The 71,481-nt window shown below is 50.3% G+C and overlaps 1 protein-coding gene across 4 annotated transcripts; it reads left to right on the forward strand.

Moving 5' to 3' along the window:
- Window positions 1-2,384: 2,384 nt before the first annotated feature.
- AIPL1 (AIP like 1 HSP90 co-chaperone) lies at window positions 2,385-12,650 on the forward strand (the record flags this gene model as incomplete). Of its 4 annotated transcripts, XM_084862440.1 has the most annotated exons (7): window positions 2,385-2,533; window positions 7,587-7,758; window positions 8,360-8,539; window positions 10,063-10,251; window positions 11,184-11,360; window positions 11,453-11,594; window positions 12,395-12,650. In XM_084862440.1, 7 exons carry the CDS (start codon window positions 2,385-2,387, stop codon window positions 12,595-12,597), a joined length of 1,212 nt encoding a protein of 403 aa, XP_084718566.1. In that variant the 3' UTR covers window positions 12,598-12,650. The 4 variants fall into 4 exon arrangements, with proteins under 4 accessions (XP_084718566.1, XP_084718563.1, XP_084718565.1 ...); XM_084862437.1 differs by lacking the exon at window positions 2,385-2,533 and having other exon boundaries at window positions 7,640-7,758; window positions 8,396-8,539; XM_084862438.1 differs by lacking the exon at window positions 2,385-2,533 and having other exon boundaries at window positions 7,663-7,751; window positions 8,419-8,539.
- Between the last annotated feature and the right edge of the window lie 58,831 nt (window positions 12,651-71,481).

Consider the following 71,481-nt stretch of genomic DNA (forward strand, 5'->3'; position numbering starts at 1 on the left):
GAGAACAGATGGACCAAGGCTCGTGGGGTCAAGGCCAAGGGCAGACCTTGCAGAAAGGTGAGCCCTGCGGTTTCCCGCTTGAGTCTGTCTCCAGGTGGTTTGAAAACTGGCTTGTAGGCTCCGTAGGAGGCTTGGGAGTGTGATACAGGCAGAGCTAAGCTCCCCCCTTCCTTTTAGAGATGGGGAGCTAAGGCCTTCGTAGAAGGCTGACGTAGTGTGAGTCCAGACCAGTGGGGTGCAGAGCTGGCCAGAACACGGATGTGACTGAGCTCAGGGTGCCCCTGGCTCCAGGGAGCCCCCCGGAGGGGCTGTTAGTGTTTTGGGGGCCAGGCTCTCTCCCACTTACCTGGGGGAGCAGAGGGGCTCTGTGGAGGAGTAGGGGCTCCGGAAGGCGGCCTCCCTCCTGGACCTCCGCAGAGGGTGGGCCCGGGGGCCCATCTGGAAGGAGGAGCGGCGGCCCAGACTGGAGCGGGCGGGGCCGGTTCCGGAAAGCCGGGCGCTCCTCTGGCTCAGGCTGCGAGCTGGGGGGCTACCGCCCTTCGGGGTCTCTCTCTTCCTCCTCCTGGCTTTCACCTGGGTCTCCACCAGCCACTTGGTGCCACTCTGGCAGGACTCCTGGATTCTCTGTGGGCACACGGAAGCGTGAGCACAGACAAGCCAAGGGTGGGCCACCCTCGTCTCCAAGCCATGCCTCCGACCCCTCCACCTACCAGCTGTCCCCGCACACAGCAGCTCTGTCTCAAGGGTGAGGAAGATGGCTGATGCCACTGCAGGGCCCCAGCTCAGGGCCCCAGGTGTGAGTGGCCTGCAGCAGAACCACTGGCTCACAGAGCCTCCAGGTGCCTGAGACCAAGCCCTCTTTCAAACACAGACTGACCCAGAGACTCAAGAGCAAAGCGTGACCCCAGGACACTGTGAGATAATGTGTCCCCCTGCTCCTGGTCCTACTGTTCCACCCTCCACACGGATGCTCAGAGATCCTTCTCAAGGACGGTTCTGATCAGGATGCTCAACTGCTCAGCGCCCTCCCACAGCTGCTCCTCACTCCCAGGGCCTTTCACTCCGCTGGGGGGCTGCCGGGAAGGCTCTTCCTCAGCCAGACTGTCTCTGCCTTGGCCAACCAGAGTCCAGAGTCGTTAGAGCAAGTCCCGCGTTACCTCAGGAGAGTTCTGAGGCCTTGGGCAGGCTACCTGGCTTCATCCCCGACCCCTGGGCATGAAGCAATCATGGGGTTCTTCTAGACAAGCACTAACATTTGGCTCAGAGACCTCTCTACAAAGGGCCCCCAAACATCTGCCTTGTTCCATAGCTTCAGATGCCCAGTCAGATCCTAAGGAGGGCCCCCTCCTGCCCCCAGTCTTCTCCTTGGAGGTCTATTCACTCCCGTGGCCCCTGTCCGTTCTAGCTGACACCTCCATGCCTCTCCGGCTCTAGGTTTGAAGACACATCCACTTGGAAGGTCCACCACAGGCACCTCCCACCCAACGTAAGTGACGTCTTCCTGCCCACACATCTCCGCTGACCCCTAAGCTCCCAAATCTGCCTTCTGAGCAGCCCTGGGGCTGTTCACGTCTCTGCAAGGCCAGGCCCTCTGCACCCCTCATGGGAGAATCTGCTTCTACCCCCTTTCTAGCTCCCCAAACAGCTAAAGATCAGGCTCTGATATGCTAATTAGATCTGGTGCCTGCCCTGCTGTAAACAAATTCTTCCCACTGGTTCCCAAGACTGCCAGTCTCTCTTGGGCGTGCCCAAACACCCTGGGCACCCGGAGCCCCCTCTCACTGCCCCACCTTACTCTCTCTCTTCAGCTTTCGACCTCCCTCTGCTCTGGGTCTGGACTCACACTACTTCACCTGTAATTTTCGTCCCCTTTCCTGGGTGAATTCTATGGATTCACCTCATCTGAGAAGCCTTCACTGGCTAAGCTAGTTTTTGGTGTCCTCCCATCATTAGCCACTGGCTTACAATTTCCATCACAAAACAGCTCTATTGTCTTGTTTAGTGAGGCTGTTTCCTTAGTGACACAGTTTTCATTCACTCAAGCAACTATGGGTCGAGCACCTACTATAGGCCAGGGACTCTTTGGGGTGCTGGGAACACAGCAACGGAACAAACCCAAGTCCTTGTCTTCATGGAGCCTATATTCTTGGGGGCTCCTGAGGGCAGCAGTTGGCTGGAATGGCCAGCAGCATTACCTGGGACACGGCACCCAAGGTGCTCTTCGCTGAGCGGGCTGCAGCCTGGAGATGCTGCTGCTCTGGCTCTGGGGTTTCCAGGCGCTTCCAGGAGGGGCCCGCCCCCAGGTTGAGGCTGACTGCTCTCAGGGGCAGCCTCCTTTGGAACTGTCTGCAGAGGGAGCCCAGGGCTCCGCTGGAGGCCTCCGGATGGCCGGCGGCAGGCTGCGGCCCGTCGCTCTCCTCCAGCGGCTGGTGGTCCTGGAGCGATCTCCGGCGCATGGAGGAGCTCAGGCCGGGCCACCGAGAGGCCATCTGTCCGTTCTGTTCACAGCCCCTGGGAAGAGGTCACAAGGCAGGTCAGCAAGGCACCCTCCACCCCATTCCCGGGCTCCACAGACCTGGGCTCAAGGGAAGAGATGGGATGGAGGCCCATGGTGTGTGTGTGTGTGTGTGTGTGTGTATGGCCCAGGCTGGGAACAACCGTGGGTGCAGGCAGGAGTACGCTTCCTGAAAGGGAGGGTGTGGTCAGCGATGCCCAGAAGTGGGCAGAGGCTGAACAAAGGCTGGTCAGCACTTCCTGCGGTCGGTCCCTTGCTGAGTTTAAAACTGCAGTTTGTTTTTTTTTTGTTTGTTTGTTTTTATCCCAGCCCCAGCCGGGAAGGGAGGCAGAGTCGGGAGCGGTCCTCCTTGAGCCTCAGCAAGGGGCCCAGCGACCGATCAGCGCTTCCCACAACCCGCCCTGACCCAGCGAGCTCCCACCCAGACCCTGGACGCCTGGCCAGAGCCCCCGATTTCCACCCTGCAACCCCCAGGTGCCCCACACGCATGCCGGTCCTAACTAGACACCCCCTCACCCCATCGCCTCTGGTCTCTTCTGAATAGAAGCCCCACCACGCCCGGCCTGCACTCACCCCAAAGCTCCCAGCCTGCGAGGTGCTCACCCCAAAGCTCGCAGCCTGCGAGGTGCTCACCCCAGCGAGATGCCGGGCTCAGATGCGCCTCGCCCACCCCGGCGATTTGAAACTCGGCGCGGATCCGCCCCCCCGCCCGACCTCGCAGCTGATTGGCCCCGTCCCCGCCTCGCTGTAGCTCCGGGGTGATCCTATTGGCTCTTGGCTCTCGCGGCCGCGAGCCCGGCTTTCAGATTTGCCGGGTCGTCCCCATTCATCCCGGGACCACAGCGGGCTGGAAGCCGCGTGCACCGGCCCCTTTGTGCGGGCAGGTCCCGCCCAGGCCCGGGGCAGCGGCCCCTCCTCCCGCCGCTGCCGCTGGGGATTCCCGCTGGTCTTACTGGGCGGGGCGGGGCGGCTCCCGGGCTCCCAGCTCCTTTCCCGTTCCGCCCGGAGGGTCCCGGGGTTTTGTCACCTAGAGTTCCCGTGGAGGTTTTGTTTCAAACGTCCCTCCCCTCCCGACCCTCTGGGCTTCTGTGTTCCCCATACTCGCCGTCCACATTCTGCCCCCAAAACCCGTCCTGGAAAGGGGACCATCGGGCGTGCACCTCCGCTCCGCCTCCAGTTAAGCACCCTCCACCCCAGCTCACCGACCCCTTCCCCCTCCCCAGGTGAATGCCTCCCTCCCTGCCCTTAGCATCCAAACCAGCGAAAATATGGCATTTAGAAAGCCCTTCTTCCCTCCCTTTAGAGGGGACCCCAAAGCCGCACTGGCCACTCCACCCCTGGGGTTCCTAGCCGCCGTCTTCACCCGGCCTCCCTCCCACTCCTCACCCCTGTGGCCACTTTTGCTGGTGAGCTCCCGGAAGGTCTGTCCTTAGCCTCATCTTAATCTCTGGGTGATCACACCCACTTCTCTGGCCTCAGTTATCTCTCTGCCCACCCCACCCCCGCCCTGCCCCGCAATGGAATGGCGAGAACCAGGAACACACATGGGGCACTTACTGTGCACCAAGCCCCTGTGTTCCTAGCACTTTCCGTTATGAACCCATTTGACCCTCCTTGCAGCCTGTGACCAGATGATCAGCCAGAGGCGAGGTGAGGCTGGTTCCCACTGTCCCTCAGTTAGTATGCAGCAGGGTCCAGGATACAAGCTCTGCCAGTCAGGGGCCAGGGTCCATGCGCCTCACTGCCTCACCACACTGCCTCTTCTCACCCACACCTCTCCCAGACAGGAGTATCTCACCACCTCCTGGATCCCAACTCCTGGGCACTGAGGCACCTCAAACCACCCCTCCCCCCCAAACAAACATCACCCTGTCTCTCCCAGCCCCTCCTCCATCCCCATGTCCCTTCCCTAGTGTCTTTCCAAACACCTACTGGTGTCTGAGCAATTGAATGCTGTGCTGAAAATGGGCCATCACCCTGGCCGGTGTGGCTCAGTTGGTTGGGCGTTTTCCTGGGAACTGAAAGGTTGCTGGTTTGATTCCAGGTCAGAGCACATGCCCAGGTTGTGGGCTTGATTCCTGGCAGGTGGTGTGCAGGAGGCAGTCAATCAATGTTCTGTTCTCATACCAATGTTTCTCACTCTCTCTAAAAATCCATTTAAAAAAATAACTATATATATAAAAGGCTAAGTGACCAACTGTCCGTCTGTCTGACTGTCTGACCTACCAACCGGCAAGTACATATGACATGGACTGGCAATTGAAAATAAATGTGGACTCACATATAAGCTCTCACTATAAAGCTCTTTCTTCAAATTAATTTCCTTTCAATGTGCACAAATCTGTGTATCAGGCCACTAGTCCTATCTAATAAAGAGGAAATATGCTAATTGCCCCTCACACCATCACAAAGATGGCAGTGCCCACAGCCAATAAGGAGGGAATATGCTGACTTCCACTCCCTCAAAGATTTCTACTCAATCCAGTCCCCCTCAGCCCAGCTGGCATGCCTACCTCCAGAGTCCCCCAGTCCCCTCAGCCCCTCAGCCACCCAGGGCCAGTGTGAGGCACAGGCAAGTCTCAGATGGCTGCTGCCCAGGTAACCAGGGCTGGCCGAGGCTGGCACTGCTGGCTGTGGCAGCAGCAGAGGTGTGATGGGGGCATCACCTTCCCCTGATCGCCGGGTTGCCTCCCACCTCTGAGGTCTCCCAGACTGTGAGAGGGGGCAGGCAGGGGCTGAGGGAGCCCCCCACCCCTTCCAGTGCATGAATTTTTATGCACTGGGCCTCTAATCCTATATAATAAAAGCCTAATATGCAAATCGACCAAACAGTGGAGTGACTGGTACAACAACTGCAGAACAAGAGCTTCTCCCAGCCCGAAGACTCCATGCCAGCCAAGATGGGTGCCCCCCCAATCGCCTCCCCACTTGCCCCACAGAGGGAGGGAGGTGACCAGTGGTGGTGGCAGGGGGCAGCGCTCGTGAGTGGGTGGCACCAGGCCAGCCACAGTGGGTGCCAGCAGAGTCCCCACCTCCCCCCGCTCATTGCCCCACTGGTAACCCCACAGATCGGCCCTGATCGCCAGCCAGGTCTAGGGACCCTATCCATACATGAATTTCATGCACCGGGCCTCTAGTATATATAAAGAGCCACAAAGTCAGTGAAACAGATGCATCCTTACCTTAATGGACCTCACATCTAGTATTTGGGGTGTGATGGACATTAACGAATCAAGTTATCAACAATCAATTAATCAAACAAAATTATGACAAAAATATATCATTTTAAGCTGAGACCTAGAGAATGAGTCAACCAAGCAAAGAATGTGTGTGTTTGAGTGTGTGTGTCTCTGTGAGTGTCTTCTTGCACAGGGAATATCATGTTCAAGGGGACCAATATGTAGCTCACACACGCACATGCAACTAAAACTTTTCCTGAAGCAATACTTGGCATTGTGCTGTCCTTTGATATTTTATCTATTTCATTGTTGAAAAGGCCGGTGACAGCTCACCACAGTGATTTTACAACGGTCACTGCTCCTGCCCGCCCATTTGCCTTGTTCCCTGGTTGAGTTGTCTCCCGGCCTCAGAAGTATTTGTTCCCAAGCCTGTTTATGCCACTAGTGTTTGTCATTGTAATCGGGGAATTTAATTCATGTCCTTTATCAATGAAACTTGAGGGGAGAAAAGCAGGAGTTATTATTTTTAGGAAAACTAAGTGGAAAGTGTGGGAAAGACTAGTGAGTGTGAAACACTTCGACACAAGTGTCTCCAATGGGATCTTCTGTGGGGTCTGAGCACTGGGGAGCCGGGAGGGGTCTGACTTGCTGCCTCAGTCTGAGCTCCTGGGCCCAGACCAGTTGGCCCAAGCTGGGCTTCCTCTAGGCAGCTGCTATGGGAGACTTTTAGGGGTTCTGGGTTTCGGGGTTCCATTCACTGCTCAAGGGAGGCCTCTCAGCTTCCAGGAGAGGGAGGCAGGAGAGAGTGCTTTCCCCGGTTCAGTTGGGAAGATGAAGGTAGGGATAGAGACAAAGGTCAGCCCTTTGCACGTGGCTCTGCCTGGCTCCTCCGGCATTCCCATCTCTCCCCATGGCAGGTTCGGTCCCATCTCCAGGAAACACGTCAGCCAGGGGCCAGGAGAGGAAGGCTTTGTGGTTCCAGGAAAGAATCCTCATCACCCTCGGGACCTTGGCAGAATCAGGTAAAAAAAGAAAGAAAAAAAAAGAATTTGCCACAAGGTGGCGCCAAACACCAACTCTTCACAGGATTTCCACTTTAGACCAGAAAGGGGATCCATAATACCTGAATAAGCTCTGCGGATTCCATCCCCATAAAGGAGGGAGGAGCCTGCTGCGCCCGGCCAGACATTGTAGGAGAGGCTGGAATGGGGCTGGGGCGGGCCCCTCAAATTTATCCAAGCCTGCCCTGCTTTTCAAACCCTGTTTCACACCAAACTAGAAACCTGCCAATCCTCTCCCTCCACAATGTCACCTTCTCTGTGGGTGGACAGAGTTTGGGGAGAAGAGGAGGGAGAAATGGGGAAGAGGGAAAGCAGGGACCACACAGGGCCCGGCCTGGGCTTCAAAGAGACTAAGAATCTGACACCAGTGCCAACGCCAGGGACCAGGCAGGGTGCGGGGCTTTGGATCAGTCTCTCTTAATCCTTTTCTCCCTGCTGCTGGCTCCCTCAATGCTGTCTTCTTTTATTTTAAATTTCTTTATTGATTAAGGTATCACATAATTGTCCTCATCCCCCCATTCCCATCCCAAACCCCTCCCCACGCATTCTCCGAACCCCAGGTTGTCCGTGACCACTGGTTAGGCTTAGTATATGCATGCATACAAGTCCTTTAAGAAGGCTCCAGCGCACTTCCTCTCTTCTTGACCTGGGACAAAACCAAAGCTGGTGCAATAACGTCTGTCAGGTTGGAGCTCCCATCCCGGAGAGGAGCAGGGGATGGAGGATGGGGCAGAAGGCTGGGTTGCCAGGGAGTGGCCTGGAGGAGCAGCCTGGAGCCAGCATGGGCCATAACCCCGCCCCACTCTGCTAATTCGCACCCCCCACCCCCAGGGCAAATCCCCGTTTTAGCCCGAGCTCCTTCCCTCAGAGGGATTATCTCAGCCTGGGCTGGACAGCTCCCACAGCCATGGATGCCGCTCTGCTCCTGAACGTGGAAGGCGTCAAGAAGACCATCCTGCACGGGGGCCTGGGGGAGCTCCCAAACTTCATCACCGGGTCTCGGGTGAGTGGGGGCCCGTCCTCCTCCCTCTTCCAACTCCCCCTCCCAACCCCCTGACCAGGGCAGCCTCTGCAGCCCGCTGGCCGCATGGCACTGCAGACAGGTTTCAGCTTTGCCAAAAATCCTTCCTGAGATTGTCAACCCTGAGGCATCTGAGCTGGTGTCTGTTCACTGGGCATTGTGGGTACTTTGCAAACTAAACCACGGCATGGGATGGGGGAGGGGCTTTGGGAATTTCCTGGAACCCCAGATGTTGAGCGAGAAGGAGGGCTCTCAGGGGTCGTGGTGTTTGGCCACACGTCTCTGGTGGGCTTCCCTGGGCGATGGGCTGTGTGTGTGGCCTCAGACCTAGGGCTGACTTAAGGAAGGACATCCTGACCCACAGAGCTGTCAGGAGCGGGACGAGGGTCATTTAGGGGGGAGGGGGCTCCTCATCCCTGGGGAGTGCAGGCGGGTGGGGATGCTCTGAGGGGTGGGGTCTGAGGCATCTGACTGGAGCTGGGAGCTGACCCGGAGGACATCCCCGAGGGTCGGTGACAGAGGGCTGGCTCCTGCTGGGCTCGGGAGGTGTGTCTAGCCCAGGGTCCACGCGCTCGGGGACCAGGTGACCTTCCATTTCCGCACCATGAAATGCGACGGGGAGCGGACGGTGGTCGACGACAGCAAGCGGGCGGGGCAGCCCATGCACCTCATCATCGGGAACATGTTCAAGCTGGAGGTCTGGGAGCTCCTGCTGACGTCCATGCGGGTCCGCGAGGTGGCCGAGTTCTGGTGTGACGCCATCGTGAGTGGCCGGGCTGCCGGGACCCGGGCTGATTGCTGTGTGTGCTTCGGGGCTGTGGGTTCAGGAGGGCGGGGCTAAAACAGCAAGCACCCCCTGCCCCTGGGAAGATGGAGATGGATTAAGAACAAGCCCCTGTTGTGTTTGGCTGGGGGGATGTGGGTGTTAGGAACACAGCAGGCCATGTCCCTGGCCTTCAGGGAACTTGAATTCTGGAGGAGGAGCAGACACCTAAGCACACACAGGGCAGGGCAGCCAGTGCCGTGGCACAACTCAGCAAGGGCAGCGTGCTTTAGGGCCACAGGAGAGGGGCAGCTGACAGCTTTGGGGTTTCGGCGAACTTCTTTAAGAAGGTGACATTGAGCTCTGGTTGCAGTGTTGGGGCACAGAGCCAGGATCCCCTCCCTCCTTCCTCCCTCTGAGGTGTTGCCCGGGTGGGGGTGGGATTCTGGAGTCCTGCCCCTTCTCTGGCCCTTACCTTCCTTTCTGAGACGTTATGCCACTCACAGCCACTGTGCCCACCAGACCCTGGCAGTGCCCGGACAGCAGGTGTCCAGAGGGACAAGGCCTTTGAGGTCATGGCCAACCTGCCACCTGACCTTGGGGCTTACAGCTTGCAGTTGGCTTGCTGGAAGCAGGGGCCTGTGAGCTGGGGCATCTGTGTCTAGGGCTGGAGCACCTCCTCCCTGTAGGAAGCTGATCCTGGGCCCCTCCCCCCCAGCCTTCCAGTCCTAATCCCAAAGGCTTACACGCCATGGGGTCACCTTTCTCACGGAGAAGCCAGGGCGTTCGGGGCTGATCCCGGCTGGCGGGCAGGGAAGGGAGGGGGTGACCTTCATCCTCATGCTGGTGACTTCCCAATAGTGTGTCTTTCCTGGAGCGGCCACGTGGAGCCTGACAGGGGCCTTGTCAGGACCCAGGCCGGGGAGCGGGGCTCTCAGACACCATCCTGAGGGGCTTTTCAGCACCAGGGGGGCAGCTGAGGCCCCGCATGGCACAGACCCTCTGAGGCCAAGAGGCCGGCTTTCCCAGGGCGGCAATCCCAGCTCCCCGGGCTGGCCGAGGCTGTGGGGAGCTGGACCCATACCCTCATTATCTCCCTGGACCCCGCAACTGCCCTGTCACTGGACACCTGTGACCTGGGGGCCTGGAGCTCAGCAGGCGACCCGGGCTCACTGCTAATCAGAGCCCGGCCAGGAAGCCAGCCGGCCCTCTGGGAGCCAGAGCCTCCCTGCTCTCCTCGCTCCCCTCCCAGAGTCCCAGGCTTGGTGGGCTCAGGGCCTCCTGGGGAGAGAAAGTCATTAGCACGACGACAAGGGGGTTCTAGTGATGCCTCCTTTGCTAGTCATTTTAAGAACGGAAGGAGCTAGCAGATGGGGTGCCTTGCCCGGCAGGTACTGCAGCTATTTGGTGGGGAGTGTTGGGGCAGGGGTAGGGGGCGGTGGGATACGGGGGCGGGGCAGGGAATGGGTTGTGTGAGGCCCGGCTGGGCAGACAGCCCTGATGCCATCTGCCGTCTCCCCCAGCACACTGGCGTCTACCCCATCCTGTCCCGGAGCCTGCGGCAGATGGCGGAGGGCAAGGACCCCACCGAGTGGCACGTGCACACGTGCGGGCTGGCCAACATGTTCGCCTACCACACGCTGGGCTACGCGGACCTGGACGAGCTGCAGAAGGAGCCGCAGCCTCTGCTCTTCGTGATCGAGCTGCTGCAGGTGCGGCTGGCGGGGGGGGGGGGGGGGGGGGAGGGAGGGGGGGCAGGAGCAGGGGGATGGGGGGCTGTCCCTGCATCAGACAGCAATGGGGTGGTGGGCATCTGGGAGCCCCACGCACCAGTCCCGGCCCTCACCCGGAAAGGGCTCATAAACCGCAGGAGACTCTCCCCCACCCCCAAAAGGTCCGTGGCCTTTTCCAGGGAAAAGCCCGTTCCGCACCAATTTTTAAAAATGTCTTCCGTTTTCACTCGGAGACATTTTCCTCCTGTTGGTTTTCAGTTTTCAGTTTTGTCTTCAAAGTTTAGATTCCAGCCTCATCCCAGTCCCTGCGGGCTGCGGGTTCAGACCGAATGCTCCCGAGTGACTGACAGGGCAGGTTATGGAGGTGGGACCAGGGCCACACCCGGCAGGACTGGGCTTATGCCAAGGCCGAGGCTCAGCCCGGGACCCTCGTGAAGACAAATGAGACCCACATCCCTTGGGGTGGAGTGCACCCCGCACAGGGCAGCGCCTCTGAGGGGCTCAGCCGGCATCGCATGGCTGTACCTTCATAGCCACCGTCCCCAGCAGAGGGCAATACGGTCCTGTGCTAGGGGCGGGCGTGTTATGGCAGCTTCTGACATCGGGAGGGAAGTTGTTGACTGGCAGGTGCCTGTGCCTGATGGCACGGGAGGGCCGGCGAGGGTGGGCCCTGGGCCGTGGCTTCCTCCGTGTGTGTGTGTGTGTGTGTGTGTGTGTGATCAGCGAGCAGGGTTTCCCCGTGTGTGTGTGTGTGTGTGTGTGTGTGTGTGTGTGTGTGTGATCAGCGAGCACGGTTTCCCCGGGGACCTCCCTGTGGCCAGTTCGGAGCTGGCTTCGGTGAGTGGGCTGGGTCCCTACCTGCCAGGGTGCAGGCCCAGGCCCCCCGGGCTCATCTGCGGCTCTCGGGCCAGGTGGAGGCCCCCAGCGAGTACCAGAGGGAGACCTGGAACCTGAGCAACTCCGAGAGGATGCAGGCGGTGCCCATCCTTCACGGAGAGGGAAACCGGCTCTTCAAGCTGGGCCGCCACGAGGAGGCCTCCGCCAAGTACCAGGAAGCCATCGTCTGCCTGAGGAACCTGCAGGCCAAGGTGGGGCTGCCCGCCATGCCGCCGGGCCGGGGCCACGGGCAGGGGGGTCACACCGCAGCCCCAGCTCACCGCAGCTCCGTCTCCACTGGCAGGAGAAGCCCTGGGAGGCGCCATGGCTGAAGCTGGAGAAGATGATCAACACCCTCATCCTCAACTACTGCCAGTGCCTGCTGAAGAGGGCGGAGTACTACGAGGTGCTGGAGCACACCAGCGACATCCTGCGGCACCACCCCGGTGGGTGCGGGCTGGCGGGGCGGGCGGGGCGGGCCAGTCACCACCCAGCGGTCCCCGCCTGCGCGCCTGCCACGGGGGATGGGTGAGCAGAGCTCATCGCACAGGCGGTTCACTTGAATGTGCACCAGGACAGAGGCACAAGCGTAAGGTGACCAGACCTTCCACTTTTGGCGGGACAGTCCCGATTTTTTTAACAATTCGTCCCAGGTCCCGTGTTAAAACGCCACAGGTCGCGGGACAAATTGTTAAAAATCAGGACTGTCCCGCCAAAAGCGGGACGTCCGGTCACCTTACACATGTGATTGTGTGGAGCGTCGGCAGGCATTTGAGGAAGGGTCCTCCGTAGAGAGCACGCGGTGACGTGGACACAGTGCTGGGCTCACAGGCGTGTCAGCACCACTGTGTGTATGTGCTGATGGCGTCTGAACTCGTAGGAACAGATCAGACCCTCACTGTGCGCCAGGCACTCAGTCCTCCGCCTTCCTCACGTCCTTCACCGTGTCACAGCCGCCCGGGATGGGTGCAGGGGCAGGGCCTGCAGTGTGCACCGTTTGGGGAGCCTCTACAAGGAACAGGATGGACGTGTATGAGCATAAAGTTAGTGGTGAGGCCCCGGAAGGGTGTGCACCAAGGTGGGGAGTCATTATCACCCCCCATTTTTACAGTCAAGGACATGGGCTCCTGTAAGGAGAAGTGAAGGGTCCTGGTCAAGGTGAAGGGTGTTGTAAGCTGGCCAAAGGACCAAGGGGTGGGGCTGCCCCCGGGCCTGGGTGGCAGGTGCAGTTCTATCGTCCCTGCAGGCATCGTGAAGGCCTACTACGTGCGGGCCCGGGCCCACGCTGAGGTGTGGAATGAGGCCGAGGCCAAGGCGGACCTGGAGAAGGTGCTGGAGCTGGAGCCGGCCATGCGGAAGGCGGTGCGCAGGGAGCTGAGGCTGCTGGAGAGCCGCCTGGAGGAGAAGCGGGAGGAGGAGCGGCTGCGCTGCCGGCACATGCTGGGCTAGGGTGGGCGCCTGGGGGGGGGGGGCGGATCTCCCATCCTGCCTCCCAGCAGAGCACCCCCACCACGCTGACCCCCCTGTGCCCACCGGACAGCCGGGAACCGGGCAGCCAGCACATGGCCTGGCCGTTTCCGGTTCTGCCGGCCAATGTTTTGGTGTCACATTTTACAGTTTAAAATTACAACTTAAAACCCATTTAGTACAGACCTCTGGTAAAAACAAAAGCCCCAAAGGGTCTATGAATACAAGTGAAGCTTCTTATTTCTAAGCCCAGAACCAGCAGTTTGACTCTGGATGTAACTCTTTCAGCAGTTTTCTCTATCGCCAACTAGTGTTGAAGTCACAGTTTCTCCACCCGTGCTTTTGCCCCAGGTCACTGGAAAATGAGAATTCAATGCTTTGATGCTTTCTCATCCCTTCCTTCCCCCTTTTCCAGTTCTGGATAGTGATGATGTTTTTGGTTCTTTGCTTGGTTACTTTTGTAATTGTATCCGCTTCCTCCAGAACCCTCTATTGAAGCCTATTGACTCTCTTCTGTACAAGGGTGGGCAAAAGTAGGTTTACGCTCCTTCACATGGCAACAATACAAACACATCTATACTAATAAAAGGGTAATATGCTATTTAAACCAGATGTCCAACTTCCTTCCAGACAAAGCCATGGTGGTGGGGGGTCAAGGCAGAGGCAGTTAGGGGCTATCAGGCAGGCAGGGGAGGACAGTTAGGGGCAATCAGGCAGGCAAGGGAGGGCAGTTAGGGCCAATCAGGCATGCAGGCAGAGGCAGTTAGGGGTGATCAGGCAGGCAGGTGAGTGGTTAGGAGCCAGCAGTTTCAGATTGAGAGAGGGATGTCTGGCTGCCCTGTGGGATTGGGCCTAACCCAGCAGTCAGACATCCCCCAAGTGGTCTCCGATTGGAGAGGGTGTAGGCTGGGCTAAGGTCCCCCCCCCCCCACCACCACCAATGGACAAATTTTGTGCACCGGGCCACTAGTAATATAATAATCAACAATAACAAGACAAGAATAAGCTGTGCTTCTTGTACTCACAACTGTAAGTGTATTTTTGCCCACCCCTGTATAGGAGGAGGGTGCAGCCCCTGGGACCCTTCGCCCATTTCCCACGTCCTCTCACCGAACAGTCGAATGCACCTTTGTGTTTCCATCCTCCGGCTGTTAGCATCTGTGCTCTGCCTGTAACCAGACCTCGGCCTTCCGTGCCGCGTCCAAAGGTTGGCTCTCAGCTTTGAAAATCGATAAAATGCATCTTCACGGAATGCTGTCTCCCCACGGGGCCCGGTGGCGCCGTGACTGCGTTTGCTTTCCTGTGGGTCCGAGTCCACCACCCCTGACACAGATGGAGGATATTCTTGGCATCAGAAGTAGCAGCAGAGATTGGAACTGAGGAGTGTTTTGACTTTTCTCTTCTCCTGGCTTTTGAGGTTTAAGTCCTCCCACTAGGGAGGAGAGAGGACTAATCTGTGGTTGGTTCAGGCTCGGTGTCTAATGGGGTGTCCAGGTGTACTGAGAGAGAATGGCTCTAGAGGTGGCCACAGGAAGGGGAGAGAAGTAGGAAGATTGTCCTGGTGGGCCTTTGCTCAGAGTGGCCAGCAGGGGGCAGCAGAGGACTGTCCCCTGCTCCTAACTGGCCTGGGAGAGAGGCCTGGATGGTGCCTGAGCCACCAGAGGCTCAACCAGGTCTGGGAAAGAGATAAGGAGGCTGGCAAGGGACATTATCCAGGACCAGGAGCTATGGCCTGCAGACTTCCCCGCTTCCACTGACTAGTCCCCTTTTCTGGGGACAGCAGGGATCTCCCTGCATCTGTGGTCCCCCAGCAGGACTGATGCCTAAATGTGTCCCTGGGCCCTGCTTGGTCCTGCCCAACGCACCCTGTGGGCAAGCCTCAGCTCCCAATGCCCCGGGGCATTTGTGAGCAAATGAGGGGTGTGTTTCAAAACCTCCTCAGGTACTCCTGTCACCTGTGCAGTCGTTGGGGACATTTCTATGGAAAAAGCCCTAGGAATTCCTTCTATCAGCCACATTTTGGTTCATGACTTTCCCGGTAGCTTCCCCCAGCCTCACAGGCCCAGCATTCCTATTGTCGTCTGTCTGTGTGGTGGACACGGAGGAACCCCCACTGACCTGATCCCCCTTCCAGTGTACGCAGCCTCTGAACCACAGTGGCTCTGCGCTTCCCGGGGCAGCCCTCCTCGAGCCTGGTCAGCAGTCTTCTCGCTGGTCATTTCTGCCGTGTCCAGCATGCTTCTTACTTTCTAGTGTATAAATTCATGAGAGAGAGAGAGAGAGAAGAGAGAGAGAGAGAGAGAGAGAGAGAGAGAGAGAGAGAGAGAGAGAGAGAGAAAGAGAGAGAGAGAGAACAGGGTCACCTCACATTGCTACCATTACCCAAAGGTAGAGAATGGGACAAGAGCACCGCTTTTCAGAAGCCATGATATTTTATTCCCCACTTCCCCCCATTTCCTAGAGCAGGGAGGTGAATGCAAGAGTGGGGGGAGCAGACCAGGGCCCAGGGCAGGCAGCCTCCATCCGGCCGCTGTACTGACCACTTGGGGCCCTGACAGCAGCCTCCAGGAGGTCCTGGCTGGCTAGGTCTGGCAGGTGGCTGCAGGCGGTTGCAGGGGCACCTCCTGAGGGTCCCTTTCAGCCACTTCCAAGGATCTTGCTGGGAGCCTTTGTTTTTTTGAGTGCCATTAGGGGGCAGCAGAGAACAGGCAGGCTGTGTTCCCTGGGTCCGGAGCTGGGGGCCGATGGGACCTCCCTGAAATGGCTTTGGGCTCCGGATGTGGTGGCTCTCCATGAGCCCTGACACCCACTCCCACAGGGCTGGCCTGGGTGGGGACAGGAGAGGAGGCGTTAGAACCATGGGTCAGAATGCCAGGAGACTGGGGCCTCTGTCCCACCCCTCGTACAGATGGGAGAACTGAGGCTCAGAGAAGGTTAGTAACTTCCTAGATCTACTGAAAGCTGGGGCGGACTAGGGTGAGTATCTAGGTTTGCAGGCTTCTGGGCACCCTGAGTGGGTATCAGCTCTACACTGTGATGCCTCTCCAGACAGTCCATACATGGGCATGTGTATTACACACACACACACACACACACACACACACACACACACACAGAGACACACACTCACACTCACACAGACACACACTCACACATTCACACTCACATACACTCACACACACGCTCATACACACTCACACAGACACACGCTCACACAGACACACACACACACTCACACACACACTCACACACACACACACTCACACACACACATACAGAGACACACACTCACACACAGACAGACACACACTCACACATTCACACTCACATACACTCACACACACGCTCACACACACTCACACAGACATACGCTCACACAGACATACGCTCACACAGACACACACACACACTCACACACACACTCACACACACACTCACACACACACACTCACACACACACACACACACTCATACACAGACACACTCACACACACACACATACACACATTCATACTCACACACACTCACACAGACACACACACAATCCACACACTCACACACACACAGACACACACACACATACACACTTTCACTCACATACTTACACTCACATACTTACACACACACACACACACACACACACGAGAAAAATATTAGGGAGCAACTCAGAACATGTCTGAAACTTTTGTTAACGAAGGCATTTGCTCCCAGGCAGGAGCCATCCTTCTGGCCTCTGTCTGGCTGGGGCTCACGCGGACCTCATGGTCGGAGAGGGGGCTGGGTGGCAGAGAGATCCCCCTGGGAACTGGGCAGGTGTCTTAGCAAATCACACAAACTCAGTGGCCTAACACAGCACAGCTTCACCCTCTGACAGCTTTACCCTCCGAGGTCGCAGTCCTTGCGTTGGTCAGCGGGGCTGTGTCCCTCCCGGAGGCTCCAGGCGACAGTCAGCTTCCTTCCCTTTCCCAGCGTCACAAGGCCACCAGCTCGCGGTGGCTGGAGCCCCTTCTCCACCCTCACAGCCCTCAGCACCGCATCTTCCAGTCGCTCCCGTCTCCACATCCCCCTGAGAGTCTGCGCCCGCCTCCTCCCTGACGTAAGCACCTGCGATGGCACGGGCCCTGGCTGGTCCGGATCTCACCTGTCCCAGACCCTGCACGGAATCACATGCACAAAACCCCTGTTGCCATGGAGGAACCTATGCCAGGCTCTGGAGATGAGGGAGGCTGTGGCTCCTGGGGGTCATGACAGAGCCTAACAGCCACGTGGTCTCCCTTTTCCCCAGGTCCGTCTGAGCTGCTCTGTCCCCAGGGGTGCCACACGTCCTTTGAGAGGTGCCAGGTGTGATGCCCGGGCTCTCTGGCCCTCCGGCTCCCAGCTGTGGGGCGTCACCGGCCAAAGGTGACATTGCAGTGACTTTCAGGGGCCGTTCCTCAGTGGCCCCTTGGCCATCCCATTGCATGTCACACGGGGGCGCCTCTGCCACCAGCGTTGGCCACATTAAAGCTGACGGTGGCTGCTGCCCATTAGCCAGGAGGCTTTCTGGGGCCCCTCAGCGATCATCTCCGAGGCACGTGCCATCCCCGGGTGAGAGGTCAGGATGGAATACAGGCTAAGAGTAAAGGCTCTGCATTCTTAACCTAGGCTGACAGCGGGCCACCAGCGGTGTGATGATGTGCAGGTTATGGAGCCTTTCTGAGCTGTACTTCCGCATCTGCACAGGAAGGTACCTAGCGGGGTGGCTGGGAGGGTTAAGCTAGTGACTGTGTGTCTAGCCTGAGACAGGTGGACCTGAGTGCTCAGTTCACGGCTGCTCTGGGGATTATGATCACTATGCACGCTGTCACAGAGTCCCCTCCAAACACGTTGCCACCCCTCTCCCTGCCTCCACAGTCCCAGCCCTATGTTTGCTTCCGAAGGCCCAGTGCCCATGTCTCTGTGTCTGGCAGAGCCCGCACCCCCGCTCCCCGCTCCCCGTCCCCCAGGCTCCAGGTGAGAGTGGATTTTCACAGCCTCCTCCAGCGGCTGTCCCGGTGGGCGTGAGGGATACCGGCCTCGGGGAGCCTGCTGCCTGCTTTGTGCCGATGTGAGCAGTGCGACCTTCGCGCCTGTCCCTTTTTCGTAATAAATATCACAAACAGCCAACACCAGCCTCCGTTCTTTCACAGCTACTGCCTGGGCCTCTTTCGGGACTTGGAACCAAGCAAAGTGACACCGGTCTCACAACTCTGTATCCTCCAGCCGACAGCGCTGACTTTGTCTTTAGAAACACCTCTGTTTTCCTAGGTCTCCTCTCCGGAGGCCCCAGTCTTCTCTGCAGCCGCCCCGGGTCCGGAGCGGAGGAAGGAGTGTGGAGGGCCCTGCGGGCCCCGGAGGGGAGGTTTGGCAGTGGGGCAGCAGCTGCAGGAGGCTCCCTCTGATTCAGGGAGGCCGTCAGCTGTCTCCCCAAGTGCTCCTTCCGCCATGCCAGGCTGCGGCTGATTGGAGAACAGCTGCCCTCTGTGGGAACCCGGCCTGGCAGCACACAGATGCCAGCTTCCCAGGGAAGCTGTGGGATGGGGGTCAGAGGCGGGGCCTCTCGGGGTGCCCCCTCAGTGCTTTCTTCGCTTTGTGAGGAGCCTCCACGATGCAGGTGTGAACTGAACCCGGTTATTTTTTGGGGAGAGTTAGGAGCAGCTTAAGAAAAGCTGTCACCATGGAGGAAGGAGCCTTGTGACAGGGACGATGGATGGCCACCCAAACGGTTTCTTTTTACCCCTGGGCTCACGGCCACCTGCTCCCCAGCTCCCCTCGCAGATGCAGGGGTCCCTCTGCCTGAGCTCTGGCCTGTAGAATGGGGGTGCCGTGATGTGTGCCACTTCTGGGGTTGGCCCCTAAAACCCTGCGTGGTCACCTTCCTATCTGCCCGCTGGTGATGCCAGTGTCACTGAAGCTGTAAGTGTGACGATGGGAGACCCCAGCTCAGAGGGTGTCTGGACCCAGGAAGGACTGTGCATGAAGCTACAACATGAGTCAGGAACAAGCCCGTGCTGCTTCCGGCAGAGGCCGTCTCCTGGGGTCTTGGGAGGAGTTTTTAGGACAGTCGGCATGGCCTGAAGCACACAGGTGTCCCGGGCAGCAAGGCCAAGGCTCTGTTTGACGATGTGGGGACACACGGAGAGGTGACCCTGCTTCTGGTCGCAGAAAGGATCTGCTGGGGTTGGCGACTCACCTGTGAGGACGAAGGCGCTCACAGAACGCAAGGGGCCACCGGGGTCAGGCGCTTCAGAGCACCCGAAGGCCAGGCTCAGGACTTGCAGGGTCAAAGTCAAGTTCAAGGAGCAAGACGCTCCCCTTGTATGGTGAGCGCCATCGTCCCCGATGACCCTGAGGCCTGGGTCCCTCCGGATTCCATGGACTTGTGTTTGGTGGTTTGGGATGGAACCAGACGCAGCCCCTGCAGGCGGAGGGCGTGATGCGGAGCCCAGACTTGCTGTCTTACAGCAACTTCCGGGAACCCACTTCTGCGCTGGTTGGAACCAGTTAGCAGATATGTGACTCCCTCTGACCTCAGGCCACGAGGCTTCTCTTCACACTGGACCTTCTGGCCAATTGGTTTGCCTCATTAGAAGGGGATTAGCAGTTACCCTGCTAATACCAAGTATTATTCTCCCATAACATGGATATGGATACTGAGGCTCAGAGAGTTAAAGGAGCCACAGAGAATTAATACAGTCCAGTAGTCTATGTAAAGGTCACGGTCTTAGGGGAAATGGTTGCAGAAATACAAGAAAAGGTTTCAGATGGAGACAAACATCACTAAGCTCAAGACAGCTCAGCTTCCACTTCTGCAGCAGCTCTTGGGGGTAAGAGACATTCAGGGCCCACAGAGCAGAGGGGTGGGCCAGAGCTTCATGCCGATGGCTTTCTTGTCTGGTTCCCTTTCCTCCAGGGACCAAATAACTGGGCTGCTGCAGTTCACTTGACATCTTTGCCGTTTTCTGTCATTCTTCCTGTTTTTTATTTATTTTTATTTTTTATAATTGATAGAGAGAGAGAGAGAGAGAGAGAGAGAGAGAGAGAGAGAGAGAGAGAGAGATGTGTGTGTGTGAGAGATAGAGGGAGGAGAGGGAGAGTGAGACATCAGTTGGTTGCCTCCTACATGTACTCTGACAGGCTCCAGGATCAAACCCCCAATCAAGGTACGTGTCCTTGACTGGAATCGAACCTGGAACCCTTTGGTTACAGCTGAAGCTCTATTCACTGAGCCAAACCGGCAGGGGCTCATCCTTCCCATATATTTTTTCTTTTTCTTTTTAAAATATATTTTATTGATTTTTTACAGAGAAGAAGGGAGAGGGATAGAAAGTTAGAAACATCGATGGAGAGAAACATCGATCAGCTGCCTCCTGCACACCCCCCACTGGGGATGTGCCCGCAACCGAGGTACATGCCCTTGACCGGAATCGAACCTGGGACCTTTCAGTCCGCAGGCCGATGCCCTATCCACTGAGCCAAACCTGTTTCGGCATCCTTCCTATATTTTTATATTCATTCTTTTTTTTAATTTTTATATTTTATTGATTTTTTACAGAGAGGAAGGGAGAGAAATAGAGAGCTAGAAACATTGATGAGAGAGAAACATCGACCAGCTGCCTCTTGCACACCCCCCACCGGGGATGTGCCCGCAACCAACGTACATGCCCCTGACCGGAATCGAACCCGGGACCTTTCAGTCCGCAGACTGACACTCTATCACTGAGCCAAACCGGTTTCGGCTAATATTCATTCTTATCCTTCCATTTCTCAGTCATCTCCCATGTGATTCTTGACTTTCAAACTCTTCAAGACGGACACTCTCTGGGGAGTCCATGTCCGTATTCTGACCCTCACTGCCAAGGCCTGGATCAGCAGAGCAATTACTTTCCAAAGGGAGACCAGGCTCCTCGGTGGAGAGGTACCAGCACCATTGCTTTTGGTAAGTTGGGGGTGACCAGCTGATGACACTACCTTTCAGCTGCAACTCCGGGTAGTCCCTGGGTACTGTGGAGCATTAATTCCTGGTTATCGTTGGCACCGCCCAGAACATCTGAAATAAAGAAACAGAAGCACAGCCACAACGGGTTATTTCTCAGTGAATTCCCCTGCGTTCTGAGCAGAAGCGCTCCAGTTGCTGGTGAGGGTGACTTTATGCCTGCACCTCCCACGTCACGTTTTGTGGGGCTTCCCCTTACAAAAAGGGAAGTAGAGTTCCGTAACAGCAATCCAACCATCCATCAGAATTTCTTCCCACTACAATGGAGATAATTCTGTAGATAATTCTGTGTGTAAATCTCAACAGGGAAATGCATCTAATTAGAATGAGGATAATACTGCCCAACTTGCTCCCCGCCCCCTTGCACTGTGTTATCCCAATCAATTTTATTCTTTTTTTTTTCTTTCAATTGTCAATTAAAAAATACACTCACTCAAGCCCTGGCTGGTGTGGCTCAGGTGGATGAGTGTCACCTGTGCACCAAAAGGTTGCTGGTTCAGTTCCCAGTCAGGGCACACACGCCTGGGTTGGGGGCTAGATCCTTGGTTGGGGTGTGCAGGAGGCAGCTGATTGATTATTCACATTGATGTTTCTCTCTGTCTCTCTCCCTTTCTCTCTCTTTAAAAAATCAATAAAAAACCTACAATGATACATTTCCAAAAGGTCCAACAGATTAGCTTTCCGTTTGCAGTCTCAAACGCAGCCTTGCTTTCATGGCGCATCTTTCCCCCACGTGTTTTCTCCCCCCTCCGGCAACCTTCAGCAGCGGCACTACCATCTACGTGGAGGAGCAAAACCCATCCTGGCTTCAAGTCAAGAAAAAATTAAAAGTGCCAAAGAAATCATAAACTGGATAGAGAGAAGCCAGAAGGCGGAAAACAGCAGCGGAGGCGCCGAGTTATCACCTGCTCGTTATCGGTGTGGATCCACTGGTCTGCGTCCGCCATGGAGACAAATTCCACCCACTGAGAGGCTTACCATAATAAACCCGAACCCACACATCATCCTTTCATCGCAGTGAGGGCCCGTGCCCGGTAGCGCTTTAGATCAGAGAGCGCTGGGCTGTTGGCCCTCTGCGGACGTGTTCGCTAGCGGAAGCCCGGCGGCCGCGGGAAAAGCGGCCCATCTTCCAGGAAGGGCGTCCTGGCCATCGCGCCTAACGGAAGGAGCAGCGTGTTTAACATGCAGGCACCCCCTTATTTTTTTATTTTATTTTTTAAATATTTTATTGATTTTCCGTAGAGAGGAAGAGAGAGGGATAGAGAGTTAGAAACATCGATGAGAGAGAATCATCCATCAGCTGCCTCTTGCACACCCCCTACTGGGGACGTGCCTGCAACCAAGGTACATGCCCTTGACTGGAATCGAACCCGGGACCTTTCAGTCCGCAGGCCGACGCTCTATCCACTGAGCCAAACCGGCTTTAGCCGCAAGCACCCCTTTCAACTAAGGTGACCAGAGATGTCCTGCACTTTTTTAAAACGCCGCGGGACGCGGGACAAATTGTTAAAAATCAGGACTGTCCCGCCAAAAGCAGGACATCTGGTCACCTAACTTTAAACACACTTTCCAACATTCACTCCAACTGAGCCATTGAAACCACACGCCCAAGAGGGACACCGGCTACTGACCAGCACAGCATGTCGGTGTGGGCGGTCCCATTTGCTGAGTGGTCACTGCGCGCACACAGTTGCCATTCCAGAAAAGTGCCACTCACCCACTTAGAACCATCTGGCCCTTCCTCCCAGAGTCCGGCCAGACAGGGTCAGGACAGGGCTGCTCCCTGGAAGGGGAGGGGGCAGTGGGGGGAAAGAGAGGGGAAAGGGTGGTGGTTTCTTTTACGGCAATTTCCAGTCTCTCTGAACCAGGAACCTCTCCCACTACTAAGTCTGGATTTACAGGTTTCATATGTTTTCTGTACATTTCCCACTATGAATTTTAAGCTTTAACACTCTTAAATAGAATTTAAATCTTCCCAACATCATTTCGGCCAGATCAGTATTTTGTGTTTGTGTTATCAGGACTGTGTACGTGGTGTTCGCTGCCGAGCCAGGTGCTGGGTCTGCGTGATGCTCCCGTTCATGCCCTTAAGTTTTTTCTTTCATTGTCTTTCATCCGATCTCATCCTGTCTCCACGGCTTCGAGGGGCAGACATGTGCTGATGACTGACCCATTCCCATCTCTAGCCTGGACCCCTCCCTTGAACTCCAGACCTCCGTATCCAATCACCTTTCCATCATCTCTGGGGTATCCGGCAGCTTGCAATCTGAAAGTGTCTAAAACACAATTTTGTGTCTTACCTGCCCCACCATGTTCGCCATCACCGTTCCTCATCCCAGCCACCAGCCGATGCATCTTCTAGCCGCTCAGGGCCCGGACTCTGGGGCCTTCTGATGCCCCACTTCTCCCACCCTCCACAGCCCATCTCAGCACATCTGTCACCTCTCCCTGGAGAAGATACTCAGAATCTATTCCCACTGCGTCTTTCTGCCCCCACCAGCCCATGCCACCGTTAGCTCCTCCTCCCCCACTGGGTGCCCCATAATTGGTTTCTCGGCTTCCACCATTGTGCCCTGATGGTCTGTTCAGCGCAGCAGCTGGAGTGGTCCCTTTAAGGGAAGTGCGATCCTGTTCCTCTTCCACTCACTCAGTGCCACGTGGCTCTCTCTCCTGGGTTCAGTCCACTCTGGCCTCACGAGTCTTGTGGGTGCTTGTGTACTCCCCTCACAGAAACTTTGCACTCACTTCTCTTCTGATTCCCCCAGATATCCACGTGGCTCTCCCTCCTCTCTGTCAGGGCTCTGAAAGCCAGCGCTTCCCTGACTGCTCTGCCCAAAGAAGGGCTTCCATGTCCCCCCCTGCACCCTCCCGCCACACCCATCCCCCCTTATTTCTCCCCACAGCCCCTCACTGGTTCATCTGTGACTCAACAGCAGCTACCACAGGCAGCTTATTTAATTGTTATTTTCTTTGTGAATTCCTTGTTGTTTTATTTCAGTATTATTTTTTTTCTAAAGATCCACTTCTCCCTGGGTCCGTGGAGATGACTTTGAACCAGGCTGATCCAATGCAGGGCAGCATGTGAGGGGAGAACTCAGGGTCTGGGGGAGATGGGAGCTGCAGCCAGGCAAAGCTGGAGCCCTGGAAACCACAGACAAATGCCCAAGGAATGCAGCAGGAGCAATGCCACCTGCAGAGGAGGGTCCAGCCCCAGCCCCAGCCCCAGCCCCAGGACTGGCCTTCCTTCCTCCGGAGGCCCCTGGCGCTCAGAGAACAGTGCAGTGCAGCCAGGCCCAGTGACTTCTGGGCCAGCTGTCTCTGAGTGCTCACTTCCTCACCACTGCCTGCCCCACCCCCCGCCGGGCAACTGTCTCCAAACCCAGCTGAGTCCTTCCTCCAGGGGTGACGTGGTGGCAAAAGCATAGGCTCTGTGGTCAGATGGGTCTGAGTTTCAGTCTTGATTCTGCTGCTCTAGCTGTGTGACATTTGGCCTTCATCTCCCCAAGCTGCGGCCTCCTCATCTGCAAAGTAGGAATAATAATAATAATGCTTGCTGCAGCAGCGGTCAAGGTCTGATGAGGTTGTGACCAGCCCAGCGTGTGACACGTGGCAGTTATTGGGTTCACTGGCTGTTAGTGCAGCCCCTCTGCAGGTGGGGTTGGTCACTGAGAACCACGCCGTCACGTGGGTTGGCTTGGATTATAAAATCCATGCCATTGCCCTTGCTGGTTTGGCTCAGTAGATACAGCATTGGCCTGTGGACAGAAAGGTCTTGATTCTGGTCAAGGGCACATGCCGGGTTGCAGGCTCCATCCCCCATATGGGGCGTGCAGAAGGCAGCCAATCAATGATTCTCTCTCATCATTGATGTTTCTATCACCTTCTCCCTCTACCTTTCTCTCTGAAATAAATTAAATATATATATAAAAATCCATGTTTCATTCTTGTTTCAGTTGCCTGAACCCACATCTTTGTGGCTTCATCCACTGGCTGCTTCGATGGGCCCTCTATGCAGCCAGTGTGGGATGAGCCCCCTCCCTGGAGGTGATCAAGAAGCCCCCTGATGACTTCTTGTTGTGCTTCATGTCCCGGACGGGAGGCGTGAGGGCCAGGTTGGTCCGCCAGGAGGTCCCCCTCAGTCACGGAGAAGGGGTCCGCGTCCTGTGAGACGGTGAGCCTGGGCCTCCATGTCTGAGCGTGCTGCCTGGCAATTAAAACCGGGAGAGTTTAATCTGAAGCGAGTTCCCGCTCCGTTGTTTGCCCTTTTAATCTCGTCTGTTGCCATGGTAACAGCAAGTGATTGCAATCACCACTGTTTGTATTATGAGCTGGCTCCCATCCATGCGGGCTTTTGAAAAATAAGAAATACGAATCTTGACTTTGGCGTGCCACTCATTACTATTCAGAACAAACCCCGGAGAAGTTCTGTCCGACACTTCCTTCCCAGCGCTCGGGCTCCGGCTTGGAAATTCCCAGCAGCCCCGCTCCGGCCTGCATCCTCTCCCCTCTGGGCCGGGTGGCTCTGGGAGGGGAGAGGTGTCCTCAGAGCCTTGCCTGCTGCCTGGTGGGTTAGGAACCGGTCCTTGCTTCCCTCCCTGCTGCCTGTAGTGCTCCATTTCAAGCTCGTTATTATTACGTTAGTGGCTCATCATCGCAATAATGGTCACTTTCTGAAGATGAAGGGAGAGAGGTGCTGTGGGGGTCAGCATCTTTGCAAAGCCATAGGCTAGCCATAGCAGCTCCTGGGTACCTGCACCTGGGAAGTGTCTTAGGGGCTCTGGTCCACGGTTGCCGGTGGGACTCAGCTGTACCCCGCCCGCCTCCCCTGACCCCCGGCTCTCCCCGAGGAGACGCCCAGATCCAGAGGCTGCCTGGAGGGCCCTCGTTCCAGTGTTCCTGAGTAAATACGAAATGCCTCTGCCTCCCCCTGACGCTTACAGAATGGGTTACCCAGAGAATGTGGAAAGGTTGGCCTAGTGCCTGGATGTAATTGATTACAGCGTTTTTCTTTGAGAGGGAAAAGACTCCAGGGAGCGTCAGATCCCACCCCCTGTGTAACAACTCAGAATAAACTCCTGGGCCAGGAAGTGGCTTGCCAGAGGTCGCAGAGTAAGAGACTGTCTCCCAGCCCCGCCTCTTGGTTCTGTGTAAACCCAGCCTCCTTTGGGAGACGTGCCTCAGGGCGCGTCGTTCAGAAACTTCACAGAATGAAGAGCGCTTTGCATTTGAGACACATACATGCCTTCGATCCGTTTCCTTTAGGTGAGATGCAGGTTGGTGTTCATTTTTAAAAAGTGAGTTTGATGATGGACATCGGCCTCAGTGTCTTTATGTTCTCACCTCTGAGCCGCAAGCCAGAAGTGTTGTGGGGTCGAATCCTGGGTTCCAAATAAGACCACCGGAGGCTGATGATTAATTAAAAAAAGCAGGCAAGGATTTATTTATTGAAATATCTGGCCAGAACAGCCGCCAGAGCACCACATGCAGGTGGACTCCACACGACTGCACCGTTTCAGGGTTAGGCAGTCCCTTTTAAAGATTCAAACCATAGGAATTTTTCTTTGTTCTAAATTCTAAATCCTAAAGACTACATTCTAAAGACTGGGGTCAGCCTGCAGGGTTGATGCTAGTCACATCCTGCTGGACATTGGAATGTGGCCCTATCTTGCGATAGCCGATAACACAGAAGCAGAGCTCAGCGGTTCGTCTCTAAAGGTTATCTACAGTTCCTATCCCTGAAGCTACTGAGTCAGTGGGAATCAATCTCCTGTGGGCCTGGTCCCAGGCAAGGGAAAATTGCCTTAGCCCCCAGGTCTCCACCTGGAAGCTGAGGCAAACACTGTGTTTAATCATGTGCGCAGGAGCGAGACCAGAGGGGCCAAAACCCAAACAGCAGTCTTTACCAGAGTATGGTTGTCACTATATTTCAGAAGAAACAGGCCCTCACTGATTCCAGAATCAGCCTTGACCTCCAGGCCACAATGCCAGGAACTGTGTAGCTGTGTAATGTGGGGGGACCCACTTCACCTCCTGGGCTCCCAGTATCCTCTTCTGATTCGGTGTGAGAAGTATTGACAAGCCAGGGTTCATTCATTCCTGCAAGTCTCGGTCCCTCCCTGTCTGCCAGGCCCTGTGCTGAGCTCAGGGACTCGATGGTGAATACATACCATGCTCCTTACCTTATAAGCCCCACTGACATCCTGCCCCTTTCTATCAGCTCCTCAGTGGGACTGTGGTTTTGGGGCTGGCATTTGGGCACCTGTTTGAAAACCAGAAGCCTCAGAAAAGGAGCTGAAGTCTTATCTTTAAAGAAGCTTCATTTTTAGTTTAAACTCCTATTCTTCTCCTGAGTGAGGCAAGGGAAGGGAGAATGAGCCAGGCCAGTGCAGCTCCCCGCTGGTCCCAGCCTCAGCTGGCGCCTGGCACTCAGAGGGAGGGCAGATGCACCACAGGGTCAGCCCCGCCTGGAGACCAGGGCGTGGGCTTCCCAGGTCCCAGGTTAGTCACTCACTGGCCATGGCTGCACAACCGCTAAAGCCTGGCGATGCTGTTTGGAGATTCTCCAGAGCAGACTCATTCTGTTGGGGACCAGAAGGTACATATTTAATGCTTCATGGGCCACATGGTCTCGGTTGCAACCACTCAGTGCTGCAGTCCCAGTGCACACACGGCCACAGGCCCCAGGTAAATGAAGGGACGTGGCCGTGTTCCAACGAAACTCCAGCTACAGGCAGGGGGCGCTGCAGCCACGAGGAGCTATTGCTCCTGCTCTGGCTTTGAGGAGGTGTGGGGAGGCACATCACCCTCCCTGTCTTCATCAACCCAACAGGAGAGCCTCCCTCATGGGGAGCTCGAGGCTTCGCTGGGTCCTGCCAGCCGGGTGGGTCCCTGTGCCAGGCACACTCAGGAGGGGTGGACATCGTGTTTCCCTCTGAGTGCCAGGCACACGGTGAGGTAGGCTGAACTGGCTTCCCACAGCAGCCTTCAGCATCCGAACCAGAAAACCAGGGGGACAGCCCGGCCAGTGTGGCTCAGTGGTTGAACATCATCCTTATGAGCCGGGAGGTCACAGTTTGATTCCCCGTCAGAGTACATGCCCAGGTTGCAGGCTTGATTCCCCAATAGGGGGCGTGCAGCCGGCAGCCCATCAATGATTATCTGTTGTCATTGATGTTTCTACCTCTCCCTCTCCTTTCCTCTGTTGTTGTGGCCGGCAAGACCCCGTCGAGGCAGGACTCCAGGCCAGGGAAGGAACGAGCAACCAGACCCACAACAAAGAATGTAGCATAACTGTTAGTCATAAAATAGTTCTGTTGCAAGGCTCAACCCCCAGGCAGGCACGTCCTGTTTCCACTACCCTCAAGGCAGGACAAACAGACCAAACCAGGTCAAACAGAGACTGCTTAAGCTGAAAATAAACTCCCACCCCAGGTGTTGTATAAACTTTAAATGTTACTGTACTAGTGGAATTTTTCTATAACTTATAACTGACGTTTCTTTGTTAAAACTTCAAGCCAATCATAATCTGCCAGGCGTCCCTAAGACGGGGATAAAAGTAGCATGCTTAGAGTGGGTCGGGGCTCTCATTGCTCGCTGCTGTGTCAATTGAGACGGGAGCCTGAACTCGAGTTCGTAATAAAGGCTTCCTAAATTCCAATTTGGCTGACTGGTGGTCGTCATTCACGGGTCGCCCACAACACTGTGAAATCAATAAAAATATTATTAAAAAATAAGAAAATAGGAGGGGGGTGAAGGAGACAGCATAATCTAAGAAACCCGGTGATCCAGCACGTTGGGTGGAGGGGAGAAGGACTCGCAGGTGCTCTGAGGATGCTGGGAAGAAGGTGCTGCCGCCTTCCTGGGGGACGGGCCAAAATGCTGGCTTCAGCGGCCTCTTCCCCAGGCAGCGCGGAACCCTCCTCCCTGTTAACCTCTGAGGTATCCATGCCTCCGAGGAGGCCAGGGAGACGATTTGTGGTCCAAATGGCCAAGTTCACTTTGGACATATTGAAGGAAAAAAAGCTGTTTTCAAGTGTCTCAATCTCATTAAAAAAGCAATTTTGCAATCAATTACAATGCAGTTTAGCCACTAACTGTTTAATTACTTGAAAAAAAAAAAAATGAAGGAGCAGCAGGAGTTTGCTCTTCCTGGCCTCCTATTTCTGAGCCGGGCCGAAGGAGTCCGTGTGGAGCCCTCGTGGAGCAGAGTGAGTGGCCGGCACGCCGAGTTAGACTTTGCCATCAGCGTGTGACAGTAGCCCGTGGAGGTGGTGTGCTCAGAGCGCACTGGAGTGGGAGAGATTCATTTCTCTGCGAGAGCTGGGACCTTCCTTATTCTGTCATGCACAATAAAAATTGTACCGTTTGATGTGGATTTTATTAAAGAAAGATGATTTCTGTAAGCTATTTTTTGAATGCTGTGGAAGAATTTGTCTTCCGGAACCACCTCAATAAAAGAATGGGGGGAGGGAGGGGGACAGTTGAGTCTGTGGAGAGCTGGGAAGTCAAGGCTTGGGAGGAAGGATAGAGAGGAAGGCTCAGTGTGGGCAGGACTGCTGTCTCCACAGAGAAAGGGTTGGAGGGAGGACATGGCATCGGAGCCACACAGTGGGGAGGACCACCAATGCGTTCCTCACTCTGAGGAACAGGGGATGGGCTTCCCTCTGGGGCTGTGTCCATGGGTCCTCTGCCCCGGCTCCTGTCACCTGTGAGGAGCACGGTGAACCCCAGGCATGGACACTGGCCCCATCCCGTGTCCTGTTCCAACACCTCCTCCTCAGGCTCAGTCTGACTCCCGGACCCACGGCTCCTCTTTGCTGACAGCCCCTGTTCCACTCCCCCTCTCCTCCCGATGAATGCTTTCCAGTCCACGTACCAGGCCACAAGAACCACACACAACATCTTTGCGACCCACGTGGGCCCGTTCTTGCCCGCTGAGGGGTCCTGGGTTCAGAGAACCTGAACACTGGGTCTTTGGGAACGTTCAAAGGGAGGCTCACGTTTGCTTTTCTTCTGTCTGTGTGGAGTCAGGAGGGTCAGGGGTGTGCCTCTGGAGGGTCTTTTTGAGCATCGTGTGGCAGGTGGGTATGGCAGATGTGCTGCAGAAAGATAAATCACGGATGTTGGTACTCTTGTTTTAAAAATGTCTGCCTTAATGTTGCATGTAGGCTGGAAGGTGCATTTCTCATGAAGAGAAATTATGTTTCTGCCTCAGCACCTCCATAGCCTGGCTACCATCAGGGACCAACAAGCCTCAGCCACTGGTTATATTCACAGAAATCTTTAAACTTCACATCAAGAAATCCATCCCTTGTCCTCAGGCTGAGTCTCACCAGTGGCCCCAGTGTGATCCTGGACGCTGGCCACAAGCTGAGGACTGATCCCAGCTGTAGTTTGAGTTCTGACTTCACTCGCAGACCGAGCTCTGGCCCTGACCCGAGACTGAGCTCCACCGTCTTAGCCAGGAGCCAGCTACAGCTGAGCTCAGCCCCCTTATCTGACAAGCACATGCCACTGCCACAAGGAAGCCCCCTAAGAGCACCGGTCACCCAGATCTGCTGGCACCTTGCTCTTGAACTTCTAGCCTCTAGAACTGTGGGATATAAATGTTGCTTAAGCCACTGGGTCTCTATAGCATTTAGTACAGCAGTGCCTATTGTCTAAGACCCTCTCCTCTACCCTTCTTGGTTCTTCAGGTTCTTCATTCAACTTAGCTCAGTAGGCATTGTCTCTGGGAAACCATAAAACATGTGACGATGATGATGATGATGATGATGTAGTACTTATATGGTGCTTACCATGTGCCAAGCTATGTGTTTGTGTTTTGTCCATATTATTTCATAGAACCTTTGATCAACCCTGTAAGGTCAATATTCTTGCTTGTGCCTTTAACAGAAGGGTTCAGTGACTACGGTGATTCAGGCCAGACACAATCTCAGGCTTTTCTGACTTCATAGAGGATGCTTGTCACCCTTACGCTGCAAAAGAATGATTTTAAACGAGGTAATATCTACATTGTAGTCAGCCCATTTGGATTGCTGAGGCCCATGGTGGGTAGAGTAGAGAGAGAGAAAAAAATTGGGGGCCTTAGGGTGGGGGGGCTGCTACAGAGTACAACTCTCTGGGAACACAGCAGTGAATCTACCAGGAGAAGCAAAGGAGCCAGCACCCCTGGTTCTGTCAGTTTGGACCTGTCCCAGGACATGGCAGCTTCAAGTGGAAAGGCTGTGAGACCCAGGAGGTGGCCACAGCTTCAAGGCCTGGTGGCAGGACCTTGGACAGCTCCCTCCAATCAGCCAGGGTGCACACCCCACCCAGTCTGCTTGCCCAGCCTTGACCACTCCATTTCCACTTTATCTAATTCCCAATCAGCCTGGCTCCGGGCCGTGCTGCACAGACAGAACACATAATTATATATTGATTTCCTTCCAAAGATGCATGGCCTTGAGTTTACGTGGCACTTCTGGGGCCCTGCATAAACACAATCTGAGGAGTCAGAGGGTTCGATTTGGGGGTGGGGTGGGGGAGAGTCAGAGAAGCCTGCTTCCTGGGTGAGGAGCGGAGGCTTGTCCTGATCCAGGAGTGAGAGCTGCCTTCCTCTGGGCTTTGTGGCTGGATGAGACCTTGTTATGACCTCTTTGGGGTTCAGATGCTGCTGGAGGCTGGATGGGTGGATTGGCCATTGTATGTGTGTGTGTGTGGCCGGGGGGAAGGGGTGTTGGGGGACAGAAACCTGCTCTGAACCTCGATCACTGTAAAGTGAATTGAGGTTCAGTGTGTCGACCTGTCTAGCTATGTAGCCCCCCTTCATCAGTGTGATTTCCCACCAATCCCTGAGGTGATTAAGTTGCGTGGTGCTTTGCTAGGTGGCATATTCTCTCACTTCCCCTTCCTCCAGGGACTGTCTGCAACACAGGCCAAGCATTCTTACCTCAAAATTATATTAAGGCGTTTAATTAACAGAGATGACTCCATAACCCATAGATCACACTCTAAAGTGTGTGAGCTACATGCAGATGCAGACAGGCTGGCTCCCTTTGCGTCTGGGCCCAGTCAATTATTCCACAGCAATCACATCAAACCCCACCCTTCCCTCCTTTCTCAAGATAACTTTGCTGGGAGGTGCAGCCATCAAAGCAAAATCTTGAGCTACCCTCCGGCCCCAGAACCCCTCCCTAGGGCACCGAATCTGTTCCTCTTTAATGTTCATCAGAGGCAAGTTCTTGGGGGGCAGCTCCAGATGTAGGGGGGGTAGGGGTAGACTCTACCGCCTTCATGCCCTCAGGCTATGAGCCACCTGGGTCAGAAGGGCTGCCTGGCCTGTCCTCTCCCTAAGGGGCCACATCAGTGAGTCTTTCCTGATTTGGATGAGGATGGGAAACCCAGAGCAGTCACTCCATCATCTGCTGGGAGACTCATCCCACCCTTTCCTGGGCGCCTCTTCCTTCCTTCCTTTTGTCTCCAGAACCGCACTAGTGGTTCCCTCGGGTCTCTGCCTCTGATGCTGCCTCAGGGGCCTTTCCATTCATGCATTTCTGGTCCATTGCCCTGATATAACAGACCCCAACCAGCAGAACTGATCCCCAGGGGGCACCTCGGACCCTGTGGTGTAGTTTTGGTTGGACCAGAGCTGGAGTGTGTGCATAGTTGTCATGCAATGTTCTCGCAAATCATCCCTTGTCCAGCTGGACTTCCAGTGCCCAGCCGGGCATTCTTGTAGGTGCCAAACTCATTCACATATTGGAACTTAAACATCAGCACTTTTTGGCTCAGCTATGAACCTGTACCAAGCAGTCCAGGAATGCAATGATAGTGTACATGTAGGGAGTTTTTGTACTATGTGTTGTTCTGAACATTACCAACAGTTAGAAGTCATAAAACCTGAGTCACCAGAATGGAATCTGTATGACTCTGCATGTGCAGTTCTGCATATACACAGGAGGCTGATTACTTCATTATGTTTTCTAGGGCAATTATGTCCAAGCATTTACATATGCAAATGCGGATTGTTTTACTGTACTTTATTTTCCTTCTCTACCTTCCTGATATTATAGGTAGTGAATTATTTTGAGTTTTTAAAAATTTGAGTATAGGTTGTTTCTGTTTCTTGTGCTTTCATTTGAAGGGTAGTGAAGGGTGCTATGGTGTCCTGTCCTCCAGGGATTAGTGCCATTCAAGGATGCATGACCCTTTGTGATGTGACATCGCCACTCCCCCATTCACAGGTGAAGTTGATTTCTTTACTTTCTTGAATCTGGGCTGGCCTTGTGATTTGCTTTGGTCAACATACTATGGCTGAAGGGATATTATATGACTTTCCAGGCTTGACTTTAAAGTGCTTTGCAGTTTCTGGTTTCTCCCTCTTAGAATACCACCCAGAGACCACCAGGCCAGGGTGCTGGACTATCCTACTGGAGTATGGAGGCAAACTGAGGAGCCCTAGCTGATGGCCAGACCAACTACAAGAGTAATGAGCAAAGCCATCTTACATATCCCAGCCCAGTCAATCTTTCAGTGAATGTAGGCTCATAAAGAAGCCCAGTAGAGGAACATTCCAACTAACCCACAAAACCATGAGAATGAATACATTGTTAGCCAAAACCGATTTCGCTCAGTGGTTAGAGCGTTGGCCTGCGGACTGAGAGGTCCCAGGTTCGATTCTGGTCAAGGGCATGTACATTGGTTGGGGGCACATTCCTGGTGGGAAGTGTGCAGGAGGCTGCTGATCGATGATTCTCTCTCATCGATCAGCAGCTCTCTATCCTTTCTGTAAAAAACCAATAAAATATATTAAAAAAATAAAGAATACATTGTTGTGCATTAAACCACTAAGCTTGAGAGCAGTTTGTTTTATACCAATAATTAACTGATTCAAAGACTATATATATATGTATGTGTGTGTGTGTATATATATATCTATATATATATATATTTGTACATGAGGATTGAGGACTACTAGCCTAATCAAACCAACATGTTTGGAGCGCCTGCTGTATGCCGGACAGAGCCTGATGTTGCATGCTTCTGAGGCAGAGCCTGGCAGGCCTGGTTATAGAGTTTGGACCCCCATGGAAGAAGATGGGGACCCAGTGTCAGAACTGAGACTCCTTGTGAGGGCTGGCTTTTGGGAGGAGGCAGAAGCTGTTAACTTAGGCCCTAGACCAGTGGTCGGCAAACCGTGGCTCACGAGCCACACGTGGCTCTTTGGCCCCTTGAGTGTGGCTCTTTCACAAAATACCACGGCCTGGGCGAGTCTATTTTGAAGAAGTGGCGTTAGAAGAAGTTTAAGTTTGGCTCTCAAAGAAATTTCAATCGTTGTACTGTGATATTTGGCTCTGTTGACTGATGAGTTTGCCGACCACTGCCCTAGACCAAGGCTGTACCAGCAGCATGAGGAGTCACAGCTGGGTGAGAATGGAGCACCTTTAGTCTCACCTGACTCAGGTTGAAATGAGCGTCAGAGTCTGGCAGCCTTGAGTTGAAGAGGGGTGAGAGGCAGAGGCAGGTTTTATTCTTTGCACGACCAAAGCACTGACAAACTTAGGAAAACTTCCCTTATGAAATGTAGGGTACCAACACCAAACCTTAAAATAAGTGTGATCAAGCCCAATAAAGATTTGATTTTCCCCTTAACTACCTTTATTCTCTTTCAAAATAAATATCAATTATAAAATAAAACATTCTTTGGGGTTGTTTCCAGTCTTGATCCTTATGGAGTGGTTTATATCAGCATATCTTTCCTACAGATATTGAATCCTGGACAACAGTGGGGCCACCTGTTTGAAGACACTGCAGAGTGCCCCCAAATGGATAGATCATAGAGGGTTTCCATGTTTGAAAGACTGGAACTGCATTAGATGAGATGTAGGTTTCTATGGCTTCCCCTGTGGCACTCCTCATTATGGGCTGGCTGGGACTGAGGCAGAAGGCCACAGTCATATTGGTTGAGAGTTTAGGGTTTTCATAGTGGATAGAGGCTGAGGTGAAGGCTGGATGGGGAAGGTGTCATAGAGGGGTCTCTGAATCTTCCCATATTCCCCTGAGATCCTTGGCTAGTTTCTGAAATGCTCCTGTGTAGCGGAGATGTCAGGGAGCCCAGCTAAAGCAATAGCTACCGGGTTAAAGAAGCCAAACACAGATTTTAGGGGGACAGTTGAGAGTTTGAGTCATATGAGGTTAGAGAGGCTTGATGGACTTTTGGCCTTCCCATTGGATTATCAGAAGGGCCACACTATCAGAGTGGAGACTATGTCCCAGCACTAGGGGTTTGCTCTAGGACTAAGGGCATAACTGAAACAGATCTGCTTTATTTTTTTTATTAACTTATTATTTGTGTACATATTTTAACATCCCCCCCCCCATACATACCCTGTGGAGAACAGTATGGAGTTTCCTCAAAAAACTGAAAATGGAACTCCCATTTGACCCAGTAATCCCACTCCTAGGAATATATCCCAAGAAACTAGAAACACCAATCAGAAAGGATATATGTACCCCTATGTTCATAGCAGCACAATCTACAATAGCTAGAATTTGAAAACAGCCTAGGTACCCATCATCAGATGATTGAATCCAAAAACTATGATACATCTACACAATGGGATACTTTGCTGCCATAAAAAAGAAGGAATTCTCATCCTTTGCAGCAACCTGGATAGAATTGGAGAACATCATGCTGAGTGAAATAAGCCACTCAATGAAAGAGAAATACCACATGACCTCACTCATTTATGGATAATAAAGAATATTATAAACTGATGAACCAAAAGATAGATATAGAGACAGTAAAGGAACAAGCAGACTGCTTTAAAAATGTATAAAACCAAGCCTCAAAGAGCTTAAGGTGATCGCCTAGTAACTCAGGTGACCAACTAGCAATCAATGCTCATCATGAATAAAATGCATTGTACACAATGACCAATAGACAATTAAAATTTGCTAGACAGAAAGAAACAGGAAAGCCCTGGCTGAGTGGTTCATTTGGTTGGAATGTCATGCTATACACCAAAAGGTTGCAGGTTTGATTCCCTGTCAGAGCATGTACCGAGGATGTGGGTTTAATCCCCAGTTCGAGTGTTTACAGGACGTAATATCTCTCTCTCTCTCTCTCTCTCTCTCTCTCTCTCTCTCTCTCCTCAGTAAAAGTATATTATCCAGTGAGGATTTAAAAAGAAAAAATGAATAAACAGAAACGTGATCAATAGTAAAAACAAACAAACAAACAAACAAACACATAGTAGAAATAGACTTTGAAATGACCCAGATGTTGCAATTAGTTGACCAGTCTTTTAAAAAAAAGCTATAAAATATATAAACACTTGATAATAGTGATGAGCAGATGGAAGAAGAAAGATAAAAACAAGAGCCAAATGGAAATTCTAGAATTGAAAAGCAAAATATCTGAAGTAAAAAATTTATAATGGGCTTAATCACAAATTGGAGATGGCAGACAAAAGGGTTGGTGAAATTGAATACAGATAAAAAGAAATGACCCAATCTTAAGAATAGAGAAAAAAAGATTAATTGAAATAAAATTGAACACAGTCTCAGTGTCCTGTAAGACAACATCATGTGGTCTATCGTATGTGTAATTGGAGTCATAGGAGAAGAGAGAGAGGATTGGGCAGAAAAAAACATGAAAAAAACCACTTATGGATTCATGAAATTAAGCAAACCCCATAGTGAGATAAATACAAAGAAAACTGTACCTACTGTATGTAGATCATCATAAAACTACTAAAAGGAAAACCTTGAAAGGAGAGACATAAACACTATGTACTAGGGAACAATGATACAAATGAGAATGGACTTTTCATAACAAGCAATGGAGATCATAAGATGATAGAATGGCGTATTAAATAGGCTGAAAGGAAAAAAAATCAAGTCAATTCGAAATCCTATATCCAGTGAAAAATATTCTTTTCATGTATAAAAACGAAGGCAATACAAGGGCATTATCAGCTAAACAAAAGCCGTGGAGACCTGCCCTTCTCGTTCTCCGAGATGAAGGGAAGTGGCACCGGCTGTAAAAACTCACACATAAAAAAGTGACAAAGAGCAAAGATAATGGTGAAATGTGGCTAAATATAAGAAACCGTATTTTCCTTGTTTTGTTGTTACAGATAAATGACTGCTTCAAGGAAAAAGTATAGCATTGCGCCGTAAGGTTTATAATGTAAGAAAATGGAAAATATAGGATGAGACAGCAGAAATCACAAGGGTGGTGGGTAAATGTGATGAGTCTGCTTAAGGTCCTAACATTAAAAAAATACTCTGGGTCCCCCAGGTTTGCTGGTGTCCCAGATGCAAATAGTATGAGCGAAGGGGACCAGCACAGGGCAGGTGGCCCCAGCTGAGGAGGGAAGGCAGGGGGCCCAGGAAGCCCCTACAACAGATGTTCTGCTTCCCACCGAGGCGGTCCTTAGGGTAGACCTTTGGGGTCACTAAGACTAGAAGGGTTCAGGGCAGGGGCCACATGGCCACGGAGAGGCACTGAAGGCCTTGAACTTTTAGGGTTTTAGGGAAACTGTGAAATGAGAATCTCCTCCCCTCCTTTCATCTTACAGATGAAGACACGAGGTCCCACATGGCGAACACTCTGTGGAAAGACCTGGCTCGTGCATTCAGCAGTGAGCCTGCCTCTGGGGCCCTGACCAGGCTCTCTTCTCCACGACCACTGCCCTGAGCTTTCCCAGGGCGGCGTGAAGTGGGGTTCACTTCCTCCCCCGACTCCCGCACTTTAGAATCATCTGTGGATGAGACCGTAGGCCTGTTCCTCTCTTATGGCCCCGGAGAGCACACACGTGTTCCCATTTACGGAGAAAGCTTCCCCAGATTCCTGATACAACTAGGAAGCCGGCATGAAGCCTGTATCTTGTTTCCATCAGCATAGCCTGCTTGGAACATGAGGTGAGGCTTCTCCCTGTAGCTGATGGCTGACAGGATGGGTCATTTCAGCGAGGGGGGTGGGCAGTGGGAGTGGGGCAGGCACCCTCAGCATGTCAGGAACGGTGCTGCGGCTGTGGCTGCAGCTCACCTGGCTGCCGGCGATCAGATCTGCAGAGAACAAGACTTGCAGTCTAGGAGCGAAAAACCCATGCGGCTATTTCAGTACCACCTTCCCAGCATGCTCCACTGCCAAGAGGAAGGAGGGAGCACTACCCTCCCACTCCCGACTGTAGCTCAGGTAGGAGCTGTGACCCCAGCTGTGAGCACGAGGACTAGGGGAGGCGGTGTCATCAGAGCCAGTCAGAGATTCCTCACTGGGCTTTCACCACCTCGCTTCTAGAAGCTTCTCCCACCATATAAACCACATATCTCATATGAAATGTGGATTTTTCTTTTCTGTAAACAAATTGAGGGGACATTTATAATCTTGATTTTGAGATCACTTGGTCCCAAGTAACATTTCATGTCGTGCTGGTCAGGCCTTCTCAGGAATACTCAGGAATTCCTGCCAGCTGTCAAAAGCGAATCTACCCATTGTTTTCAAATGTCAGGGAATGTTTTACACATTCTAAATGTAGCCATCAATGAAGCCAACTTCCATATTCTGTTTTGTAAACTTAAACATTTTTGTGTTACGTTTGATTTTGTAGTTTTCATTCTTTGGGACGCATCATTCTCTTCCCGGCTCCCATATGTTCCTAGGTCCCAGGCTCTTTCCGGAGGACAGCGGATGGATAAAACGACCTCCTGTGCAGAAGAAAGAAGCCGGGACCCCTGGGGCCGCGTCTCAGTTCTGCTCTTGGTCAGCTGTGTCCCCTTGGGCCGGCCTGGCCCCTGCTGGGACTGTGAGGAGCAGAAAGAATGACACCCGCCACACCTTCCATCCGAGAGGCCCTTTTGGGAACAGGCTGCATGGCAGATAGAATCTTTGACAAGTGGTAGCTCTGGCCAGATTTCCCTATTTGCCAGGGGGCAGGTTGATCAGGTGGGAACCCAAGCCCAGAGCCGGGGCGTCCGTTTCCTGAGCAGCAGGCACCTTCTCCTTCCTGTGTCTCAGATGGATGTGGCTCTGTGCACAGGCTCCGGCCGCAGGCGACTCCTGTCTGTGACGCTGGCTCCTGCTTCGTGGCCGGCGGTGTAAGTCACAGCGCAATGTCCCCACCTCCTGAGTTCCGGGCGATGCCTCCAGCCTGGTCTTTGTGCCTGCACCCCGGGCAGTGACCACCCTCACTCCTGAGTGCTGGGATTGCCTGGGAGGGAGCTGTGCCAGCCTCTAGGCCCTAGAGTCTAGGGATAGAGGATGGGAACAGTGTCAGGGGCTCTCAGAACTGCAGCTGTCCTCTGACCCTCCAGGCCTCTCGGGGTTTGCAAGATACAGCCCCCACTTAGCCCTTCTCCACAGACTCTAGGAGTCTCACCACCCAGACTTCCTCCCCAGACACGCCATGCTCAGCCATGGGGAACTTCTCAGCAATTCTCTAATATAACTTCCCTGTCCCTGTGCTTGTGAACATGCCCTCCCACTTATGCCTCTGGGATTGGACTTTAGAACATATCCCCTCCTGTTGAAAGCCTTCCCCTCTTTCTTGCCCACAAGTCTCCATGCTCAGCCCTCTGTCCCAGGCTTTCCCTCCTGCCTTGTCTTATCTGTCCCCAAAGGGATCTTTGGAAACCTTTTGGGCCACAGACAGTGGGGTCACATTGTTGTTCATTAAAACAAAATTTCCTCTTCTTCCAGGCCACATGGCTGGACTACATTTCCCACCTTCCCTTGAGGCTGGATTGCCCTGATGATGGATTGTTCTGATCACTGGAATGTGAGCTGAAGTTCTGTGTGCACTTTCTGGACTAAGACTTTATTATTATTGTTCTGTTTAAATCAGTGTTATTGAGGTATAAGTTAAATACAATGACAGGCACTCTTTAAAAGTGTATAGTTTGATGTATGTCCCTACGACTAGATGGATGCATACCACCACCAAATTACAGGGCATTTTTCATGATCCCAAAGGGCTTTCTCAAGATCCTTTGCAATAAACCCTTCCCTTCCCCAGGCAACCACTGGTATGCTTTATGTTCCCACTGACCCGTTTTGCTTATTCTAAGATCATACGAATGGAATCCTATGGCTCAAGGCCACCTGGCTGGCTACCCTCGCCGGACATGATGCTCTGAAACCCACCCAGGCTGCGGCGTGTACCAATAGTCTGTTCCTTTTATGCCAGGTAGGGTTCCGTTGTATGGCTATGCCACACCTGTTCACCTACTCAACCACTGGTGGGCGTTTGGTCTGTTTGTAGTGTAGGCTGTTCTGTGCAGGCAGACATGCGTGTTCGTGTCCAGTCTCCATGTGAGCATAGATGTTCTATTCTCTTGGTTACGTGCCCGGAAGTGGAGCTGCTGAGTTCTAAGAGTGCGTGTTTAGCTACAAGGTACTAACTGCCGAGGTATCTCCCACGGTGGCCGCACTGTCCTCACTCAGCAGCATGTGAGAGAGCCCTGAGTCCACACCCGCACCGGCACTGGGTGCTGTCCGTCAGGGTGAGTGTGTCCTGGTATCTCGTTCTTTTAGTTCTGATTTCCGTGACAACTAATGATTTCCGGCCTCGTTGAGGAGCTTCCCGGTCACTTCTACATTTTCTTCTATGAATGCTTTAAAAACTTTTTGCCCATTTACAACGCTTTGTCTTCTTCTTGAGTTCTAAGGGCCCTATTTTATGCTGAATGCGAGTCCTTTGTCAGATATATGGATTACGAAAGTGACCTCTTGTGGCTTGTCTTTCATTTCGTTAATGGTTCCTTTTGAAAAGGAGACATTTTTCACTTTGATGCGGGCCAATTAATTGGTTTGTCGGTTTTTTCTTTGATGGCTTCTTTTATGTCCTAAGAAATCTTTGTCCTAAGGTCTCTGGGCCCAAAACTTAAAAAAAGATGGATGTGTCCCTCCTGCCTGAGGGGACAAGAAGCCTTAAGACGACAGACAGGGGGGCGCTGGGATCTAATTTCTGCTCGAAGGGGAGTCACCCACCAGGACCGCCTTCCCAGGCCAGGGAACAGGGAGCAGAAATGAATGCCTACGTGTTTGTGCAGTAACACGGTGTGGGTCTATTTGTAATGGCAGCTCAGCCTCCTGGAACTTGCATGTCTCCAGTTGAACAGATATGGGGCTTTGCCCAGTAATCCCAGTGAAGGGACTGCCATGATCGCAAGGCTCCCACCATTCCACCAACACTCCCCTCAGTTCCCAAACTCCCTCCTTTTCCTTCTCCAAATAGGCTGACAAGGAACTCAGAGGAAGATTTGTGCATATCTCCATTGAAGTCTTTTTTTTTTTTAAATACATTTTATTGATTTTTTTTACAGAGAGGAAGGGAGAGGGATAGAGCGTTAGAAACGTCAATGAGAGAGAAACATAGACCAGCTGCCTCCTGCACACCCCCCACCGGAACCAAGGTACATGCCCTTGACCGGAATCAAACCTGGGATCTTTCAGTCCGCAGACTGACGCTCTATCCACTGAGCCAAACCGGTTTTGGCTCCATTGAAGTCTTAAGATATGGTCTTCAGCATCGAGCTGAGTGAAGTTGGGAGAAATGGTCCCCCCACCGCAGAGAGGCCTAGACCTTCAGCCAGCCCATTATCTCCTCCTCATGGTTCCCCCATCCCCATCAATTATTCCCACAAGTCTACATGGCCGCCCAGTGGCTTTCATTGTTGGGGACTGTCTTCTAACTCTGCCTTTGGTTCCATTGTCAGGTTTCTTCCATGAGTTTCATCTTACTTCCCCCTCCTCCCCCCGCCGACCCCCCCCCCCCCCACTGGAGAGTTTGTCATTATAACTCATGTACTCTTATTGATTTGAAGTTATTTTTTATGAACTATAGGGTAGAAACAATAGAGCATTTGTAAACGATATAGAAGGTATGAAAGATATTGATACAATGGACACTCATGGAACACCACCCAATAGAGGGAAAATGATTTCAAGACCTTCTAAAAGTTCCCACTCCACCCTATCACTTCCCATTCCCTCCCTCCCCTCTCACAGTAATTACTCTCCTGAATTTTATGTTTACTGTTCTATAGCTTTTTTTTTCTTTTCTTTTTTTACAGTTTCACCACATGCTTGTGTCTTTAAATTGTAATTTATGACTGACACTTTCATTAGCAATGTATGAGCTTACTGAGGAATAATTTACATATCATAAGAATTCACCCATTGTGGTAGGTGTGGTTTAACAATTTTTTGAAATTTATACAATTGTACAACCATCGCCACATCTAGTTTTAGAATAGTTCCATGTCCTCAAAAACGATTCCTTGTGCCCATTGGCTGTCATTAAAACACACACACATTTCAATGGGTATGAAATGTATCTCATTGTGGTTTTAATTTGCATTTTCTGATAAATATTGAGCATTGTTCAAATTTGTGTGGCCATTCATCTATTTCTTCTGTGAAATGTCTTTTCAAGAATTCGTCCATTTTTAAAGTTGTGTTATTTGTCTTTTTGTCTTTATATAATATATAAATTTTTATATATTATATATATAATTTATACAATGTATGATATACTTATATATTATATATAAGTATATTCTATGAGTTCCTTGATAGATATATGTATTGTGAATATATTTTGTCAAATTTGTAGCCTGCTTATTAATTTGATTAATAGTGTATTTTTTTAAAAAAATATATTTTATTGATTTTTTACAGAGAGGAAGGGAGAGAGATAGAGAGCCAGAAACGTCGATGAGAGAGAAACATGGACCAGCTGCCTCCTGCACATCCCCCACCGGGGATGCTCCCGCAACCAACGTACATGCCCCTGACCGGAATCGAACCTGGGACCTTTCAGTCCGCAGACCAACGCTCTACCACTGAGCCAAACCGGTTTCGGCTAATAGTGTATTTTGATGAGCAGAAAATGTAATTTTGGTGACTTTGATTTGTTACATTTTCTTTTATGATTATTGTTTCTGTGTCCTAGGAAATCTTTGTAAGTAGGAAAAACTCACTTTTCCTGTTTGTTTCTCCTTTACTATACTCCCACAGAACACTTCACTTTTGATACTCCAGTCACCAAATGAGTGGGGTTTTTCCTCCACCAAGCAATTCTCTGCAACACCAGCTGTGGGTCCTACAGTATAACTCCATTCAGATACTATATATCTGGCTTTATTAAATTAGTTGGAAAATATTTTCTTCTCCTTGATTTTTCTTTTTAAAATATATTTTATTGATGTTTTTGAAAGAGAGGGAGAGAGAAACCTCTCCTGGGCGCCCCCTACTGGGGGTCCAGCCAGAAACGTGGGCACGTGCTCTGGGAATAGACCTGGGGACTCTGTGCTTGGGATGCACCACTCGGGCTATGGGGGCCTGGGAGGCTCTCCTTGACTTTTCTGAGTTTGCTTCATGTTGGTATTATTTTTTCCTTAAATATTTGATAAAACTAATTGGTAAATCCATTTGGGCTTGGAGTTTCCTTGTGGGAAAGATTTTGATTATGAATTAAAAGTTATTTAATATATATAAGGTAATTTAGATATATGTTTTCATGCTATGTTAGTTTGGGTGAATTATCTTTTTCAAGGATTTGTCTGTTTCACCTAAGTTGTCAATTTATTGGCATGAAGTTGTTCATTTTATTTCCTTTTGCTATTTTAGTAGCTATTGTGGATGAAAGAGGCCACATGCTGACTTGACAAGACCGCCAGGGGAGGCCTGCCTGGCGGTCTTGCAAACTCAGAGACCTAAAGTCACCACAAAGGATGGTCTGAAATTAAACTTTAATAAAAAGCAGTTGTGGTGGGTAGTTATATTATAGGCCGGTATCTTCACTGACAAGGTCAACCTTTACCTTTACTGAGCCTATCTGTCTTTTTGCGTCTATGATAACATGCCCTTGAAATGTCCGGGTAACTTGTAACTTCCCTTTTTCTGGAGCCCCTGGGGCACAATCAAATGTGCCTGGGCACCAGGACAGACACCACAAATTCCTTCATTGTTATCATGTTAATTGTTCCTGCACTCACCTAAGTGTGTGTCTATCATTTAACTTTTTATCCATTTCCAGGGTTCTCCCCTCCCCATCTCCACTTTGCTTTCTCTCGCCTCTCTAGTCTATCATCAGTGGATTTCATGTAACCCACCTACCTCCCTTCCTTTGATTGCAATGTATAAATACAGATGTAACCCGCCATTCTCTGGAGCATTATCTCAATTCATGGAGGTTCTGCTTCCAGGCATTTGTTGACAGTTTGGCTCAAATAAACTCACAAAAATTCTTTACAGGTTTCAATGTTTTTATGTTAACACTACAGAATCCAAGGTGATATTCCCTCCTTAATTCCTGGTATTAGTCATATGTGTTTTCTCTCCCCTTTTCAGATTCCTTTTTTTTTTTTTCTGGCAGACTATCAATTTTTATTAACCTTTCTAAGAAACGACTTTGATGGCTGGTTTTCATTGTTGGTCCACTTTTCGCATCATTGATTTTTTTCCTTCCTTATTTCCTGTCTCCATTTACACTGAGTTTCATTGGCTCTTCTTTTTTGTATCTATAGGTAGATGCTTAAATAATTGATTTTGTGTCTTCTTCTTTAATACAGGCATTTAAAGCTCTATTTTTTCTTGTGACCCCTGCTTTAGAGGATAGAAGAAAATCCTATACATTTTGATGAGTTTTGCTTTCAATGTCATTAAGTTTGAAATATTTTCCAGTTTCCCTTTGTATTTCTACATTACCTATGGTTTTTTTTTTTTTTTTTAAAGTGTTCTGCTTATTTTCCTAATATTTGGCGATTTTCTAGATAGCTTATTGTTAATTCTTTGCATTAGAGAATATAACTATAGGGTTTCAAGCTTTAAAATTTTTTTGAGACATGGCCAAGTATTGGCCTGTCTGGGTGAATATTCCTGGTATTCCTCTAAAGGACACGGATTCTGCAGTTAGAATCTAAACATCATGTAGGGCAAGTTGGTGGACAGTATTGTTCAAATATTTTGTATTCTTACAGGTATGATGAGTCTGAAGATGAATTAGAAGGACATGCTCTATTTTTTTTTGTGGGGGCGGGAGGAGGGGCTAGCTGATGAAGATTAATTTGCAGGGAACTAAGTGTTGGTGTAATACTCTTGCTCAAGAGTTTAGAGTCTATCTAAACCAGCAGGTGAGCAGACTGAGCCTGGGCTGAGATTGGTTTGTTTAATTCCACTGATTGCTATGGGCCTGTTGTATGCCTGTTCTGTCTCTGAGGAGCTCAAGCAGACGAGTAAGTTTTCATCAGGAGACAAGACATTTCCCATGATGAAGCATGCCTAGCATGACCTTCCTTTAGAACTGAGCATGCTCAGTGAGAAAGGATCTGCTGTAGTGCCTTAGATGAGGATCTTAATTGCCTTGGCACTGAGCATGCTCAGTGGACAGTTTACCTAGAGATGGAACATATATCCTCTGATTAATATATATATTTATATCAGAGGACAGGAAAGAGAGAGAGACAGAGAAACATCAATGATGAGAGAGAGTAATTGACTGGCTGCCTCCTGCAGGCCCCCCAGTGGGAATGGAGCCTGCAACCCGGGGATATGCCCTGGCCAAGAATCAAACTGTGACCTCCTGGTTCATAGGTCGAGGCTCAATCATTGAGCCACACTAGTCGGACTACATATTCTCTTTTTAACTGCTCAGCTTCAATACCTGATGGGACGGCCATATGCGACTGTTGGAGTCCAGAGTTGTTAAACCAGAAAATGGCGGATCTTAGAGTTATCAAAACCAAACATTCACTGATCAGACCTGCAGCCTGAAGCCCAGAGAATAGCAGAGAACTGGTCCAGGTCACACAGTAAGTCATGCCTGTGCAGGACTAAGTATCAGGTCTCCTGCCTCCTCTCCCTGGCTTGGCCTGTTGCAGTATTTCAGGCAGGAGCTGAAATCTGATCGAGACTGCTCGCTATGGCTGAGTTTTGGTGGGTGAGGGGAGTTCCCCTCTTAGGAAAAACATCTTTCTTTTTAAGCTCCCTGTTCACAGAGCTAGTGGGATGAGAAGAGCATGGCCAGGGCCCATCTTGCTGTCTCTTGATGAGCTGTCTCCTCTCGGGGCTGATGTGATCAGGGCTGAGGTCACGGTTTGGGGTCAGAAGCCCAGGGGAATGCTGCCCAGAGAGCTGTGGCTTCACCGCCCCACGAAAAGGGGGAGGCAAGAAGGAGAGGGAAGTCCTTTAGGGGAACGGGTAATTGTGTACAGAAATCATATTGCATTTGTTGTGAAACATTTTGCAAACTGTCACGTATCGGTGGGTGAGCGCGCGCACGGGCGTGTTTTAGTTACAGCAGTTTCTGCAGCCTCTCTCTCAATCTGTCGGAAAGTTGTGCTGCCACGAGAGCCTGATGGTTTGTTTTTTTTCCCTGCTTAAGCAAAATGTAAATTATCTGGCCCATTAATATCGGGGCGCTTTAATCCGTTATTAGAGGAGAAAAGTAAAAAATCCTGCACCAAGATGAATGTTTGCTTTTATGGTGATTAATACTGCGCAGCCCTGGGCGCATTCATCACTCTGCCAGGGGCCTCAGCTGGGGAAGCAGAAAGCAGGAATACTGTGGATCTGCTGCTTGGCGCCTCCCTCAGAGGACCCATTCCTTCGTCTCCTCGCCTCCGGGGCCTGTACTAGCTCCCTGTGCCTTTGTCATAAAATCCAAACCCTCAGTTCTCCCATTCTACCTGTCTCCCAGGACATCTGCTGTGTGCTCGCCCTGCACTGTGGGGGAGGCTGGAGGAAGCGGGGAGGAGCCTTTGGTCCCAGGGAACCTCCTGCTGAATTAGGGGAGACAGGAACCGCTCACAGAGAGGAGGAGGCAGGTGTTAGACTGATGGGTGGACTGCAAGGACTGTCAGAGCCAAGACAGTCCTTGGCTCTGAGACATCAGCATGCTGGGCTGGGTGGTCAGGGAGTGCTCCCTGGAGGAGGGGGGCTGCGCTGGGCCTTGGGAATTGAGAAATCTGTGGATAATCAGTCATAGGTACCGGTTAGTGAGCACTCACTTTGTGCCAAGCTTCTGAAAGGAGCTTCTTGTCTATTGTTGCTACTCCCTCTCACAGCCTTGTGAGGCAGGCATTATCACCTTTTTATGGACGAGAAAACTGAGGTTCAGAGAAGCCAATGTACCTTAGCTGTCCTCACAGCCTGGGGGGCAGAGCCGGAGGAGTACGCAATACTGGGAGGCTCTGAAGGCTGAGTCTGAATCTGGGGCTTGTCTCACCATTCTCGCAGGAGGGGTGGAGAACATGTGGGCGTGTGGGGGAGAGTGTGAGTGTTTGGGGGAGAGTGTGGGCGAGGTGCTATGCAGGCAGAGGCTGGCAGTGAGAAAGCCGTAAGGGTGAGGGTGGAGGGGCCTCACTGAAGGACAGCCTCAACGCCGGGAAGAAGGGACGTTCCCTGGAGCCATGAGACAGACTGGTCTCCTCCCCTGGACCTGCATTAGCGGGCAGCACGGTATCCCCTGGGCGTTAGGCTTTCTCCTGCCATTTTGGAGAAGATGTGGTCTGGCCATGTCACAGCAACCCCACTGCTTAGCTCAGGCCTCCCCATCTCACAGCCAGGGTCTGCGGCAGCCCCAGGCCCCTAGCCCCCGCTGACACCTGTCCACCGCGTCCACCCGCTGCCCACTGCCCTGTTCCTAGCGTTCCTGCGGCTCCCCTTTCCATAGCACCCAGGCAGGCTCCTCAGCAGGTACGCTGAACCTGCTTACCCACCTCCTCCTGCTGTCTGCTTCCTCTCTCAGCAGAGTGCTCCCCTCCCCGCTTTCCTGAGAACTTTGAGTCATCCCTGAAGGCTCACCCCAAATGTGCCTCCTTGGGGAAGCCCTCCCTGTGGCCGAAGGAGCCACTCTGAGTTCTCGCAGGGCATCCATTCTTCCCACCTGCCGGGAACCCAGGCCTTTCCTCCAAGCTTGGTGGCTGTCCCCATCTCTCCTAATCCCAGAGGAAGTGGCTGAGATGGAGCAGGTCTGGTCCATGCGAGTGACAAATGGACCTCCTGGTGCAGGTAGACTGGCTGGGAACCATGGCCATCCTGCTGGCAGTCTTGTACCCAACCATCTAACAGGCATCCACCGAGCGCCCCCTCGGTGTGAGACTCCGGTATTCGGGACACAGAGGTGAGGGATACAGACGTGAGCCCTGCCTTCCAGGCGCTCATGGCCCAGCAGAGGGACAGACCCTCCGCAGATACGGGCCGCCCTGCTCGGGGAGTGGTCTGAGCTGTGTCTGAGCTGAGCGGAGGACTGCTAGGAACAGGTGTGGGCTGACTGGGCCTGTATCTGAGCCCCACGATGTCACAGGGAGAAGAGCCTCCAGGGGAAGTGCCACAGGCTCCTGGGGCCTGGCTGGTGCCTGAGCGGAGCTGGGAGCTGCCGCTGGCCCTGCCCTGGCCAGGTCTGAGGGTTCCATTCCTGGCCTTTCCTGGTTGAATGAGGCTGCACTGTCTGTGGAGGAAGAGGGGGAGCTGTCCCCACTGGCCTCAAAGGCTCCCCTGCCTGGAGTATCCGGGAAGCCTTTACGAAGCAGTGGCTTCTGGGAGCCACTGCCTGTGACTCAGTATCAAGCGGCTCTGCCTTGAGGCAGACACTGTTTAATAGGGGTAGACCTGCAGGCTGCACGTTTTTGTAATTTCCCAGAGAGTTCACGTTACACGCTGAGAACATCTACATGAACCCATGTGAACACTCACACTTCCTCTGCCTCTGGGGCCGTGAGGTCCAGCGGGTAAGAAATGTGCCTGCGTCTGAGACCCATGGGCAGGGCCCATGGCAAAGCCAGGCGTCGGGATGGAAACCATCTCTTCTCACTCACCTTTGCCTCTGGATGGAGAAGTGCATTGCTCTGTGGGGATCACATTTTGGGGCCTGTGAGCAGGTGGAGGGGAAAGGAAGAGGACTTCTATGCAGGGTTATGGGAAGACTTCATTGAAGAGGAGGCATGACCTACCTATTGATAGTTTAAAGATCAAAAACCGCTTTCAGCCTGGCTGGCCTGGCTCGGTGGTTGAGCATCATGCTATGAACCAGGAGGTCATGGTTCAATTCCCGGTCAGGGTACATGCCTGGGTTGTGGGTTCGATTCCCAGGGCGGGGCGTGCATCAGGCAGCGGGTCAATGATTCTCTCTCATCATTGATGTTTCTATCTCTCTCTCCCTCTCCCTTCCTCTCTGAAACAAACAAACAAAATATTAACAAACAAACAAACAACAAAATAACACTTCCATACGTGGGGGAGATTCTATCTGGTGTGACCCGGGGGAGCCCGTGAGAACTCTGGAAATGTCCAGGGCGGGATCACTGCGTGTGGAGGGGTGGGCCACATATGTGATATGTGGCTGGAGGTGCAGCTGGGATCTCAGCATAAAGAGCTCCACTGCAGTCTTAGGGATCTGTAATGTTCCCAGTCTTTAATAAAAAAATTTTTTTTTTGAATTACAAAAGCTAGACATATTTGTCAAAGAAAATGTTGAAATTTCAGGAACCCTGAAAGAAGTACCTTGTTATGCTCCCATCCAGAAGTGCCTTTGTTGGCATTTTGTGGCTCCTATGTTGTGTAGCTTACATTTCTAAGTTCATATTACATATATAATTTTATATCCTTTCTTTTGTGTATGCTCATCAAAACGTCTCACACCTGCCTCCATAGGATTGGCAGGACTAACCTAAACATAAGAGGCCTCTCAGAGCGAGAGGCAAGCAAGCCTTTATTGAGATCAATAAGAACAGCTATTCGGGACTTGCCGATCCAGGCAGAAACCCAGAGAGTGCTCTGATGAGGAGACGAAGGCGATGGGTATTGATGAGAAAGAGAAGGGGAACAGTTTCATCAATGGGAAGAAGGTGTTTTATGGTACAGATGACATCATGTAGTGAAATTAAAGGCATTCGAGCAACATTTTTAATGTTCAGCCCAGTAGTCATCAGCCTGGGAGTCATACTCCCTGCTTTCTTCTTATCCTTGGACTCGCACGCAGGGGAGGTGAGACCCGCGGGAGCAGCATCCTGCAGCGGCGGGCACACCTGGCTCCACAGGACCGGCTCTTCCCACACACACAGTGCAGCCCAGTGACAACGGGAACGTCCAGGAGCAGACTCTCCAGATCCCGGCCGAGACAGGACCGGCTGTAGCTTCCCTGCGCTTAGACTATTTTAGAATAAATATGTCACCAATACTGCAGGGGACATGCTAGAAGCTGTTTGTTGTCCTCTGAAATGCAAAGTTCATTGGGCGTTCTGTACTTTGTTGTCCGTATAAAGCCAGCCACCTTATCCCCCAGGGATTGGCTGTATGGGCGCTGGGGGAGGGAGGATCTCTGTTTCTCTCAGATTTAATCTTGTATGTGAATTCCCAGACCCCCTTCTTTCACCAATCCCCCATTTTCCTCTATCCTATGTAGCTCCTTCTTATTACACCCTGAGTTCTTTTATGCGCCTCCCTCTCTGTCTATCTGTTTGAGGTCTGGGTGCCCTGTAGTGAGAGCTCCCCTCTGTCGCACTGGCCACCACTGTCCATCAGCATTTTTTTGTGAGGATCCTCGAGGCCTCACTAAGGTGAAGTTCCTCCAGAGAGAAGTTCTGGGTGCTTCTGCAGTGCCTGGAAGCACCACAGGAGGTTTTCCCAGACCTCACAGGTGTGTAATTTTGGATGCCAAAGTTTTGTAAGGAATGGCTGTGTTTACATGGAATTTCTATCCTTGTCCAATGCCAGGTCAAGATAGATGTGTTTCTTTTTTTTATTTTTTTATTTATTGATTATGGTATCACATAATTGTCCTCATCCCCCCATTCCCATCCCAAACCCCTCCCTACATATGCTCCCACCCCCTGGTTGTCCATGGCCACTGGCTAGGCCCATATGCATGCACACAAGTCCTTTGGTTGATCTCTTCCCCTTATTCCCACCCTCCCCTACTTTCCCTCTGAGGTTTGAGAGTCTGATCGCTGCTTCTCTTTCTCTGGATCTATTTTTGTTCATCAGTCTATGTTGTTCATTATTTCCTATAGATGTGTGAGATCATGTGATCCAAGAAATACCCTTGTAAGAACCTAAACTGCGACAAGCCATAATGGTTATGCTGAGAGGCAAATGAATCAGTCTGTAGTGAGTTCCTTTCTGGGCCAACAGTTCTTTTGAGTCCCAATTGTGCAGAGATCCCAGTCTGTTTCTTATTCTCCTTTGAGTCTTCACTTATTATTATTTTTTAAAAATAATTTTTATTGATTTTTACAGAGAAGAAGGGCAAAAATAGAGAGTTAGAAACATCGATGGGAGAGAAACATCAATCAGGTGCCTCCTGCACACCTGCTACTGGGGATGTGCCCGCAACCAAGGTACATGCCCTTGACCGGAATCGAACCTGGGACCCTTCAATCCATAGGTTGACGCTCTATCCACTGAGCCAAACTGGTTAGACAACTTTTTGCTTATTGATGTAGGGATTTCACATCAGATCTCCTGCCTTGGGACACGGTTGAGTTTTATCTCCTGTCTCTTCAACGCCCATCGTGTTTGTGAGCAACTTCAAAGTCTCTGGGTATTAGCAGGACCCTCAGCAGGAAAGCAGGCTTTAGCGCTCATTTTCTCTTCAGATTTCTTATTTCACTTTGTTTTAGGGTTTTGCAGATGTCTTACTTTTTGTGCCAGCTCAGTAATGCATTTAAATAATTTAAAAAACTTTTTCTTTCACATTTAGTGGTTTCACTTAGGAGGGTCTTTCACGAATATTAGGCCTACACTGCTGTTGGAAACACACCATACATGATTTTTTATAACCTCTAGTTAATTTCTTATTAAAACCACCATCAGCTTTGTCCTTTCAGCGTTTCTCTTTTCTTCCTGCCCTGGGGTGGGTGGGAGGGGCTGTGTGGGGCCAAGGCATGAACGTAGGTGCACGTGGTCCATCTGAATGACTGCGAGCCAGCCCACCATTTTGGTCTGGTGACTCTCCCCAGTAGGTCTGTGCTACCCCTGGGGGCTGCACTGATACTCCACAAGGGCTTGGACCGCGGGTCCTTCCCTTGAAGCACGGAGAACAATCATTTCTGCCGGGCAGAGTGGGCAGCAGGATGGGATGTCTTCCTCTCGTGACCCTGACATAGGGCCTGGCCCTGGTCACCTGGGCTCCAGAGGATGGGGTGGACAGGAGCAATCTTGGCTGTTGGGCTGCAGCTGAACTGAGAAAGACTTTGAGGAGTTGAGGGTTTGATCCAAGGGTCTGGGGGTCAGAAAGCCCATCCTGTGTCCTGGGGCAAGAATCAGGCATCATTGGCTCAAGCAAGTAATCACAGAGCTTACAATAATTGAGGATGTCCATAGGCTGGGAGAGGCTCCTCCTACCAGACTCTGGGTTTCTTCAGAGGTGGAATCAAACTTAGGGTGCCCTCATTCTCCTCATTGTCCCCTCTCCCCTTTTCTCCCCTTCCCTCTGTTCTTTCCTTTATACTAAAACTTCCATTAAATGATTCTTTATTTAAAAAATAATCTTCAATCATCTTTTATTTATAAAATTAATAAATACTCACTATAGAAACTTAGAAAATGTAGATAAGGACAAGGAATAATGAATGCTTACCCACAATCTCATGGGCTATTACTTCTAACTATTATTTATATTTTCTATATATTTTTACATTTACCACATGTAGACAAAAAGTACATAATTTAATAACTTATGTTATAAAATTTGGATGACACTCTGTGATGTTATTTTATAGACTGCATTTTTCCATTTAATGATCTATTATGAAAATTTTTATTACTCAAGCCTTCTTTAGAAAGGTTATTTTTAATGGCTCACATATTCCATTGTATAGATGGAATATCAAGTATTCAATGAAGTATTATGCATTTGGATGTTTTCCCACTTTTTATATTTACAAATAACTTCTTGATGAACACACTGTGCATATATTTCTATGTGTATTGCTGATTTCCCCCCTATGTATATATTGCCATAACTTGAGCTGCTGGTTAATATTTTTGAGGCTTTTGCTAATCATATAGAGTATTATACAATAATGTGATATATATGTCATAAAATGCCAAAAAATATTGTGTTCTGCAAAACTGTGCACTAAAAATGACATGACTTATAGGAAAAACATATATAAGGCAGACCAGACCACTCAAAACATATGTTATGTAGTAGCCACAGCACTAACAGAAAGTTAACAACCCTAATAAACATGCTATTTAAAAATTAATTGCATTTCTAATAAGCAGAGTAACAATGGCATTAGTTCTAAAAGTGGCTTACGGAAAAGGGGTGCAAGGAGGAATCGGGGATGAGATGCTGAGTTATGGAGACAGGTACAGAAAACAGAAAGATGGCTCATGACTGTGGAATAAGCGCTTTCGAGGGAGCAGCCAATCCCAGCCCAGAGGGAGACCCAGACGGGCAGTGTGAACCGCACCCCATTGGGGACTCCTGTGCCCAGCTGTGCAGTGTTCTGTGGGTTCAGTTACTGGTACTTGGTGGCTTAACACAACTGTCTGGGAAGCATTGCTTATGAGCCAATGGGACCTTGGGTTATAGACATCTTGACCTTTTCTAGCCAATTAAACGTGACCTGATTCTCATGACAGAAGCATATATTACAGCAAAGCATACTGGGTTGTGAAAAAGCAATCCAGAAATACTAAGTGTATTTCCAGTGGTTGTGTATTGTCATTGGTAGTGTATAAAAGTCCCTAACTGGATTCTACCCAAGACAAAGTATTTAAATTTTGCTCATTTGATAGATTAAACATGGAATCTCATTTTTAAATGTATTTTTTGAGAATTAACAGGGAAATTGACTATTTCTCAAACATTCCTTAGCCAAATATATGTCCTCTGTGAATTGTTGGGGTCTGCTGCCCATTTTTCTATTGTGATGTTTGTGTTTTCCTTATTGATCTTCATATATGAAAGTTATTAGTCCTTTCTCTGCCATCATGTTAAATATTTTTTCTCAGCTTGTAATTTGTTTTCTAATTTTGTTTATGGTTCTTTGCAGGTATGGAAGTTTAAAAAATTTGTCATCCAACCTATAGTTATTTTTCTTTACTATTTCTTTTGTTGCTTTATGCTTGGAAAATTATTCCCTATTCAGTAATCAGTTAAACATATTTTAAAATATTCTTTTCCAGATTTTTAAAAGTTTCTGTTTTTACATTTAATTTTTAAAATTAGTCTAAAACTTACTTTGATAGTATTATTTAATGATTTAATAATTTATTTCCCCCATATTTCTTTTTTTTTTTTAAATGTATTTTATTGATTTTTTTACAGAGAGGAAGGGAGAGAGATAGAGAGTTAGAAACATCGATGAGAGAGAATCATCGATCAGCTGCCTCTTGCACACCCCCTACTGGGGATATGCCCGCAACCAAGGTACATGCCCTTGACCGGAATCGAACCTGGGACCCTTCAGTCCCCAAGCCGACGCTCTATCCATTGAGCCAAACGGGTCTTGGCTATTTCCCCCATATTTCAATTTTCCCCAATATTTAAAAAATTGTACGTATTTCTATAAGCTTCTGATACTACCTATAACATATTAATCTCTTATTATGTTATACTTAAAGGTAACATATCTGACTTTATTGATCTGTATGACAATAGCTTCTTTATTTTAGTTATTGTGGATTTATGTACATTAAATACTTATATATGTTAGAGTATAATATTTTTACTCTTTTTTTTTTTTTAACCCAAAGTTTTCTTAGTTAAAAATTTCACCTGTTTTGTCTTCCAGATATGCTTAAATTCATCTATTGGGATTTTAAAATTAGGGTTATATTAAACCAGAGGATGACCAACTTTTTTTTTTTAATGGCCTGAACACTAACTGTTTTAGGCTTTGTAGGCCACATACTTCTCTATTTCCTCCTCCTCCTCCTTCTTTAAAATCAAAGGCTGTAGAAAAACAGCTAGGGGGCTGTGGACTTGGCCTGTATGCTATTATTTGTTGACTCCTGATTTTAACCAATTGTATTCGTTTCCTAGGGCCAATTGGGTGGCTTCAAACAATAGACATTTATCGTCCCACAACACTGGAGGCCAGGACACAAAATGAAGGAGTCAGCACTGCCATCTCCCTGTGAATCCCGCCAGGGAATCCTTTGCCTCTTCTCAGCCTCTGTGGTTTCCTGGCAATCTTCAGTGTGCCCAGGCTGGCCGAGGCATAGCTCCAATCTCCATCTCCACTGTCACAGGGCCTTCTCCCCGTGTGCCACTGTCCCCATGGCTACAGTTTACTAGTATAAGGACACCGTCTTGTTGAATTGGGCGCCCACCTTATTCCGGTATGACCTTACCTTACCGAATTCGCAACATCTCTATTTCCAAATAATTTCATATTCTGAGGTCTTCACCATATCTTTTTGGGGTGGACACAATTTAACCCGTAACACCAATGAATACATTTGAGAAAAATAAAAATTGAACAGAATAGAAATCTTTTCAATATTTTATGCTTCTATTCATAATATGATATGCATTCTATATTACTTGATTTCATAACATTAAACCATTCTTGCAACCTGGATTAACCTCCCACTTATCAATCTAATTATAAATTTGTCTGACCAATATTTGTATAGGAATTTATATCTACCTTCTTAAGTGAGCTGGGTCTCAACTTGTCTTCTTATGCTGTGTTAAGTGTTATCATGGGCATGCTTCCTTCAGAGAATGAATAGCTTAGCTTCCTATACTTGTCTACAAGTGGGAACAATTTATATGCTTCCTGAAAAGTCTGAAAAAAAATTCACAGTAAAACCATCAGATCCTGTGGCCTTTGTTCAGGGAGAAATATATATATATATATATATATATATATATATATATATATATATATATTTAATGATCTTTTCTGGGGTTATTAATAGATACAATATATATCTATTATATATAGATATAGATATAGATATAGATATAGATATAGATATAGATATAGATATAGATATAAATATATCTATCTATCTATATATATAACTATACTTCCTCCATGGTTACCGCTCCCTCCATCTCAGTAGACAGAGCCAGATGTGAATCATTAGAACACCCGACTCAGAACTCTGGAAATGCCCTCTTGCACCCAGATGTGTGAACGTGCACAGCTTCATCTTGACTCCGATCACAGGGAAAAGACTCAAGGCCAAGCCGACAGCTCCGATGTGGGCAGTTCCGTCAGCAGAATATGTTCTTTGATGCAAGGTATCAGGATGCAAGGGCATTGGTTTGTCATTCGAAGGAGCCTGCATGGGAAAGCCAGTGTGTCACACCCCACCAATGCGGGGAGCCTCCAGCCATCGCTGAGGCAGCCAAGTGGGGCCAAGCGCTGTCGACAGGAGCCTTCCCATGGACCAACCGTCTCAGGCAGCTGTCTTTCCAGCCCAGCCTAACACCCCCTCACCCCCGAGGGCTCGCCTGTCTCAACACCACTCCCCACCATGTTTCCATGTCCCCACCAGGCATGGAGCACACCTGCTCCCACTGGGCGCCCACAGCAGCACGGCGTGGAGCCGTCCGTTAGAGTAGCACGCTTCTGGCCACTCCGCGGAGCTGCTGCAACCCAATATGCTCCCCCATATGCTCGAACCTTTCTGCAGTTCTCCCATCTGTTTCTGGGAAATGTGGAAGAATTTAATGATCTTTTCTGGGGTTATTAAACCGACAGCTGTTGTCATTAATAGGGGACATTCTTAACTGAGGCGAACAAACGCTGGTCATGACTGGAGCCTCATTAATGACTAGAGAGTTCGTCTCAAGGCTGGGGCTATGAACCGGGAGGGGGGGCGGGCCTGAAGCCAGCGTGGACGATGACTCATCATCAGAGTGTGAACGCCCCCACTTCTCTTTTGTACTCAGCCAGCTTTTGAGGCAAAATGTCTAACTGGCAAAGAACAAAATTCAATCTGCCAGCCGCTGGCTTTCTGTGAAAACGAAGGAGCTTGAGTCCTACAAAGGAAAGATTACATTTTACTGCGTGCTTCAAATTACGGTTCATTTTCTAGTAGAATGGGAGACGCAGAGAGAAGCCAGCTTTTATAGCTGGAATTGAAGGTTATCTACACTGCCGTAGATTGGGGCCTGGGAGGCAGGCTGTGCACACACAGTAAAACCACAGGGAGGAGAGGGCTGGCCAGTGAGGCCCTGGCCGGCCTCCACCGCCTCAGGGCAGAGACAGTTTCCCTGTCAGCCTCAGGAATTGATCTTTGGGGTTCAGATAGCCTGGTAACAGCCCCATAGCACAAGGGCGGGGAGATTTCTTATCTCACCAGGTCAGATTACAAGGTACAGGAGGTAGATGGAGCGGGAGGGGGGTGGAGAGGGAGAGGGATGAAGAATCTGCAGACAGCAAGGCCAGGAAGTCCGGCCTCTATAAATCTGCAGCTCTGGCTGGCTTCTGGCAGGGCGGGGGTAGGCAAAGCGTGGCCAAGCCCCATTCCTGTGCCGCTGGGGACAAATGGTGAGTGACCAAGAGAAGAGACCCGGAAGGCCCCCTCCACAAACTCGGTGCACTTGGCAATGGCCCAAGGCCCCAGGTGCTCCTTCCCCTGCGCCCACCGTCCAGACCCACTGAGAACCGTGTGGTGGGGGAGGGGGCTTCACAGTTTGCTCTAGATCCTCGATGCGGCCCATGGGACCCCGGGGGTCTGTGACAGGAGGCCTGGAGGGATGGGAGAGTGAGCCTGCTCTCCTGCCTTCTGCCTGAAGGTCCCACTTACTCAGAAAACAAGGAGTCAAATCCCACAGCGGAAAGCTGGGGGTGCCCAGCAGCTGGGGCTCAGGGAACAGAAGGCACAGGGGAGGGAGGAAGGGTCACCGCTGTTCTCCATTTCTAGTGACAGTGATTTCCCTGAAACTTCATCCATGCATACGCTCAGAAAAAAGAATTGGTGCCTCTCATTAATCGGCATTTTGCTGGGCCATGGGAATATAAAGGCCTGAGCCCCCCCCCCCCCCCCCCAAGTTTCTAGTCTAGTGAGGAGACAGAGTCAAACCACCTCGTGTGAGCAGGGCACACACAGCATGCTGGGGGACACAGAAGTGGGGAGCACTAATTCCTGTCTTCGTGTCGGTCAGGGAAGGCTTCCCGGAGGAGGCGACATCGCCACTGGGTGCGAAGGAACAGGAGGGATCTAGCCAGTCCCTGCAGGTGGGGAAAGTTCTAAACACAAAGGGCAGCCGCACAAAGACCCTGGGAGCTAGAGACAGGTGTGTGTGTGTGTGTGTGTGTGTGTGTGTGTGTGTGAGCCGAAGAGGGAGGTGAGGAAAGGAACTTGTGGGTATGTTTTATGGCTAATTAAACGTTCCTGGCTCTCTGGGCTTGCAGGTGACAACGTGCTTCTAATGGCCTCACTGCTGCATTCGCTCACGTTTCCCTACTGGCTTCACACCCTGCCCTGCACACCCATTAGGCTTTAAAATGTAGCCAAGTAAAAATACAAATGGGTCGTGGGTGTTTGCTTATGAACTGGCTGCTCTGATAAGAGCTTTAGTAACTCCGCACAGCGTCTAAATATCCTTTTGGAGGCAAAGAAAGAAGGAACGGTCTCGCCGGCACCTTTGTTTCTGTGGCATCCAGCACGGGGAGGTCCGAGGGGCGGCTTCTCGGCAGGAAGGGGTCTGTCCGTGACAGTTTGAGCCTCACGCTTTCCCAGAGTGATGGACCCTCTGCGCTGGCCTCCAACTGTCCTCCTTCTCAGCCTCCCAGCCCAGATCATTTCGTCCAGTTCCCTCGGACCCGGGTAGAAGCTGGAGCCCGGGTGTTTCTGGTTGGAGGATTCAGAGAGCACCATTCCCTGCCCCTCCGCTCTGGCCTCCGGGGCGCACCTGGGACAGAGAAGCTGCCTGGAAAAACCACCCACGTGTTTTCTGTGAAGAAATCAACGAGGTTAGGAAACAAAATCAAAGACAACACTTCTCAAATGCAAGCAGTGCTCGGATCCCCTTTAAAACAAGAATATCGTCGAAGGCTCTTCCCTCTTAGGTTGCCTCAAATAATTTCTGTTGTAATGTTCCTTAAATGTGTACCGGTACGAAAGATAAAGTAACGTCCTGCTTACGGCTCTCATATGACTATAAAAGCAAAACAAATAGACAGTTTATAGAATGGCCAACTACGAAATCAATAAAATTCAAATTAACCACATTAATTTAATGGGATGTTGTTTTGCCAAACCTAAATCATGGGGAACCCTGCGAGCACGGGCGCCGGGCAGTGTGGGGTTCCAGGCAGCCTGGGGCGCCGGGCAGCATGGGGCGCTGGGCAGTGTGGGATGGCAGCTGTGCGGGCTCTCTCCGCCTGGCCCTTGTGCGGGGCCTCCTCCACTCTGACTTGCTCCACGGGAAGGACTTGGAGATGGCAGCCTGGTGGAGAGGTCGTTCTGGGTAGTTGCAGAACAGGCCTACTTAAAAAAAAAAAGTAGCATATAATTACTGTAAGATAAATAACAATCTTCTAAGCATGTTTTTACACACCTCTCCTAAGATCGAGACAATATCAGTGGTCCATCTCAAACAGGTTATCAGTATGTCTGTGGAGGAGGAGGGCTGGTGGAGCAGAAGCCCATCCCGGAGCCCTCCTGGCTCTGCTGCTGGCTGTGGGTCAGCCACGGGCTACCCAGCTCTGTGGGCTCAGTGCACGGCGCCTCAGGGGGCTGACTGCACGGCACAGAGTCCAGGGGTCCCTTGGCACGTCTATGCCTTCCCAGCTGTGCTGTCTGGGGTGCAGGCTCTCTTGCTTTCTGTGCTCGGAGTGGTTAGTCTCTTGGGAATTCTCTTTCAACTCATGTGAACCAACTGGTCTTAGGGAACGAAAGCTTCATTCCCATGAGTCTCACCCCTGCGAGAGATCATTCATGTACTCATCCTGTACATGCACACCGAGCACCTGCTAACTGCCAGAGACCCTTCTGAGGGCCAGGAAGCCACAGAGGGTGGAGAAGACAGATGGGAACCTCGGTCTCGGAGATGAGCAGATAAGGGCCTTTGGGGAACTTTCTGGGGGAAGGCAATTTTCTGGATCTTGGTAAAAGCTCGGGTTATACAGATACACGCATTTATCAAGACCTGCTCAGCGATACACTTACGATTTATGCATTCCCCTCTCTGGGAGATTTATGCACGTTATGTAAAATTTACTACCAAGATTCATAAGAATGGCACATAAATACTGAACTCTGATTGCTGATATGCATTCTGAAAAATGTAGGTGGGAAGGATACTGAACCCTGCAACTTGCCTTGAAATGCACTGAAAATTGGCGTGGCCGCATGGGTGGAATGAGAGCTGGATCCGAGATAAAGTGAATGTGACAGCATGTCAACAATCGTAGGATCTGGGTGGTATGTGCTTATTGTGCAATATTTTCAACTTTTCTGAGGTTTGAATATTTTTCATATTAAAGTGCTAGAAAAAATGAAAGTAGAAAGGAAATAAACATGAAAAAAAAAAAAAACAATGGAAGCTATCCCAACCCCAGTGAAGTTTACATTTTAGTGGGAGGAGAAAAACAGGATTTAGCATGTTGGATGGTGATGGTGATAAGAGTTTTGAAGCAGCAAGCAGGGGACGGGGTGGGGAAAGCTGGCTGACAGGGAAGGCTGAGATGGAGAGGGAGCCGGCCCTGAGGGTCCCCGTGGGAGACCATCGGGGAGAGGGCATGGCACCTCAGAGGTCCCGAGACAGGTGCGCAGCAAGTTCAAGAAACAAGGTGGCCAGCTGGCCTTAACCAGGGGGTGTGAGGGGCAAGCAGCCAGAGAGGCAGCTGGCCCTGGAGGCCCCCCGTGAACCTTCCCTTATGCTCTGAGAGCCGGGGGCCACTCCGGGACGTATGAGCAGAAGGTAGATGGTGGACTCGCCAGACATTGGGGAAGCCTCACTGAGGCTGCACTGCTGAGGACAGGGTGAGGACGGGTGACAGCAGCGGTGGCAGACGGTCATAAGGCCACTCGCGGGCCAGGTGAGAGGTGACTTGGCCCAGAGCGGCAGCCGTGGCGGTATTTAGATGTGGTTGGATTCTGGGTATATTTTCAAAATAGAACCAGTGGGATTTGCTTGTAGCATGGATGAGAGAGAACGGGAGCAGTCAGGGTGCCTCTGAGGTTTGGGGTTGAGTGACTGGGAGGCTAGAGTTGCAGGGACTGGAGATGGGGAGTCTGAGGAGCAGGGGTGAAGGATAAGGTGAGAAAGGGGTGGGAGGGGCATTCTGCTGCTCTTTGTTAAAGGGGGCGGGGGGAGGAGAGACAGCATGGAGGGTCCAGAGCCACACAGAGCTGGGTGGGGGATGACAGTGGCCCCTAGGTTCAGCTGGGACTGGGCCCCTGAGGAGGGCACAAGGACCAGCCTGGCCTGCCAACTCCTGGCTCCTCTGGCCGACCCCCAGGCTGAGTTCTGGAAGGGGCTGTCCCAGTGAGGAAGCCTCTATCGGCAGTGTGGCCAGTGATCCCACCCTGCACCCCCTCCTGGGGGCAATGTGAGGGTCCCGTCAATAATACAAACTTTATCTGCCCAGCGGTTTGCTGATTTCTCAGCAGGTTCTGAGCATTCTCCTGGGCCCCGCTCAAAGATCTGGTCAGCTTCTAACATCCGGGGCAGTGGGACCGGGGAGGGGATGAACAAAGGCACATAGTAAAGGCTTTCCCATCTCCTAGGGTGACCACCAGCCTGGTTCTCCTGGGACTGTCCTGGTTTTATCCGGGAGAGGCCCATGTCCGGGGAAATTCTCAGTACTGATTAAACTGGGGCAGTCGGTCCCCCTACCCTCCGCCCACCACCTGGGCATGGCTCGTGTCTTGTTTCTCACGGCTTCCTCTAAAGTCTTGTCATTGCATTCTGGTCAATTCCCAAATCAAACTTTTGTCTTTGAAATGCTGGTTTAGAATGAGTGTTCCCCACAAACAAACAAACAAACAAACAAACAAACACACAACACCCTCCTTCCCAATTACACTTGTGCCCCACTTTCTGGGATGGGGGTGAAGAATGACAGACTCTGGGCTCCCAAGCAGGGGAAAGGTCTGGCATGTGTGGGAGTGCAATGGACCCGTATGTAGGCCAACCACCAGCTGGTGAGGCTCATGGGTCAGGCTGCCCTTGGCTCTGACCACCCCGGTGACCACAGGATTCTGGCATCGTTGACCCTGGAAGCAGACACAACGCTGTGGCCGCAGAGAACGGTCACAGCGAAGCCAAGCTCCCCGGGGAGGCCCAGGGAATCCATAACTCTCCTCTCTGGGAAGCCAGACTTCCCAGCTCCAAGCAGACTCAGGATGTCCTGCTAAAAAGAGAAACAGAGAATGATATTGATTGCCCATGCTCTGTAATAACTAAAATCTAATGATCTACCTTGTTTAATTTAGTGCAGAAGGGGAAAGAATTTCCACTCTAAATATGGGTTGTAGGAGACAGAGGAAGCGATTATACTGTAGCGTGTGAAGTTGCTAATTTGATAGGTTTGTGCTATAGATACCATAACATCACATCAGCCCGGAACGTGAAATTGCTTCCTCCCCCCAGCCTTCTCCCCCTGAGGCCCCCCCCCACCAAGTCCTGCAGATTATTGGACTCCACCCTTTCTGCCTTCTTGTTGAGTGAAGACTTCGAATAACAATTAGAAATATGACCAGAAGGAAAGTTTCTTTGTTGTTATTTCAAGCTGCAGAATCAAAACATAATTGAGTCAAGGGCAAGGCAATCTATTAATTACTGCATTTAGGAGGTAGGCAGTGGAGCCAGCCTTGTGGTGCTTCTAGAAATAGCAATTGGAAAAAAAAAAAAATCAAATCTTTAGTTTGTTGGATCAGGAGGAGATCAGATGGGCAGCTCTGGTCCATCCCCAAATTGGCTGTGGAGTCGCTGACTTTTTGGGCCATTGCAGCGGGCGCCGAACCCACAGCGGGGCCGCTCGGCTCTGCAGAGCCCGGCGCTCCCCTCTCAAGGAGCCGGCGTGTTTGAAATATGCCTGTGATTGAAAATACTTAAGTGAGAGGCCTCCAGCGCTCTCCCCTTTCAAGGTGACAGTAATTGAAGGATGGCGCCACGCGATTCTGACATTTATAATTCGGCTGCGGAAAAGGTCAGCTTCTTTTTGGATGCGGGTTGGAGCCAGCGGGAGAGGAGCTCTGAGATGTCACATTACGTTTTTGATATTTTCAGGGATGCTTTGATTAATAACAGCTGCAATTTACCATCTATAATGATAACCCCGCTCTGCTGTACAGCATGACGGGCTCCAAAGAAATGAAGCCACAGTCTCCCGCACCAAAGGGGTTGAATGGAGGCCCGTGAGAAGTTGGCAGGGAGAGGTCTGCCTGGGAAATGAGCGCTCTTTCTCCTCAGGTGGAACCTGGGGCTTCCGGTCAGATCGTGCAGGGCCCGAAATGCCACTCAGGAGGTAGGGCTTCATCTGCGGGCCGACGGGAAGCCCATCGGAGGGGATGTGGCTGATCTTTGGAGAGTTGACTCTGTTTGCCATGGAGTCATAGACTGGGGGAGGCATGGGAGGTGGTGAGACGAGAGGCAGGGATCCCTGTCGGGAGGAAGACTCTGGGTGCAGGCTTGCATGGCTGAGGATGGTGTGTGGATGGAGAGAAGGGGTTCATGGGAGACACACGTGGCAGCCTGAACAGACAGATCTTTTCTTAAAAGAAATATTTTGATTGATTTTTAGAGAGAGAGGAAGGGAGAGGGAGAAAGAGAGAGACAAACATTGAGATGAGAGTGAAACATTGATTGGCTGCTTCCTGCACGCCCCCTTGCTGGGGATCAGTTCTGAAACCTGGAATGGGCCCTGACTGGGAATCAAACCAGCAACCTTCAGGTGCACGGACGATGCCCAACCAACTGAGCCACACTGGCCAGGGGACAATCAATAGATAGCGTGCTGTATGTGGAAGAGAGAATGCTGAGGATGGATGACTCCCTGGGTGTCCAGCTGATCAGAAGCCATCAGGTATTTCCGTAGGCGATTCCAAACAGCAGCCTCTACTTCAGTTTTTGTGTAGAGAGACTGTGAATCTGCTCATGCCAGATTCCTTCAGGCCAAGGAGCAGACTGTGGCAGTGTTATGGGCACTGGGTCCCACAGCAAGAGAACGTGCCCACGATGAAAATCCACTGGCAGGGTCTGGGCTCAGGTGTGAAACCCACTGTTCAGGGCCCAGCCACCCTCAGGACATGGGGAGGAGGGCCTGAGCTGGCTCCTGGATGGGAAATGAGATGCAACCCCAGTCATGTGGTGGGAAGCCATCTGCTCTCACACCCGGGCCGCTTGGGACAGCAGTGTATGCTCCTGAGACGACCGGGGCGGTCAGGGCAGTCAGTGTAGAGGATCTTGATTCCTGAATGAAGTTCCAGTTTTTAAAGGAACTTTTCAGGACCATTGGGATGCAGCCAGGCGTGATGCCTGTTATCCCCGAGAGGTCAGGCCACGGTCAGCGACACCTGTCTACTTCATTGCTACATGTGTTCCTTAGTAAGTCCTCATTTCTCAAGTTGATTAGGGTCTCTGCTCTTTGTATCAAAGAGAAGGAGATTGGGTCAAGTGGTGAACTGAGCACCTGCTTATCTTTCTTGCTCTGAATCTTTGACATGGTGGAAAAAGTATGAACAATTCATACCCTGTTTCCCCGAAAATAAGACAGTGTCTTATATTAATTTTTTCTCCCAAAGTTGCGCTAGGTCTTATTTTCAGGGGATGTCTTATCTTTCCATGTGCTAGGTCTTATTTTTGGAGGATGTCTTATTTTCGGGGAAACACGGTAATAACACTGGGAAGCCAGAAGCTTGCCCTGGGTGAACCAGACATTGTTAAAAAACTGTTAAGAAGATCCTGGCTGGTGTGGGTCAGTGGTTGAACATCGACCCATGAGCCAAGAGGTCATCAGTTCCATTCTGGGTCAGGGCACATGCCTGGGTTGTGGGCCCATCCCCCAGCGAAGGGTGAATAGGGGGCAACCAATTGATGATGTTTCTCTCTCGTTGATGTTTCTATCTTTCTATCCCTCTTCCTCCCCCTCACTCTAAAAATCAGTAAAGACAGAAAAAACAATCTTAAGGAGGTAAAAAGCAAGTGGAATAGAATTAGCAGCAAGCATTGCTGCAAAAATACGGGCAGTGCTATCTAGGGGAGTGCCAAACTCAGAGAGAGCCGGTGGGGGCTAGGAGAGAGCAGGGGGCAACCATCAGGGTGAACACTGAGTGGGGCGCATGCAGGTGGCTCGGCCCCTCTCTGGATCTCCTAATCCCAGGTGGGAAGCAGTGGGTGTGGTGGTTCGAACCTGAGAGGCAAGGCTATGGTCTCAGTCACAGAAAAGGCACAACTCAAGTGGGGCGGTGAGCTCAGCAATCAAGCGGAGCGAATCTCCCGAAGCGAGTGGCCAAGGACAAAGAAGCAGGCACCAAGACCGACCTCCAGATCCCAATGCCTGACACGCCGGAGGAAGCAGAGGGAATGAAATGGAGGACAGTCTCTAAGAAACAATTGCCAAACCATTTCCAGGCCTGAAGAATGCTTTTACTTTTATGTATTGTTTTCCTTGTGGCACAATTTGCTCTTCTCTAAAGTGGCTATTATGATAGAACCCAGCATTGGGCCTTAAAAAATATTAGTAGGCTGGCTATGTGACAAAACGATGCCAGCTGCTAATATTATAATTGTTATTATTGTTATTAAAAGATCAAGCATGGTTGAATAAAAAAATGCAGGAACCCCCAGACAATCATAGAGAAATTTCATCATACCAGAGATAAAGAGAAATATCATAAAATCTTTCAGAAAGGGCAAAAGGTCAGAAGAGAAATCAGCTTTAAAGTAACAAATATGAGAACCACTGGATGCAAGAATACAAGGAGCCAAGTGGTCTAAGCTCTGAGGGAAAATACTGTAAGGGTAGAATGACTTCTCATGCCTGAAATGCCCTAGAGCAGTGGTCGGCAAACTCATTAGTCCACTCATTAGAGCCAAATATCAACAGTACAATGATTGAAATTTCTTCTAAGAGCCAAATTTTTTAAAACTTAAACTTCTTCTAATGCCACTTCTTCAAAATAGACTTGCCCAGGCCATGGTATTTTGTGAAAAAGCCACACTCAAAGGGCCAAAGAGCCACAGGTAGCTCTCGAGCCGCAGTTTGCTGACCACGGCCCTAGAGGGTAAAGTGAAGATATTTTCAGATAGGCAAGGACCTAGAAATATTACCTCTTAAAATCCATCTGGAAAAATTAATGGAAAAATGAAAGCTGAATCGAAGAAGACATTGGGATGCAAGATGCAATCACATGCAAAGAACTAGTAAGATTTAGCGATAAAGATAAATAATCTTTGATTATAAAAACAATGGCAGCCTTGAATGAAAACCCCAGAGGATGGAAATGTGTGAAGAGACAGGGAAGGGGCAGGAAGGGGGTTGATGAGAACACAGTGAGCGCAGAGAACACTCAGTTCTTTTGTTCTGTTCGAGGGGAAGATGTAAAGACAGAACTCTTCTTGGTGTTAACAGACAATGCAGGATCAAATAGGGATGTGGAGTATTCGAGGATGTTCTCTGGAAGACTAGAAAAAGAATGTTAGGAAGGCAAACAGTAAACATGAGGAAAGGATAATGTGATAAAGATACTTGGTCCACCAAGTATAACAGGTAAGAAGCAGGGTGTGGGTGAAGTAAGAAAAAAGCAGAGTAAATAGGAAACAAAATCAATGTCAAGAACCAGTCTAAAGGAACTGGGAGTGACTCGAATACTGAGAGAAAACTAGGCTTAAAAATTTACCTCTATACAATTTCCAAGCAGTGCATTTAGAACAAAAATAACACAGGGGCATGGGAAATGAAGAGATATTAAGAGATATATACTTAGCAAATAACAAACAACTCTCTCACATTGTTTCTTGCCTCTCCCCTCTTCTATCTCTAAAAATCAGTGAACTATTCTTTTACAAAAAGTATTAAAGGGAAGGATGGTATAGTAATCACGAACCTTCAGTTACCTAATACTATGGCTTCAAAACATAGTAAGCAAAGAGTGGTGGGTGAAAATACAGGAAAAAATATAGACATCTATCATTAGCATGAACTCTTTATCTCTAAAATCAACAGATAAAGGGAAAAAAAAATAACTAAGCATATGCCTGGCTGGTGTGGCTCAGTGGTTGAGCATTGACCTATGAACCAGGAGGTCACTGTTCAATTCCTGGTCAGGATTCCAGGCTCAATCCCCAATAGGGGGCGTGCAAAGAGACAGTCAATAAATGATTCTCTCTCATCATTGGTGTTTCTTTTATTTTTATTTTTTTAAATCAATCTTTATAGTTCATATTATTACAAAGGTTCCTCATTTCTTCCCCCCTCCCATCATTGGTGTTTCTATCTCTCCCACACCCTTTCTCTCTGAAATCAATAAAATAATATTTAAAAAATAAAAAACATAGAATATTTTATTAACCCAGTTCTTAGCAGATCATATATATTTGTGCACATATGTATGTTTATAAGTTTTAATCAATAAGTAGATATACACATATTTTTATACACACATAAAACACTAAACAAATTCACAAAAATTGAGATGTATTAGGTTACAGTAGAAATAGCAACAAATTCCAAGAGATAGAAATGCTACAGTCCAGACTTCTGTGTTGTCAGTACTGTGACCATCCATTCTTTGAAAAACAGTATGGGATAATATATATATATATATAAATATATATATATATATAAATATAAATATAAATATATATATATATATATATATATATATATATATATATATATATATATATATTTTCCCCCTTAAATGCATTAGTAAACTGGCAAGAGAGGAATACTGAGGTCAAACACTTAGGGAAGACCAGCACCTCTCCTGGCCTGTGGATTTTTGCCCTGAAGGCATTTGCTGAACTTCGTAAACTTGAACTCCATTTGGAATGGGAGGCGAAGACCAGGGCCAGGTTTGGAGTCTACTAGGAAACCCTCATTATCATTATAAGGGATCTAAAAATACCCCAGATCCTCACAGTCAGGGAAATCACCCACGTTACATTTGGTGGTAAATGGAGGAGGAAAAACTCCCCCCCCCCCCGGGGCATTCATCAACACTGGCTCTTCTTGGAAAACTGTCTTCATCTCTCTGGGTGCCCTGAACCACGCCAAGCTCAGAATGAGATGGATGGCTGAGGTTTTCCCTCTTCTCCTCCCTAGAAGACATCCGGGCCATTGGGTTCCTTGTGTTTAGAGCTTTTGTAGGACTGGAAGCAGAAGCTGCCTGCAGACAGCTCTTCTCCCTGTCATTTGTGGTGCCCCTGCATGGGAAGGCGGGAGGGAGTGCCCACCTGGAAGGGAGCCTCCAGTGGACATCCCAGAGCAGGCTGAGGGACCTTTAGACCCCGGAGGGTAGCCATGTCTGCTACAGTGGTGGGTTGGGGTCTTGAAGTGGGATTTAGTTAGGTTTAAGGAAAACAAGTGAATGAGATATTTCTTGGACACTTGAGTTGTGAATGAAGGTTCAGATTGGTTCACTCCCAGTCAGAATTAATCTCTCTCCCCTTATTTACAAAGGTTAGTGCTCTCTTAACTTCAGTGTACATCAGTTCTTAGGTCAGGGGGTGGGACATGATAGTTGGCTCTGCAGTTCCGATGCGGGTGGTCCTCAGACTTGGCCTGAACAGCTGGCCCTGCACATTAGAAGTCCTGGGAAGCTGTTAGGCCTTTCTGTGCCCGGGCCACACTCCAGGCCAGTGAAACCTGGGCTTCTGCAGGTGGGGTTCAGGCATCAGTGTTTTCTAAGCAGTCTCCTATAGAGTCTGCTATGCAGCCAAAGTTGCAAACCACTGTCCTAAAATGAGGTCACTGGCGGGGAGGGGGCAAGAGCTGAAGACATCCGGGTATCTATGTGACAGAAGTACTCCCTGGCTCATCCATCCATCTGTGCATTTACCTGTCCATTCATTAGTCCATCCATCCATCCATCCATACACCCAGCCATCCACTCAACAAATACACATAGAGCCTGCTTGTGCCAGTGTCTGTTCTAGGTTGTGAAGATACAAAAGTAAACAAAATAGGCAAAATTCCTAACCTTGAGCAGCTTTTATAAGGCAGATATCCAGCATAGGATGTCCAATGCAGCATAAGAACCCAAATGCCTGACAATAGAGATTGCAAACTATAGAATATGCTGCAGCAATCCTATACTTATAGATGCATATGGGACAGATCCAGGTTGAATTCCAGTCCTACATCCCTGGGCTCTATGTCCTTAGGCAAGTTAGATAAGGACTTGGCCTAAATTTCCTCATCTTCAAAATGGGGATAATATTGTCTTCTTCAAAAGTTTATTATTAATTAATTAATTTATTGAAGTAAATGATAGAGTGCATCAAAAAACTTAGTGGAGGTCATGACCAAGAGAAAACCCTAATGCATGTTAGCTGCTATTGTTTTTGTTACTGTTATTTTTATGATTATTGGTATGATGGCTGTAGGGTGATGGTGAAGAAAGTTCTGGGTTTAGAAGCAGAATACTTGAGTTCTAGTCCTAATTATGCCTCTTACTCTGCCTATGATCTGGGGCAAGGAACCATTAGGAAATGTATCAGTTAGAATCTCAGTACATGTCAGCTGTCACAGTTAATGATTTGTTTCCTTCAGTTCAGATGCTCTTCCTGGATTGCTTATGTTCCTTGATGCAATTTAAAAATGAAAGTGCTTGGCTCTTCTTAATTACACTTGTTTATTATTATATTGATTGCCAGTCACAATGAAGGCCTGAGCTTCATCAAGAATGTCCTGGTGCCTTAAACCAGGAGGTGAGAGGCCTCCCCAGGAGAAGGGGAAAAGGAGCGCCCATTTGTGACCCTGACAATATTGCTCCTATATATGCACTTTGGAACCCAATTCAACTCATTTTAGATCTGTCTTTAAAATAGCCAAAACCAATGAAACTATATACAAAACAAGGCAGAACAGCACAACGGACCACTGTGTATCCATCATCGATTTTTAATGGTAGTTAATGCATGGCAGGATTTCATAAGATGGATCTTTAGGTGTAACCTGAATGTGATAGGTTTGGTGTGTCATGAGGTTTAATAATTTCTTAGATCCAGACCCTCCTGTTAATAGGAAACCTCAGCCTTGATGCAGAAGAGTGTATGAGAAGCTGACTTTGGTGCATATAGAGCAACTGGTCACCTGCCTCAGAGAACCAGGGGGTCTAGCCTTGATGAAAAAAAAAAAAAAAACAGATAGCAATAGGTCCCATTTAGTGAGTTCTTATTCTGAACTAGACACAAGGCCGAGCCCTTAACTCCCATTGTTAGTTACTCTTCAAAAAACCATAACTCCCATTGGGCAGGTACACTAATTATTTCCAAACAGGGAAAGGGGCCTCCATAAACTGAAGGTCAAAGAGCTGGTAAACAGCTAAGCCGAGATTTAGACCTAGGTCTGACACCAACGTCTGATGGCTTCCCTCCATCTCCTCTACCATCCAAGGAAGATCTCTGGCAGGCTGAAAGCACATGTGGTACTGCCTCCACTTGCCCACAGATGGGCTTGGGAAGATAAAAAATGACCACTGTGACCTGTAAGAAGAAGCTATCGGAAGCTGGGCACAGGACATCTGAGCCAATGTTCATTACTGAGGCTAGTTCTGTGTAGAACCCTGGTGACACGGGTGTCCTCTCTGGGCTATGAGGCAGGCTCTCTGCTCTGTGATTATTCTCCTTGGATCTTGCGTTGGCCTTCCTGCCACGGCCAATGCCCCCATTTGCTCTAGCTTGCGAAGCCTGAAACTGGACCACACATTTCAATAGAAGCCTCATTTAAGTTACACACTGTGGGAGGATTAATACCATATTTATCGACTGAATTAATTACAGAGTGAGTTCTGGGGTCCATACATAATGATTTAAGCATTGTCCTTATTAATGGGTTTCCTCCCTAGGAATTGCAACTGCTGCTATTCAAATTGGTCACCCTGTAGCAGCCACTGGAATTTCAGCGAAGGGCTCATTATTTTTGCATATTTCATGCTTCATTTTCTGCAGAAAATGTTCTACATTAGCTAATTGTGGATGTGTTGTTCAGGTCATGGCTGCATGGGGTGGACTCTGTATGGGAGTGATGAATCTTACCTCCTCTGGGATCAGAGAAGGTGCCTCCAGGATAGGGGGTGAAAGTGGTAGGAGGGACCATTCAACACAAATAAGTGGGGAGTGAAGGTTTTTGTTTTGTTTTGTTTTTCCTTTGAGTAATAAGTGGAAAAGGAATCTATACTCCCCCTGATCCAATGGGAGCTTGCAGATGTGGTCCAGAGAGATGGAAAGTCACGCTGCCTTCTCCTCCCATGCCGGACACCTGCCCTTTCTTGTGGAGAACAGGCCCTCCCTGATCTTGTTTCATCCTCACAATACTCTCTGGGGTCTGGCAGAGCTCTTTAACCTCCCATTACATGTGAGAACTGTAAGGCTCTGCCAGCTAGCGTGGCTCAGTGGTTGAGCGTCGACCTATAAACCGGGAAGTCACGGTTCAGTCCCCAGTGAGGACACATGCCTGGGTTGCAGGCTTGATCCCCATTATGGGGCATGCAGAAGGCAGCTGATCAATGATTCTCTTTTGTCATTGATGTTTCTATCTCTCCCTCTCTGAAATCAATAAAAATATATTTTAAAAAAGAGAAATGTAAGGCTCTGTGAAGGAGAATGTCTTGTCTGCAGTCTCATAGAAACAGTAGCAAAGTCAAGTCTCTGATGCCTACTTCAGAGCTCTGTAGAGCCAATATCTTCCAGTAGAACAACACAGCACCCTCTTATGGGCTCAGTGTCATGACCACAAGTAGAATTTTTGACTGCTCAACATTGCTTTGG

The sequence above is a fragment of the Pipistrellus hanaki genome, assembly GCF_964339955.1.
Source record: "Pipistrellus hanaki genome assembly, chromosome: 16".
NCBI classification, from domain to species: Eukaryota; Metazoa; Chordata; class Mammalia; order Chiroptera; family Vespertilionidae; genus Pipistrellus; species Pipistrellus hanaki.